This window comes from Cebus imitator, unplaced genomic scaffold (genome assembly GCF_001604975.1).
Source record: "Cebus imitator isolate Cc_AM_T3 unplaced genomic scaffold, Cebus_imitator-1.0 Scaffold285, whole genome shotgun sequence".
Classification (NCBI taxonomy): Eukaryota; Metazoa; Chordata; class Mammalia; order Primates; family Cebidae; genus Cebus; species Cebus imitator.
The window spans coordinates 2,171,977-2,241,343 of NW_016107600.1; the positions used below are offsets into that span (position 1 = coordinate 2,171,977).

The window sequence follows — 69,367 nt, forward strand, 5'->3', positions numbered from 1 at the left end:
CCTGAAACCCCCTTCCCCATCCCTAGCCCCTGGTAACACAGATATATTCTCTATTTCTAAAATTTTGTCATTTGATATATCTTTTCATAAACATATAATTATACACACATGTTTCTCTACCACTTACACTTTTTCAAAGTGCTTTTGCATCCTTATAGCAATTCTGCAAAGTAGCCAGGGAAGGCTTTCCTATTTCAGGTCAGAAAACAGATTTAGAAATATTAAATGACTTAATGAAGGTCACATGTTTAGCAGTAGAACTAGAACTGGGACCCAAGTCTGCTGTTCAGTCCCAGACCTTTTCTACCTACCTGATCTGATTCTTCACAAGGGAAGGCTTGGGTTTTAGAATCCAGAGACCTCAGAAGGAGCAAATTGGAGAAGGTGAGGACATGATGGCCTTTACCACCTGAAGCAAAAAGTGAATGTCTAGGGGCGAACAGCGTTTCAGGCAATTTGCTTCCTTTACCAGGAGAGTCTCTGTCCTCTTACAACCTGGGACACAATAAATGGTGAAATGCACTCACACGGTTGGAGGAAGAGTGTTCTTCCAGTCCTCCTCCCCACAGGGCCTCCTGCTTCTCCTATGTACCTGTCGTCAAAGGAAATGAAGATGAATCCTTCTTCAGCCCCCACACCTCGAGTTGTCAATAAGTTGTGTTCCAGGTTGTAAGTTTGCTTTACTTAGGCCCAAAGGAAATAAAGAATGGATGTCAGAAATTCTTACCCCAATTGTTTTGTCTTACAGGCACCGGGTAGCTTCTAGCCTCAGCATTTTCATTAATGCAGTGTTTTCATTAAAATCTCCATTAACTTGTTTGCAGCAGTGAGATGGAATTATCCCTCCCACAAGGCCTGGGGCAAGATACTTGCAGAGGTGCTCCCTTTTGTTTGGACAGTAGAAACACTGCCTTCCCTGCCATGGTGTTCAGTCAAGTTGGCAGGTGGGCCAACTTCAAAGTGCAGAAGGGGCTGCGAGCCAGCCGTGTAGCTCACCCCTGTAATCTCTACACTTTGGGAGGCAGGCGGATCGCTTGAACTCAGGAGCTTGAGACCAGCCTGGGCAACAAGATGCAACCCCGTGTCTGCAAAAATACAGAAAATTAGCTGGGTGTGGTGCCTGTTGCCTGTAAACTCAGCACTTTGGGAGACGGAGGCCAGTAGGTCCCTTGAGCTCAGGAGTTTGAGACTAGCCTGGCCAACATGGCGAAACTCCATCTCTACAAGAAAATACAAAAATTAGCTGGGCAGAGTGGCTCTCGCCTGTAGTCCCAGCTACTTGGAAGGCTGAGGTGGGATGATTGCTTGCATCCAGGAGGCAGAGGTTGCTGTGAGCCAAGATGGTGCCATTGCACTCCAGTCTGGGTGAAAGAGCGAGACCCTGTTTCCAAAAAAAAAAAAAAAAAAAAAAAGGGCAGAAGGTCCAGGGCCTGGCCAACAGGATGTTGCCCTGTAGCACTTTGCTTTGCAGGAAGGGAACAACTGTGGTGTGAGCACCAGGATCCAGGAGGGAAGGAGGTCCGAGCTAGGGACAATGCTTTCTTAACCTTAGGTCCTCATGCGTATATCAGTTCTTCTCCAACAAAGTTTGACTTTGAGAAGAAGCTGGCACATGGCTGAAATGCACTCACGTGGTTGGGGGAAGAGTGTTCTTCCAGTCCTCCTCCCCACAGGGCCTCTTGCTTCTCCTAAGTACCTGTCATCAAAGGAGATGAAGCTGAATCCCCCTTCAGCCCCCACACCTCAGTGAGTTGTCAAGTACTCTCCCTCCCACTTGAATAGGAAGCAGGAGCAGCGGGCCAGGTTGCAGGTTGAGGAAGTCAGAAGTTAACTTGAGCTGAGTTTGCAGCTCTGGAGAGATTGAGGAGCAGACTTTTCTCTTGTCACTTTGGAAGGAGAGGATTGTGAGGCTGCCCCTTTAAATAGCATTCCCGTAGGAGGCAGATCACATCCATCCGTCACCTGCTGCCAAAGCATCATTTTTGGTCTCTATCAAACTCAAAGCTTGTTGGAAAGAATTGTGGGGTTAGGGGAGTGAGGAGGCAGAGCCTCCTAGGGGTAGGGGGCAGTTTAGAAGCTGAAAAGAAAGGGAATGAGAAGGAGCCTGGGAAAGTGGGGGTTGGGGACAAGAGGAAAAGACAGGGAGAGAATAGTTGTCTTTTGAGCCTCTGAATGGAACAAGTATACCCTATTCTTATCTCTTTAAAGATGCAGCAAGGTAGAAATGGGATTGCATTGCAACAAGAGGAATGAGGTTGAGACTAAACACCAGGACTGGTGACTAAAGAAAGTGAAAGAGAGCCACAGAGTGGAAAAGGCTGGTAGACTTGGCTCTGGTTTTATCACTTACTCTCTGTGGGACCGTGTAATTTTCTGGGTTAGTTTAGTTAGTTCTCATTTATTTTTATTTGTACTTTTTTCATCACACTGTGTTGTCTATGAAGCTTTCCCATTTATTAAGTGAAGGGGATTACAGTAGATGAACTCTAATGTATCTTTCATGAATAACTTCTCTCTCTCTCTCTCTCGCTCTCTTTTTTTGTGAATTATCCTTAAAATGAGTCAGGAGCAGGGGGTCTTGGGAGATCAGGATGTGCCACTGTGTTAACAAGAAATGTTGAGAGATCCCTCTGGATGTACGTCTTACCTCTTTCCTACCTATTCTAGTTTAAAGACCTGCCTAAATTTGGAAACTCCTTAGCTCTAATCCTAATTTACTAATTAGAAACTCTTTAGCACAATCCTAATTTGCAATTCTTTCGTAGTTTCCAGCCCATTTCATTTTCAGTTGATAAGGAGGAGATTGCTCCCAAATTTTCAGAAACGGACTGTGTAGGAGTGTGACTAGGGTCGCAGAGGCAGCTATTTCTTGGCTGGGTCTGTTCTTTTACTTATGCTCATTTATCTGTGTGTGTGCAAGAAGGAAAAGGGGGTGTGTGCTAAAGGTAGATGGACAGAGGGTGGGAAGTCCCATTATTCTTTCCACTTCTTTCTCCATCTCTGACTCTGCCATCTCTTGCTGCCTCTGTATTTTCTGGGAGCTGGTTCTGCTGATAATTCTGCTGGATCTAAATGCGGACCTAACTTGGCGATTCTTTCATGTTAGGAGTCTTAGCTGCGACAGTCCATCCTTTTCTTCACCTTTCCATTTCACTGGCTTTCTCCTCCTTTGGGAATGGGGAGCCTCCACTCAGTATTTAGAACAGAGTAAATACCTTCTCCGGATCACTCCTCCTTCCAACCTCCAGAATTTTTTGAAATTAAAATTCACGTTCTGGGATCCTGGATTAGTGGCCTGTTTTGGATTCAGCAGTTAGTGATATATCTCCTCTTTCTGTTGACATAGGAGTTTCCCCAATGCCAAAGCACGTGGTCATTAAGGGGGAGAACAGCACTGAGAAGAGAGGTGGTTCCTGCCAAGAGTCCCAGGTAGGACTCGGTTGGATGGAGGAGGCTTTACCCTTTTACAAAGTGTTGAGTTCAAATTCCAGTTCACTCCTTCCACAAATGTTTATTAACCAGCCATGCTGTTTTGTGCTGGGCCTTTAGCTCCAGATTTCTTTCTCTGAAGACAGAACAGAAGAAATGAGCTGGAAGTGCTTCAGGAGGGGTTTTGACATCAGGAATGCTTTTCCGGCCGTGTAGAGTTATTACATAGCCAAAGAAGATGTGGTGCTGCCTGCTCTGGAGAGCTTTAAACTTGGAAGAAATTCCTACCTGCTAGGCAGGCAGGCAGAGGCACCATGGGGAAGGCCACGGTCTTGAGACAGGTGGGGAAGATCAAGCCGAGGGACCTGAGGCCAAGTGTGGGATACCATCACAGCTCAGAGCACACCCTGAACTTTTCCAAGACAGGAGCACAGGTGGGGTCTGGTCTGACTGGGTTCCGAGTCCAGGTCTAGCAGGGAAAGATGCGTGCTTATCCCCTACACCCCACTCAAACATGGGACACGCAGGCAGCTATGCACACGTGGATACATGGAACCACACGCTCAAACACAGAAACTCAAAACACACGGAGAGAACCCACACAGCCACCCACACCGAAGTCCTGCCCGCCGCCTGCGCTGCGCTCTGTAAACACGCACTCACATCCGCCCGCACAGGGCACACGCAGCCTCTCGTCCCCGGCGCCCGTGTGCGTGCGCTCGCCCTTGGGCGCTTCTGTCTGTGTGTGCCCCCGGCTTCCAATCGTTCCTTTGGGAGGGGGAGGAGTGGCTGCGAGGAGTGAGAGACTGGCGGGCAAGCTGAGGAGAAGGGAGGGAGAGCAGAGGGAGGGGGGAACCCTGCCGGGGGAGGAGGAGAGAGGCGAGGAGGCGGCTCTGGCAGCGCGCGGCGGCGGCGGTAGCGGCAGCGGCAGCAGCAGCGGCGGCGCGGAGAGCTCGGACTGGGAGCCCGAAGCTCGGCTGGGCAGCGGGAGAGGAGGAGCCGCAGGAACTGCAGCTCTGCCAGCTTGGGCCGAGCCCAGAGACACCGGCCTGGCTGGTCCACGCCAGCCGCAGGTGGGAAGGGCCTGGGATGGGGGGTGAGGGTCTCGGCTGGGGCTGAAGCTGAGCCGAGGTGCTGTCTCCTCCCTATGTTCCGTAGACCGTGGCTGAGCATGGAGCTGTCCCCCCGCAGTCCTCCGGAGATGCTGGAGGAGTCGGATTGCCCGTCACCCCTGGAGCTGAAGTCGGGCCCCAGCAAGAAGATGTGGATTAAGCTTCGGTCTCTGTAAGTCCCCGGCCCCGGGAATGGGGGGAAGGGACCTTAGGGAGCCTGAGCGGGAGGAGGAGGGAGGATAACGAGCTGGGCTGTGGGCTGGTTCTCTCCAGCACACATGTTGGCAGGTGCGAGGAAACACGGCCCTGACACGCGTGGCCAGGCCACATGTGCAAGGCATGTGCGGAGCAAGCCGGACGGTTGGAGCGGGCTTAGGAGTTGTAAAGGTAACGATGTGCCTGTGCCTGTGGACCCCTGGCTGACACACGCAGCGCGTAGAGGGGGCACAGTAGATGCAGTGTGTCAGGGCTGCAGGAGGGCAGCAGAAGTGCCAGGCTGACTCACACGTATCCCTGTGCAGAGTTGTGCAGATGTGGGCCACATGACATGCGTGTGCATGAGTGACCGCGGGTCGCAGAGGTATGTAGCGTGATTGCACACAGCTTTAGATCTGCATGGGAATACTTGTGCCAACCTGTGGGTCATATGTATCTCAATTGGGATTGGTAGTTTCTGCCTCCTGCACAGGGAGTGGGGGTGGGGGACACCCTATGCCTGAGCTGCTAATCTCTTGGGGCCTGGAAACTCACTCTATATATTAATGATGAGGGTACCCACCTGGAATCTGGAGCGGGGGTTGGAGCCCCCATCTGGAAGCTGAAGGAGGTGACGATGGTGAAGAAAGATTAATTGACAAAGGCAAGGTAACTGGCTTAATCAAAGCCTTTTTGTTTATATAGGGTCTTCCAGGATCTCCAAGCACATTTGGGCATCTTTTCCTATTGTTTCAGTACCACGGCACTGTGGAGGTATAAATGGGGGAAGGACGAACTCAGGTATCTCATACTCCAGTCCCAGGGGAGGAAAGGAACTTTCCTCCTGCTCCTTAGAAAAAAAGAGGATTGGGTCAAAGACAAGCCAGGCACCATGTTTGTGTCCCAGTCAGCTGCTGCCATCGGGAAATCTCCACAGTCTGTTGATTCTTAATCGGGGAACAAGAGAAGATGTCCCTCTCTCTGAGATGAATCCATGGCCCCAGGAACGAGGAAATGGATAGGAGACTATGGATGTTTAGAGAGGAAACACAGTAAACACAGCCCAAACCCATTTCCTCCATAGTGAGCACTGAAGCTTTCTATTTCTGGGTCTGGTAGAGGGAGTGATGAGGGTAGGGGATGGATAGATGCTTATGTTATATTGTTCTTTAAATACTTTACTGTGGTGGTAAGATGACACCTTTCTATGGCAGGTGGGTCTGATTTATACACGAGCTACTTGGAGAGGCCTTAGGGAGAACTGAGGCGTAGTGGGCAACAAGGCTTGGAATCCAGATGTGCTTCTCAGTCCCCCTCCTTGGCTGCCTCTGGCCAATCCAATTTGCTGGGCTCTATGAAGCGCAGCCTTGGAATGAGTTCTGGGATGAAGAAATGGAAAACCGGATTGAATTGATTTTTGTTGGGAGGAGCACTGTGTGATTCTTTTTTTGGGAGGAGCACTGTGTGATTTTGATAGAATACGATGCTCTGTTAATGATAAATGAGCTGGGGAAAGGGGCAGATAAGGAAATAATTGAATAAGGGCCCCAGGTCCATAAATGGGAGAATTCAACACGTCTCAGGATGGCTCTCCTACAACTAGTGGCTCATGATACTTACCTTGCCTCTGTTCCAGGTAACAGGGCCCCACAAAAGAGTGGATATTACTAGCTTCACTATCTCCCATGCATTTCTAACCAAAAGGCTTTCCCAAAAATGAATTGCTTTTTCTTCCTTTAGTGTGAGAAGCGCTCAATGGTGAGAGAAGAGGAGTCCCAGAAGGAGGCATGAAACCTGGGAAGAGAAGGGAATAGAGGCAGCTGTCCCTCTAGAGTGCCTTAGCTGAGATGTCCTTACATGAGATTAGGGTGGATGAGGAATCCTATTCTTATTGATTAGATCATTCTGGTCTTCACTCACTTCAGCAGTCTGGTCCTTAAGAATGCTAGCTTTGTACAATAAATTAGCAAGGAAAAAATAAAGCTAGATACATGTAATGTAACTTGCCCAAAAAAGTATAATCTCCTGATTATTAATGGGCAGGAATAGATTCCCAGTTACACGTCCTCAAAGCAGAGAAAGACGTTGATATCAAGGTAGATCCCAACTTGATCGATGTTGGCTTACTGGATTTTGCCTTTTTGAATATTGTGGAGGCTCTGACAATTAGGTAAAGGGCTTTGCTGGGTAAGAGGTGGTAGTTTCCCAACTCTCTCAATGGGGTGGTTTCTGAAGAGGTGAGAAAGGAGATGTTCCCCCTTTTAAGTGGAAATAAAGGTTCCTCCCACCTTTGGCCAAGGTAGGGAAGGGTTGCTAAGTCTGGAAATAGGAAATAGATATGATTATCTTAGGATTGGGTACTGCATGGAAATGGAAACATGGAATATATACGTGTATGTATTTACCTAACTATCTATCTAGATCCTTCTACTCAACACATGCTATTTCCCCCCCTCTACCTTTTTAATTTCTGATTAGGACATCCAGACTTTCTTCTGGGAGACTAGGCCTGGTGTTTCTGACTCTGGATAAAAAGCCCACAGTAATATAATCATGCAGGGCAATTTTTTTGTTGGGAAGAGCATCCAGGAATTCTGTTTCCCACACTAAGACATTGTCAAAAATAAATTCAGAATCTAATCTGGATCATATGAGCTGAAGAGAGTCTCTTAACTCTGTGATTTTACCTCTATCTTCAGGACAATTTCCCTAATTAAGCAGACTCATAAACCAAGGCATGAGAAAGGGTGAAAGAGGCATCTGGAGGTGATGAGTTGGCCAGGATGACTTTAAGCATCTCTGACCCTCAGAGGAAGTATTTGACTTGTTTGTCTACCCTTCTCTGAGATCAGAGGGCTTTAGGGAATGGGAGGAAGACTAGAAGAGGTAGAAATAATTTTCTATGTCTTTTGTGAATCAAGAAAAATGATAAGCATTGATTTGCTATCCTCAGCTCATTTATTCATCCAACAGCTATTTCTTGAGTACCTTCTATGGGCCAGGTGGCATGCCGGATGCTGAGGATACAGTCAGTGGTGGACGAAACAGACATAGTCCCTGTTCCTACAGAGCTTGTAATCTGTTTCAACTCCATCAAGTGGTGTGGAGAGTGGGGGAGGCTCCCTATTCCTTGTTTTGCTATACCCACCCAAGTGACGAAATTCTACCACTCTGGGTTTCTGCCTCATTTTTTCTTTAGGAGGCTTATATACATAGGAAAAGCATAAATATGCGTTCTCTTTTTCTCAGGATGGTATGAGTGTCGCTCTCTTTTCTCTGCTCCAGTTTCTCTTGGAATTTTACATTTTACAGATAGAACTTCCGCCTTCCTTTGTGACAGTATAGATATAGTTCCTTTCTCTTCTTTTCCCACATGGTACATACTCAGGACCCTGAAAGTCTAGGCTTAATGTTCTATGCTGTGGTTCAAGGTCATTGTAGATGAGCTGGAGCAGGAAACCCATTTGGGATTATTTTTGCTTATCTTAGTTTCGTCAGAGTCTAGTGTGATACCTTGAACATAACAGGCACTCAATAAATGCTGTTAAATGAAGGAATGAACAAATGAAATAGTGAATGTATGTACATATGTCATGAGGTCCAGTTCTGTCTCTAATTCTGTGGTGCGTGTATCCCTTCATGTTTGTTGAGTGGTGGGGGGAGGAGTAGGAAATGGAGATGGAGGAAAGGGAGATGATGATGATGATGTGGTTGTTTTGAGAGGGTGATGCTTAAAAGGTATGGGGTTTGGGGACCTCAAGATGGAGCCCGGAACTGAAGGAGTTACAGAGAAGATCCAGAAACTGGCATTTGGATTGTGTGAATGAGATATGTTAGGATGAAATTGTGAATGCCTGCCTGACACGTATACATATGTGTTTGGGTAAAGGTTGGTATGTGTGCTGGGGACAGAGCTCCATGAAGATGTGTCTGTTTTTGTAAGTGGCATGTGTGATAATAAATGTGTTGTGAACGTGTGCACTTACCTGAATACCTGAAATTGTCCTAGTTATGAGATGATGTATGTGTGCATGTAGATAATGGGATAATATCTATTTGTGAGCTTGTGTATGTATTTGTGACACTCAGATTTTTTGACATTCCTGGTAAGTTCCAGTGGATGGGAGGAAGAAGCTGAGGGACTGGGTGCCTCATTGATTTAACCCTGCCTTTTGCCCTCTTTTTGTATATGCCCCATGTAGTGATCTTCTGTGGCTCTTACCAGTTTTGAAAATCATGCTGCCATTCTCCTTTTCCTGCCTATGGATGTGGAGCGGCTGTGAATATTGCAGCATAAACTATGGTTCCCTGGACCTCTGGAGAAAAAGGAGTGTCATTTTCTCAGACCTTGGTGGGGATAATTTTTTGGTGCTGTCCTCACTGGATTAGTCCTTCTTCCTCTTCTAGCCATGGCAAAGGGAATCTCTCCTCCCTGGGTTTCATACCCCACTTTTCCAACAAATGTCTCCTGTCTCTATTTCTTCCATCAGCTTTGTCTTGAATGAGGACTGTGTGGTATCTCTGAGAAGGTAGAGGGTAGAAAATTCCTGCATTAAGTTGAAGGTAAGGTATAGAGATAGGGGATCAACGTCAGCCCCAAGGAAGAACTTCACAAACCTCTGGTCAGGATATGTGGCTGGAGGGAGGGAAGCAGGGAGGCAGGGTGGTTGTAGTGGGAGAGCATGGGGAATATTGGGAGACTTGAGTTGGAGTTTATGTTTCTGCTCAAACAATTACAGCTGTGTAATGTTTAAGTCACATAGACTCTCTGAGTTCTTTTTTTTTTTTTTCTTTGGAGATGGAGTCTTGCTTTGCCACCCAGGCTGGAGTGAAGTGGCTCGATCTCAGCTCACTGCAACTTCTGCCTCCCAGGTTCAAGCAATTCTCCTCCCTCAGCCTCCCGAGTAGCTGGGATTACAGGCGTGCCACCATGCTCGGCTTTTTGTATTTTTAGTAGAGATGGGGTTTCACCATGTTGGCCAGGCTGGTCTCGAACCTCTCACCTTGCGATCTGCCCACCTCAGCCTTGCAAAGTGCCGGGATTACTGGTGTAAACCACTGCACTGGCCTGAGTCTCAGTTCTTCATTTGATGTTATCATGTAAAAGTAAAGCCTGAAGGTCTTTCAGCATGGGAGAGCTTGCTTTGTGAAGAGGCAGGAAAATGGGAATGAATGAGCAACTATTGGCTGGGATGAGGGAGACAAAGATTCAAGATGTAGGAATATTACCTAACAGGTTTGAGCCATGATTGGAAGAGTCTCGGTGATGATTATCTGGAAGGAGTGAAGGCATGTGTCTGAGCTTAGAGACCAGGAGGATAGGTGGGCTGGAGGAGGGCTATATTATGAAGGATGTGGGCCACTGAGGTCAAAAGAAAGGAGAGGAACTTACTCCTTACTGTCTTTTCCCAATGGTCAAACTGGAAATGGATGGAACAGTTGCAGTTCTGAGACAAGGTGAGTGTAGGGGGCCCAGGGACTGCCATAGGTGGGTTCTATGAACATTGGAGAATTCCCTTCTGACATTTATTTCAAGCCCCTAGGCCTGAGGGTAACATCAGGTATACCACATTGTATTTTAGAAAATCACTGAAGTCTCTTAGAATCCAAACATCATTGTGCTTGTCCAGGAGCCTCAGGAGGTGGTTAGAAAAAAGGCAGAGAGGAGATTTCACATTTGAGGTTTCATTTGCCACTTTTGCCCAGAGGCAGGTGAAGGAGGTTGGGGATGAATGGGTCTAGAAGGCCAGGCGAGATACTCAGTAGGAAAAAAGCCTGGACATCTATAACTGCACCCTGCCAGGCAGTTCCTGAAATCAAAGGAATGGTGGCCTCCCCATCTCCCAGACACCCCAATCCCCGACCTCTTAAAAAAACAATCCTTTTGTCACCTTCAGATTGAGATGGAAGAGCAGAAAACCTTGAAAACAGGTCTTCCCTCTCTTTTGAGTCTTTAAAGGAATCCTTGGGGATTTGTCTCCAACTCCTCTGCTCTCTCTCATTTTCTCTTCTTTGATTCTTCCTCCATTTTCTCCTTTGCCCCCTCTTTTTCTGGGTTTGCTTTTGCTGTAAGGCTCCCTTTCGCTCTTCTCAGTTGTCCTGTTTCCTCTCTCTGTCCCCATTCCCTTTGACCCTTTCCCTCTTGCCGTCAGTACTTCTGCCTCACCTTGGCCAGGAGTCAGAAAATCCCTGTGGCTCCCCCTCCTGACCGACGGGTTGCTGTGGTGATGGTGCAGGATAAGCTTGCTATGGGTGCCCTGTGGGGCCTTAGGAGTCCAGCTTCAACCCCTGTCTTCTGTATGATGTATCTTTTGCCTTCTCAGTGACCTCATCCTACCAGCCACTCTGGGGAGGAAACCGAGTAATTGCCTTTGAATCTCTGGGGACTGATTTTTCTCAGGTACGGAAGTTGAATAGCTATTTTCCAACTCTCTTCAGGATAGTGGCAGAGAAAGAGGGACAAAACCAGGGCAGGAGGTGGGGTGGAGGTGAGACAACTGGGGAGACTGGAAGTTGTCAGATAATGAGATTGTCTCCTAAGAGAGCAAGACTACATGGTCTAAGAGAACTGGGGATCATTCCTCTCTTCCTTTGGGAAGGGGCATAGATGGGAATTGAGCAGGGAAAGAAAGGGTTTCTGAGAAAGGAAAAGGATGTTATCCATGCAATGCAGGGACGTCCTAGTACCCGTGCTGTTGCCCCTCTGCCCCAGTCCTGCAACTGCTCCTACCCTCCAGCTGGAGCTGCGTCTATGGAGCTTATTCCTCAGAAGAAAACACCAGATTCCACTTCAGCACTGAGACCTGGCAAAGGTGCACTGAGGAAGCTGTGTTGGGGTTTTGGTAGACAGGAAGGCTTGGTGGGAAAAAGCCCAGGGTGTTTTTGGGGTGCGGCCTGGGGGCATAGGGCATGGAGAAGAGCTAGAAGGTGCTTCAGGTGGTGCTGTTGGATAGAGCCAGACTTCCAGGTCAGTTGATTCCACAGCTGCAGTGAGAAGTCAGATTGGCAAATAATTTTGGTGGCTGCAGTGGGGTGATTAGGCGGCCAGCTGGTGTTGGCATCATTTAGGTTGGGAAGGGAGCTTGGCTAGCTGGGGATTGAGGGCTAGGGCTGGGGGCTGGCTGTGGGGAGAGGCTTAGTGTTTCTCTGGCAGGCAGGACCTGGGGACTGGGGAAGTTTTTCCTTTTATTCCTATTCCTTGGCTTCCCTGCTCCCCTGTCTATCAGCTCTTGCATATCTGCTTGGCACCATGTCCCTAGTTCTCTCCTCTGTGCCCACCTTGTTTGGAAACTTCTTGGGGCCTGGACTGATTGAACACACATGCCAACAGTGTTGCCAAGCTCCCTAAACCATGAGCATGTCTCTACCAAGCAATTGCTTTAGAAATTCCAATCTGGAAGATACATAATAAGTGAAATTGCACGAGACACCTCGAAGACTTCTTGGTCCCTCCTGTTCTCTCCCCTTCTGCTCTTTTTTGAAATGCCAAGAAAATTAGCTGTTTTTTTTTGTTGCAGTGAAATAAATTGAAGATAGATATGCAGGAGAACTTCCTGGAAAGTTCATGGAACTTTTCTCTGATAAAGAGAAAAGCTACCCTTCTTTTTTAAGCACTGGGTTAGAGGTGATTTGGGGAAGCAGTGAGCGGGTCAGAAAGGATGAACTCTGGAACTGGGAAGTTGAGGCCCAAGCATCCTACTTCCCTAGTGCCTCCAGCCCAGGCCTTGAATCTGAGAACCATAAAGGCCACAGAGGAAGAAACGGATGCCCAGAGATAGTTGGTAAATTAGGGGCAGTGCTGGGACCAGACCCAAATCCTGCTGATCCATAATCTCATGCTGCCCTCATCACACCTGCAGTCAGACTCTTGCCAAGCTTTTAATTTGCGTTCCCATCCCAGACCACCTTCAACATCTGTTAGGCCCCCTGGAAGCAGGGCATCTGCTGGAAACAGATGTTGGGATGTGGTTTGGAGGGCTGGTGGGGTGGTCCTTGCCGAGGTGGTTAATGAGCAGAATCAAATGGTGCAGGGAGGGAGAAGAGGGGTGGACACATGAACCGGAGAAAGCGTTCTTCTGGACTGGGTACTGGGAGCCTCCTCTTCAGTTTGCCTTTCTCTGACCTTCTCGCTCACCCCTCCCAATTCCTCCCTCTCAAGCACTGAAGTCTGACGGAGAGGTGACTCATTTGTGTTCTCAGCTGGGAGCTAGGACACCTGCGTTCTTATTAGTCTGAGCTAAGGCTCAAGCTGCTTAGATTATTCCCTTCCTCATGTGATCTGAGTTGTGCTGGGCTGTTGCTAGGATCACCTGTTAGGAACGGCTTCTGGTCAGAAGGCAGGGGGGAGTTGTCTTCAGACACAGGCACAAGAGGAGTCTGAAAGTAGACTCCCCCACTTCTTCAGTGTGTTCCCAGACTCTCTAATATAGCACCTTTCAAATCTCCTTTCATTTCCTCCCTGCCCCCTTAATATCTCCTACCCCTCTTCCTCATCTCCCTCCACTCTCCTGGTTTCCGTCCTTCCCCCAATATCTTCCAGTCTTCCCCAGGCTCGGCCCCATTCCCTTCCCTCATCCCACCCCCACCCATAGCTCTTCTGTCCAGTGCTGAGGGCTCTCTCACCACTGCTGCCATGTCAACAGTGCTTCCCAGGATGGCACCCTAGCTTTGCCACCAGGGGGGCTATTTTTATCTGTAGAGCCACCCCCGCCACAATGCCCAACCAGCTGCCAGAACTGGGGCTGTCTGTATAGCAATGGAAGCCAGGGGAGTGGGGGGTTGGGGGTGGGAATGCTCGGGTGAGGTGGAGAGCTGGTTGTTCTTGATTTCTGGAGCTTCATGCTCTGCATACTCTGCAGCCTCTGCCTCCACTGCCTCCCCGGAGCCTCTGGAATAAGAAGCCAGAGAGAAGTCCTAAGCGTCTACAGTGGTGGTGTCAGGGAGACTAGAGCTTTCTCGCCAATATCCAGGTGCCATTTGAGGCCTGGATGGAAAGTCAGGGGTCCTGGCTGCAAGAGTGGGCATATGGGATTTTGTTTATAAATGACTCTATGAATATTTGCTAAACTAACGATTTGGACTAAATAATTGTCATTTGCATTCATGTATCACTTTAGAGTTCCCAAGGTGTTCTCATACCATACCATATCTGATTAGGTCCTCTTGAAAATTCTGTGAAGCATGTATTATTTACCCATTTTACACATCAGGAAACTGAAGCTCAGAGCGACTTTCCCAGGGTCACACACAGTAATTAAAATCTAGGCAAAAGTTTCCCGATTTCTTTTAAAATTTAGTTTTTTCTTTTCAACTGAGCTAGCCAGACAAGTCTCCTGATTTTAAACTCACACCCTCTATTGGAATTAGATGATTTCCTTGGTTCTTTCAATTTCTGAGATATTGGAGCCTTGACGTCAGCCAGTGAATCCCTTCCCAAACGCCCACCCCTTTACCTCCACTGACGCCTGCCCCTCTTCTCTTACCAGAGGCAATCCCCCATCCTTTGTTTCCTATCTCAAGTCTTTTTTTTTTTTTTTGAGATGGAGTTTCACTCTTGTTGCCCAGGCTGGAGTGCAATGGCGCGATCTCGGCTCACCGCAACCTCCACCTCCTGGGTTCAGGCAATTCTCCTGCCTCAGCCTCCTGAGTAGCTGGGATTACAGGCAAGCGCCACCATGCCCAGCTAATTTTTTTTGTATTTTTAGTAGAGACGGGGTTTCACTATGTTGACCAGGATGGTCTCGATCTCTTGACCTCGTGATCCACCTGCCTCGGCCTCCCAAAGTGCTGGGATTACAGGCGTGAGCCACCGCGCCTGGCCCTCTCAACTCTTATTCTTCAGTGCAGGCTGGGCAGGCATTAGAGTTGGGTTCCTTTCTATTTTTAAACATTTAAGGGCTAAAGGAAAATCCATACTGGACCCTTTGTTAAGGTCATCACATTTATGTCCTGCCTGCCAGCCAGGTGACAGTCTCCTTAGAGGTAGAGTGTGGGGTGTGTGTGTATGTGTGGGTAAGTGTATATGTGTGAAATTTTTCCCCAGGAAGGGATGATGATTGACCATTATCCCTCCTTATTAGGAACAGTAAGTAATGATAACAGGCTAGGGCAAATGATGCAGCATACCTATGTGGGCTGGAGTGGTGAGCAGTCATTCGTGCAACTGGCTTTGGTTCTAATGGGTAAGAGAGCAGAGGAAAGGACAACAGATCCTCTTAGAGGCTTTTCTAGTCCAAGACACCTTTTCTTTTCTTTGACTGAATCTTGCTCTGTCACCCAGCTGGAGGGCAGTGGCACCATCTTGGCGCACTGCAACCTCCACTGTCTGGAGGTTCAAGGGATTCCTCTGCTTCAGCCTCACAAGTAGCTGGGACTACAGGTGTGCAACACCATGCCCAGCTAATTTTTTGTATTTTAGTAGAGATAAGTTTTCACCATGCTGGCCAGGAAGGTCTTGATCTTCTGACCTTGTGATCTGCCTGCCTCGGCCTCTTAAAGTGCTGGGATTACAAGTGTTAGCCACCGTGCCTTGCCAGAAACCTTTACTTTTCATTAGGAGAGTTGAGGTTAGCACTTACTTGGGTAGAGTGGCAGGGTCTGGAGTGAGGGTACAAGATGAGGCAGGGAAGCTGGGCTGGGTTGGAGGTTGTTAGTGTTCCAGGCTGTGTGCTGCCACCTGCCCTCACTCCCAGCCCCTTCCTGCCACGCAAGCATGTCCACAGAACATGCGAAATGACTTGTCCTAATCTCCTGGGTGGCATCCAGGGTCTCTGACACTGGGTCTAGCGTGGTGGCTAACACTTGTAATCCCAGCACTTTAAGAGGCCGAGTAGCTGGGACTACAGGCGGGCACCACCACACCCAGCTAATTTTTTGTACTTTAGTAGAGTTGGGGTTTCCCTGTCTGAGAAGAAAACACCAGGTTCAGATTCCACTTCAGCACTCAGATCTGACAAAGGTGCACTGAGGGAGCTGTGTTGGGGTTTTGGTAGAGAGGAAGGCTTGGTGGGAAAAGGGTCAGGGTGTTTTTGGGGTGTGGCCTAGGGGTATAGGGCATGGAGAAGAGCTAGAAAGGGGCTGCTTCAGGTGGTGCTGTTGGATGGAGCCAGACTTCCAGGTCAGTTGATTCCACAGCTGCAGTGAGAAGTCGTGATTGGCAAATAATTATGGTGGCTGCAGTGGGGTGATTAGGCGGCCAGCTGGTGTGGTCATTGTGGGGAGGGTGGTGGTGGGACACAGAGAAAGAGATGGATACAGAGAGAGTGACTTTCTTTTCTTCCAAGATCTGCAGCAGCCCTGCTTCCTGGCTACCAGGTGTTCACTAGAGAACAGCCTTAAGATATTTGACTTCCACTTCGCTTGTTGAAATTGAAGCCCACTTCCACTTGTCCCAGTACTCAGTGGAGCTGAGAAACAGCAGGCTCCCAAACTTCATTTGTTTCTAATTCTTCAAGGCTTTGGCATAATGACAAGGTATTTTAATTTCTTCCTGCTTTTGACGGGTAGGGGTAAAGGGAAACCTTCCTGTCATAAAATCCTAGCTCTTGGCCTGTGTTTTCTCTTTTCCCTTTCTACTGACGTACTCAACCCCATTAGTTCCTTTTCCTCTTTACCACATCACCCCCAGCCACAGACCTAGATCTAAGAGATTGCAGATCCCCGAACTCTTTTTCCCAGTGCGTTGGGCTTCACCCGCCGGCTCTCCTTCTTAGCCCCGCCCAACTCCTCAGCTGACCAATCACGGCCCCAGTGTACTGTATTGGTGATGTCATCTCACAGCCAATCAGGAGGCGTGCTGGGACTGTGTGCGCACATCCACTTCGAGCTGCAGAGGCTGGGTTCTTCCCTCCCCAACCTTGGCAAAAGCAAAGTCTGAAGGCGAGAGAGGGGTTCCTGGTCCTCGGACCCCTTCTGGGCGCCTCTTTTGGCCCTTCTTGGGCTATCGCATCGCTTCTCCTTACCTCTGAGCTGGATTGACCTCTCTCTGGTTAATTCATGTTTATTCCCCAATTTCCATTTTATAAATGAGAAAACTGGGGCTGGTGGTGTTAATTTGCCCAACCCCTTGGTTTCTGTGAGCGGGTTCTCTTGACTTTCATTCGCTGCTTGGGGGCGGAGGGCCCTTCCCTCCTTGTTGAGCCGGTCTCTGGGTAAGGATCCCCTGACACCTAGCTTCTGGAAGCCCTCCCCACTGTTTCTCCTCCTCTGTGGGAAGTTCATTCCCAGGTTTTGCTTCCATTCTGTTAGGTGGGTTAACGCTCATTTTGAAGAATCGCCCCAGAAAAAGACCCTGAGAGGGAACTGAATCTGCTGAGCTCCTTTTGGGGGGTCTTGAAGGGCCCCTTCCCCTTCCTCTACAGACATCCTCTCCGTGACAGATTCAGGATGGTTCCCTGTCCCTGCACTCTTAAGCCTTTTGCTAACCCCCTTTTTCCCAAAGAGGAGCCCCACCTCCTCAGAGCAAGGGGCTGGCCTGTGCTATTTCTGGCCTTTCTGGGATTCTTCTGAGAACAGATTCTTGTTTTCCGTCTGATTCAGATGTGAAACTTTTCCCGCAGCCTCCTCTCTCACCCAGTTCCGGTAGGCTGGACCTCTGCCTCCCCACTCTCTTCTTCAGGCAGCCAGGCCCCTCCCCAAAGTTCTCCCTGGTCAGTTGTTCAGTTCTACTGGGACCTGGAGGAGGAAGGCAGGGGCCAAAGAGGAAGCTGTCCCCCTTAGGGGCCTTGGGGCCCGCGGGGTCAGCATTTCGATACTCTGAAGCAGGAAACTTTGATTCCCATGGCAAACCTTGTTCCTGTTCAGAGGAGCCACCTCCAGGGCCCCATCCTCAGGTAGGTGCCAGGGTTGAGGAGAGGAAGAGGGAGGAGGAAAAGGACAGGTTGCTCATAGATCCATCAGTTGTAGTTTGGTTAAGTGGAGAGATCAAGACCTGACAGCCCCTCATGTTGTGTGTGTGTGTGTGTGTGTGTGTGTGTGTGTGCACGCGCACACCAACTTCACCTTTTACTCTGTCCATCTTGCCCTTCACCTTATTCTCCTCCCGTTTCCATCTTCCTCACCCTTTTTAAAATCGCTTCTTCTCGACTATGGCAGATGACTTATCGGTGTTTCTTCCTTTTCTCTCCTTCCTGACTCCCAACACCTTTAAGACCTCACATCCCTTTGAAATTTCATCTTGTCTTAAGAACACAAACTGGAAATAGACTTTTTCTCCTGACTCCCAGCCCCTCTCTTATTCTAAAGTCCTTCAGAGTTAGGAGCTCCCCAGACCCACTCAAAGTCCCCACTTCACTGTTCTTCTGCAGGAAGTCCTTCTCTGGCTTCCCTGTCCTAAGCCCCCTACTTATGATGATATTTTTGGGAATGTGGATGCTGGAAGCAGAGGCAGAGGACTTTAGAAATCTCCAGAACACCAGCCATGGCGATCCAAAGAGATGAACTGTAGGAGCTGGAGAATCTGAGCTCTTCTGAGGTGTTGGGGTTATCACTGCCAGAGTCTATTCCTGCCAATGGCTGCCTAGAGCTGGAACTCCTGGAAGACTGTGACCTTCCAGGAGTCGGGATCTGAGGCTTTTCCCATCATGCAGAGGCTGAAGGTAACTCACAAAGAAGTGGTGGTAGTGGTGAAACAGGCAGGGATGGAGGTCAAAGGAAAGTTGGGGGAAGCTGCCAGTTTTCCTTGGGGCGGGATGAGGACTGGACAAGGTTGAGTGTGCCCTTCTACAGGGAAAGGTACCGTTACTGTGCCAGATTCCGTGTGGCTGAAACAGAGGGCTTGGATTAAAATTGATGTTGGCAGGAGAGAAGGACTTCCTGCAGAAGAACAGTGAGGTGAGGACTTTGAGTGGTCTGGGGAGATCCTAACTTTAGAATAAGAGAGGGTCCTGCCAGGCCAGAAAGTGCGGATGGTGTGGGGGGTTATTTGACTTCAGGATGGTACAGTCCAGCACCTGGATCCTTTCAGCCACTTGAGTCCAGGTCCTCTTCTTAGACTTCTCATTTGTCAAATTTATTCTTTAATTTTTTTTCCTCCCTCCCCGCCTCCTTCTGGTGTCTGGATCATGTTTGGTTCAGATTTCAACAGAAGTTTGACAAGAGCTCCTGGACAAGCTCTGCAAGTGAGGGAAGGAGAAACTCGGAGGGAAGCATGTGCTGGAAGTCAGCCTACAACCTTACTCTTCTCAGACTCACCATTAGTTTCAGAAATCCCGGCTCAGAAATCTCCATTGTGAGCTCTGGGAGACAGCCTCACACCTGATTAATTTTCCCCTTTCCCTTCTATTTATTTAATGAACTTTTGCTGAGCACATTCTGTGTGCTCTGAGGATGCAGGCCAAGGTAAACAAGTCACTGTCAGCGTCATCAAGACACTCACAGTCCCCTGTGGGCCAACCAACAGAATTAATTAAGGTTGGATGGGCTGAGACTGCAGAAGCTATGGTGAAATGGGTTCCAGCCTCTCTCCAATCTAATTGCATGATTAGGCTTGTTCTGCCTTAACAGCTTCATTGTTTGGGGACATGGTTAGGTTCCATTAGCTTGAGTTGTAGGCCTCGACAACCTGACTGAGATGGATGAGTTGTGTGACCTTAGATAAGTCCCTTAACCTCCCTCATAAGGTGCTTGTGAAGATCAAATGGAGTTTGTAATTGTAAAGGAAAGATCATGGCTATTCTTTCTCCCATTTCCTCCGTTGGGGACTTGCTAATTACCAGCCTCTATCCAAACCACCTCAGTCTTCTCCATCTGGACTTGGGAGATAGAAGGTACTTGGATTTGGAGGGAGTGTGATGTGAGCTGGGTAGGACCACCATGATGTTGGTCAGTCGATTCCTATTCAAATTACATTTATGGAGACCTTTTGTATGTGCCAGGACTTTTAATGTATTATATCACTTAATCCTTTTATTAATCACCCTGTCAAATGTTTGTTATCATCCTTACCATTTTATAGATGAACAAGTTGAGGCTCTAAGATAAACATTCTCAAAGTTTAATATATATTAGAACAATCTGGGGTGTTTTTTAAAAATGCAGATTGGGCTAGGAACTGTGGCTCACACCTGTAATCCTAACACTTTGGGAGGCCTCAAGCTGAGGATTGCTTAAACCCAGGAGCTTGAAGTTGCAGTGAGCTATGATCACGCCACTTCTTGTCCAGGAGCTCTTGTCTAGCTTCTGTTGAAATCTGTTGAACCAAACATGATCCAGACACCAGAATGAGGTGGGGAGGGACCAAAAGGAAGATTAAAGAATGAATTTGACAAATGAGAAGTCTCAGAAGAGAACCTGTACTCAAGTGGCTGAAAGGATCTGTGCTGAACTGTACCTTCCTGAAGTCAAATAACCACTCCCCACACCTATACTTTCTGGCCTGGCAGGACCTTCTCTTATTTTAAAGTCCTTTAGAGTTAGAATCTCCCCAGATCCACTCAAAATCCTTACCTCAGTGTTTTTCTGCAGGAAGTCCAGAACTATGATCTGGGTAACCTTGACTTGACAGCAAGACCTTGTCTCTTGAAAAAAAGCAGGCTGGGTACAGTGGCTCATGCCTTTAATCCTAGCACTTTGGGAGGATGAGGTGGGAGGATCAATTGAGGCCAGAAGTTTGAGAACAACCTGGGCAACAGCAGGATCCCATCTCTACCCCACTCCCCCCCCAAAAAAAAAAAAATTAGCGGGGCATGGTAGTACCTGCCTGTAGTCCTAGCTACTCAGGAGGCTGAGGCAGGAGGATTGATTAAGCCTGGGAGGTGGAGGCTGCAGTGAGCTGTGATTGTGCCACTGCACTCCAGCCTGGGCGTCAAAGTGAGATCCTACCTCAAAGTTTTTAAAAAAACAAACAGATCCCTGGGCTGTACCCCCAGAAATGCTAATTCAGCAGCTGTGGAGTGAGACCTAGAATCTATATTTTTTACATGTATCCAAGGTGATTTTAAAGACCACCAGTACTTTAATAAGTACTGATTAAGAGTTAGTGACTTGCTCAAAGGCTCACAGCAGGAAGTAACAGCTTTGAATCCAGGATTCATGCCTCCCAGACTCGTGCTGCTGCTGGATACATCTCACCAAAGCTGCCTCCTGGGCCTTGGTTTCTGCATTGTAAATGGGAATGGCAATTCCTTCTCCACCTCCCTCCCTCATAGGCCCATTGTGAGGATAAAATGAGATAATGTAGGAGAAAGTGCTTTTAAAAATGTAGAGCTGGCAGCATTGTTAGCGATTATGCAAATACATGCAAATGAGTGGCCATGGGCGTGGCTGTTCACTTTGGGAGCTTGTGCTGGGATGTGGGTTTCAAAAGGTGGGTCGAGAAAGAAGAACTTTGGTGATAGGCATTGACCCCTGGGGAAAGTTTCTTTAAAAAGGATAAGGCTCGGGTGGGAATCTGGGGGGAGAGAGAGAACTACAGGCAGTAGAAGAGGCCTGCCTTCTTTTTTGGGTTTTATGTCCCCAGATTTGAGGACCTCTGGCTGTGGGGACTGATCGGCAGAGGGAAGCCCCTGCTTGTGCCTGGGCATCAAAGGCAAAGCATACCTCTTTGTTCTGTGATCTCTGGGTGGGGTACTCTGGGAGATACTGGCTCATAGCCCCTTTCTAGCTCATTTAGCTGGGAAAGCCTTTTATGATGTCTCGCCTCTATTCCTCCTCCCTAATGAAGCTGGAGCTGGGGCTGAGCTTTACTAAAATCATCCTCTTTCTTGTTAAACAACCTGCTGTTTCCACATGGAGACAGTGCAGCAGGAAGGCTGAAAGTGAGATGTGAGGATAGCCCACCAAGGAGGTCGCAGTGCCATCCTCCAACATCTTTGCCACTTTCCCTTCTGCCCTGTTTGCTCTCAGACGTGTCGTCCAGGACTGCTAGGCCCTGAGGTGAGAACTGGCCTGTGATGCTTCCTGGGGCTGGCTATTTTGGGCACCCCTATTCCAAAGCTGCCGAGATCCTGGGATTCTAGAGCTACTTCTGTTCAGGAACGCCATTGTTCTCCCTCCCCCAGCATCCCTGGGAATTGATGCTAATTTCAGCCTCTGGTCCCTGACTCATTCTCTTCTCCTCCCTGACTCATAGGGTGACCTTGGGTTTTTGAAGCCCCTCTCAGTGGGGAATTATGGTGGCCACTATTTCAGCCCCGGGCTGGTTTTAGATGGGTGGGGCAGGGTGAGAGAAAGGAGTGAGAAAAAGGAATGTTTAACTGCTTTCATTAAAATCACCATCTGAAGAGCTTTGTTTGTTTTGTGACTGCCTGGGCTGGACTCATCAGACTTCTAAGAAAATCTCCCAGTTAATCATCAAACCCCAGCATTCATAAGTTTAAACCACGAGGGGATTGTCCCTTCAGGCAAAGCATCCAGTGAGTGAGATTCCTGGCCCCACCCCAGCACTGTTATTCTGGAGGAAGCTTCATCAGGACAGAGGCATGGGGTGGAGACAGTAACTGTCAGAAGTTCTCTCTGGTGTAAGATGGAAAGGCAGGGGTTAACCTGGCTTTGTCCTGGTTGATGGATTCTGGAATCATAATCCATTAGCTTTGCCTGCATGGAGAGAGGCCAGGCAAAAGCATTCAGATTTGTCTTTGTTCTGTGCTTTTGCCATCCCTGCCAGGCACAGAGGGGCTGTGGACATGTAACCTCCACCCCCACACCATGACCAAGAGACAATGAAATATTCTTGGGGGCTATCTTGATTGCTATTGATCCCAAAGCCCTCTTCCATGGGGAGAAATAAGCAGTTTCAACTCTTGGTTATTCAGGCTATAAAACAGATCATCCTAAAAACATCGCTCCAGGGGCTTGTACCTGCCCAATTCTGCGGGGCCCTGGCAGTTTAAACAAGACAAAGCACTGATTAAAGAGGGACTACTGAGAGGTCAGATGGTGGGGGGGATGGTGGAGTCAGGAAAGCTTGGCATTAAACTTTGGGTATAGATAAACTTAATACAGGCAGTGGCAATAGCTTGAGATTAAAAAAGAAACATTAGCTGCCATTATGATTAATGTTCAAATTCTTAACAATTTATGAAAGATTGAGGATGTTTCTGTAAAATGTACCTTATTACGGGGTATCCTCTTCTCATGATAAGGTAGCTGTGCCTAAGTGGCCTCTCTCTGTCTGCTCCCTGCAGGCTGCGCTACATGGTGAAGCAGTTGGAAAATGGGGAGGTAAACATCGAGGAGCTGAAGAAAAACCTGGAGTACACCGCTTCTCTGCTGGAGGCTGTCTACATAGATGAGACACGGTGAGAGAGAACGACAGAATGAGAGGGGGCAGGTGTGGCATGGACAGAGACCGGAAGAGAGAGGGTGGACCAGATATAAAGAGCTCTAGGTAGTGGCCGGGCACAGTGGCTCACGCCTGTAATCCTAGCACTTTGGAGGCCAAGATGGGTAGATTCTTTGAGCCCAGGAATTTGAGACCACCCTGTCTCTACAAAAAATGTAAAAAATTTAGCCAGGCATGGTAGCAGCTCCTATAGTTCTAGCTACTCGGGAGGCTGAGGTGGAAGGATGGCTTGAGCCCAGGAGGCAAAGGTTTGCCGTGAATTGAAATCACACTGCTGCGCTCCAGCTCCAGCCTGGGTGACAGAACAAGACTCTGTCTGAAAACAAAAACAAAAACAGAGCTCCAGGTATCCAGGCAGAAACAGTGGTAGAGATAAAGAGGCAGAGGCAGACATAGAGGTACAGAGATAGTGACAAACACAGATATCAAGAAGGACAGATGACTGCTTCAGAGTTGGAAGGGACCTTAAGGCTCATCTGCTCCAGTGTGGAATGCCTCTAGACATGTGCTGCCCAAAATGGGAGCCACCATTCTGGGTGGCTATTGAGCACTTGAAATGTGGCAAGTATTAATTGAAATGTGTATGCAAAATACATGATGAATTTCAAAGATTTAGAAAAAAGAATGTAAGATATCTCATTAACATATTTTATAAAGCTGGGCATGGCAGCTCATGCCTGTAATCCTAGCACTTTGGGAGGCTGAGTCAGGCTGACTGCTTGAGCCCAGGAGTTCGAGGCCAGCCTGGGCAATATGATGAAACTCTGTCTCTACAAAAAATTAAAAAATTAGCTGGGTAAGGTGGTGTACACCTGTAGTCCCAGCTACTTTGGAGGCTGAGGGGGAGGATCACCTGAACCTGGGGAGGTTGAGGTTGCGGTGAACTGTAATCACACCACTGCACTCCAGCCTGGGCCTGTCTAAAAATACACACACACACACACACACACACACACACACACACACACACACACACACAAATGGTTTCATGTTGAAATGATATTTTGGAGGTATTAGGTAAAATAAAATTTATCATTGGGCACAGTGGCTCACGCCTATAATCCCAGCATTTTGGGAGGCTGAGGCAGGTGGACCACCTGAGGTCAGGAGTTCAAGACCAGCCTGACCAACATGGTGAAACCCCGTCTCTACTAAAAATACAAAAAGTAGCCAGGCGTGATGGTGGGCTCCTGTAATCCAGCTACTTCGAGGCTGAGGTAGGAGAATCGCTGGAACCCAGGAGGTGAAGGTTACAGTGAGCCGAAGTGGCACCACTGCATTCCAGCCTGGGCAACAGAGTGAGACTCCGCCTCAAAGCATATATAAATAAATAAATAAAGTAAAATTTATCATTGAAACAAATTTCACCTGTTTTTCTTTACCTTTTTAATGTGGCCTACTAGACAATTTAAAATTTCATATATGTGACTTGCAGTTTATTTCTATTGGACGATGCTGCTCTATAGCATCCCTGAAAGACGCATTCCGTTTCCTGCTTGAACACTTCCAAAGTTGGGATGCTCACTACCTCACATAGAGACCTGTTTCATTACTGGAGATGTTAGATAGAGAAATACAAAGATAGAGAAAAAGAAAGGAAAGAGGAGGGTTGAAGACAGAGAGCGAGCTGGCATGAGAGTTACTAAATGTGGGGTGTGGCTGGGTACAGGGTCTCTAGGCTGTGGAAACCTGCTGTCTTTCCTCTGTGACTCCCCTTCTGGGGTCTCAGGCAAATCCTGGACACGGAGGATGAGCTGCAGGAGCTGCGGTCAGATGCTGTGCCTTCGGAGGTGCGGGACTGGCTGGCCTCCACCTTCACCCAGCAGGCCCGGGCCAAAGGCCGCCGAGCAGAGGAGAAGCCCAAGTTCCGAAGCATTGTGCATGCCGTGCAGGCGGGGATCTTCGTGGAACGGTGAGGCTCGCCCATACTCGGCCTCCTTCTGCCTCTGGCTGTGGCCCTCTTTCCTGGCCACCTCAGTCTTCCATGACCACCAGCCATATGATCCCATGGCTCATCCCCGTATCCCCAGCTGGCCAGACCTTTACTCCCAGACCTTCATATGTGGGCTTCTTTCCATTGTTCTCTCTTAGGATGTTCCGGAGAACATACACCTCTGTGGGTCCCACTTATTCTACTGCTGTCCTCAACTGTCTCAAGGTGACTCTGGGTTTTCGGGAAAGAGGAGAAGGTTGGTGGATGGAATAGCCATTGGGACTTCTAGACCCTGTTTATGGCATGATTTTTGCCTTCCCACTCACCCCCCTTTTTTTTAAATTTGAGATGGAATCTATCTCTTGTCTTCCAGGCTGGAGTGCAGTGGCACAATCTCAGCTCACTGCAACCTCCACCTCCTGGGTTCAAGTGATTCTTCTGCCTCAACCTCCCAAGTAGCTGGGATTACAGGCACCCGCCACCATGCCCAGCTAATTTTTGTATTTTTAGTAGAGATGAGGTTTTACCATGTTGGCCAGGCTGGTCTCGAACTCTTGACCTCAAGTGATTCACCTATCTTGGCCTCCCAAAGTGCTGGGATTACAGGTGTGAGCCACTGCACCCAGCCTGCCTTCCCTTTTAACTGTTGTTCCCACGTTCATCAAAACAGCTTTTGCCCACTCTAGGAGCAAATTCCTACCTTCCTGTTTCTCCCATGCTGAGAGATATATGGGAAGAAAGAGGTACATTTCATCATCTCTTTTCTTTCCTATTTACCAAGACTTTGTACTCATGGGAAGTCCTTTTTGAAGTCTAACTTCAACCCCTGCTGCTGCTGCAAAGCAACATAGTCTATTGTTTCTCCACAGAACCTGGATCTCTGGTGCTTTGATGTCTTTTCCTTGAACCGGGCAGCAGATGACCATGCCCTGAGGACCATTGTTTTTGAGTTGCTGACTCGGCATAACCTCATCAGTCGCTTCAAGGTTGGGCAGCATCCTACCTCTACCTCCAGGCGGGATTCTCCATTCCTTTCATGCCTGTTCTAAAAGCCTCCTAACAAACAGATTTCACAGAATCCTCAGTCTCAACATCAGGGAAGTCTCCCCACACTCACGCCCAGTCTAGCCTATTTTTTTTTTTTTTTTGAGATGGAATCTCGCTCTGTTGCCCAGCCTGGATGGAGTGCAATGGCACACTCTCAGCTCACCGTAGCCTCCGCCTCCCGGGTTTAAGTAATTCTCCTGCCTCAGCCTCCCAAGTAGCTGGAATACAGGTGCGCGCCACCATGCCTGGCTAATTTTTTTTTTTTTTTTTTGTATTTTTAAGTAGAGACGTGATTTCCCCATGTTGGTCAGGCTGGTCTCGAACCCTTGACCTCATGATCCGCCAGTCTCAGCCTCCCAAAGTGCTGGAATTACAGGCGTGAGCCACCGCACCCAGCTCCGGTTTAGCCTTTCTTTTACTTGCTGCACTCTTAGTTCCAGACTTCATTAATTGCTTTCTAGGGGGAGAGTCTAGGTTTGCATCCATCTAGCCTGGGATTCTGCCCTCTCCCTCTTTGCTTTTTTCCCCCAATTTGCCCTATCTAGGCTGACTTGCAGTGTGGACACTGGAGGCCTGGAGTTCAGATGCTGTCAGCCAGTGCCCTTTGGGACTAGAATCCATGTGTTTCCTGGATAAAATTGGCCAGTCCCTCCCCTGTCCCCTAGTTCTGGTCTCTGTGCAAGGAATTATTTGGAGAAGGTCAGCTCGTGACAGGGCTGGGGTGGGGTTGTATGACAGCAGGAGGGTGTGTGAACCTCATTTGCTCTTCAGCTTGTCTGAATGGGAAGAATTATATGAGATTCAAGTCCTTCCTAGATCCTACACCAGGAGGCAGCATCTTTTGGGAGGGAAAAAGTGCCAGGAAAAAAACCACTTTCACATGGAAAAACCACATTTGGGAGTAGAGGGTGAGGGAGGTTGAAGAGTCATGATGGGGATATTGGGTCAGCACTCTGGGGAGCAGTAGATATTAAAGGTGGAGGGAAACGTGGGTGCTCTGAAGGGCCATAGAGAGGGGCAGTTAAAGGAGTACAGGTGGAGGTCCGCTCCCAGGCCGGCTTCTGGAGGTCCTTCCATCCATCCTCTGCCTTCACTTCACTAAAACAAATTATCTGTGCATGTGAGCCTTTCCTCCATCCTTGACTCCTCCTTTTAAAGCAACTCCGTAGGGGGTTTTCCAAACTTGCCTGCAATGGTCAGTTGAAATTTTCTTCAGTGCTTCTAGAAGCCTGTTCTGCAGTTTTACTTTCTTCTTTCCAATCCTGCCCTCTCCAGGACAGAGAGTAGCAGGGCTCTCTTTTCCCTAAGACTTTTCCCAGCTCATGTTTCTCCAAACTGACTCTAGACTTCAGTCACTAGCTTCTCCTAAACTCTGCCTCCTTACCTGGAAGGACTGGGTTTGGGGGACCCCAACAGTAGCTGTGTTGGGTTGGGTTTGGCCTAGGCCCAGTGTGCTTTGCTCCAAGGCAGTTAGAGGAAGGAGGGGTGCTTATTGTTTTAGTTCTCTCTGACGGTGGAGCCAGGAGGAGCTGCCCTTCTCAAACTCCACCTTCTCTTCCTGGGTACCTAGCCCCTCCCCTACTCCTCCCTTTTTCTTCCTTTTCCTCCAGGGACGCTATGGCAACGCAAAAGCAAGGGCAGTTGTCATGGAAACAGTCCTTTAAAATTTCCTGAATTTGGGGCACAGCCCTCCAGGGGTGCGGGTGGGGAATGTTAGGGTCTGACTGACTGGTGGTGCTCCTTCTGTGTCTCTGTTACCGTATTGCTCATCTCTACAGAAGCCTTCCGAGTCCTGACCCTTGGTCCCCTCCTAGCCTCAAGAGATCCAGGGACAGATCACCAGCCCTGTCCTTTGGGAGCCTTGAGCCTTTTGAAGTGGGCAGACATATCGTAAGGGCATACACAGAGACAGGGACAGAATTCAGAGTAGCTGGACAGAGCTCTGGCTCTGGGTGCTTTTGTGTGTGTATTGTGGGACTGAGGGTGTGGACACTGCTGCATGTGGAGGGTAGGGGTCAGGGAGGGCTTCTCAAAGGAGAGGGTGATCCACATCTGGCTAGGAGAGTCCTCTCTAGGTCATCTTATTCTTTCCCGTGCTTCCCACCCCTTCTTCATGGTTTTGGATTTGGGGATGGAGTGGGGTGGTTGGAAGGTAGAAGGGAAGCTTTTTTTCCTTTTCTTGGAAATCTCCAGGGAAATAATAATAATTATAGCTATTCTTTAGAGAGCATTTACTAAAGGCCTTATACTTATCTCATTAAATTCCAGGTGGGTGGTATTATCTTCATTCTGCAATTAAGTATCTGAGGCACAGAGAGGCACGTGGCTTGCCCAAGGTTGCATAGCCAGCAGGTGGTAGAGGCAGAATATGAGCCCAGGCTCACGTGACTAGGTCCTGTGACCTCTCCCTATGCTACGCTGCCTTCTAAAGAAAGATGGGGTTGTTGATCTTGATCCATAGTCACCATGATTCCTGTGGATCCGTCATACATCTCCATTCCCCCCACCCCCCTGCAGATTCCCACTGTGTTTTTGATGAGTTTCCTGGATGCCTTGGAGACAGGCTATGGGAAGTACAAGAATCCTTACCACAATCAGATCCATGCAGCTGATGTTGCCCAGACAGTCCATTGCTTCCTGCTCCGCACGGGGATGGTGGTAGGTGCCCTGGAGATCATTCTTCTGTGATTCAGGGCCTATGGCTACAAAACTGGGAAGTCTAGACTGTAGTCCCATTTCTGCTTCTTCTCTTTGGTTCTTTTTGGGCACTCCAAAGCCTTTACAGAGTCAAATTAGATGAATTCACTCTAGAGAATTTGCAGGTAGACTAAAACTTCTTGGACAGTGCTAGGGACGTGTGCTGGGATGCAGTGGGAATGCTGCAGGTTCGAATGGAGGAAGGTCCTTGGCCATTCCAGGAGCTGAGAAACCTGGCTGCATTAATGAGAGCTGGCCTTGAGGCATGGGAGGGATGGGGTGAGTGGTCTAGCCTGTGTGTGGAGGTTCTTGGGCAGTGGCCAGCAGGGGTCAGTCTGTCCCGTTCCTCCTGTAGCACTGCCTGTCGGAGATTGAGGTCCTGGCCATCATCTTTGCTGCAGCCATCCATGATTATGAGCACACGGGCACTACCAACAGCTTCCACATCCAGACCAAGTGAGGCGTGGGGATGTGGCAGGGGCAGGAGGGGCCAAGCGGAGGTGGGGGAGGTTGCCAGAGCCCCTCGTTACATGGGGTGGGCATGATGACCTTTGGCTTCGTAGGTCAGAATGTGCCATCCTGTACAATGATCGTTCAGTGCTGGAGAATCACCACATCAGCTCTGTTTTCCGACTGATGCAGGATGACGAGATGAACATTTTCATCAACCTCACCAAGGATGAGTTTGTGTGAGCATAAGCCAGTACTTGGCATCCCTAAGACTCCCTTACCACAAACCCTGTTTTCCACTCCCTGGACCTCCTGTCCCACAGCGCTGAGGGGGCTGATCACTTCTTTTTCTGTCCACTCAGAGAGCTCCGCGCCCTGGTCATTGAGATGGTGTTGGCCACGGACATGTCCTGCCATTTCCAGCAAGTGAAGACCATGAAGACGGCCTTGCAGCAGCTGGAGAGGTGGTGTCTGGTGGGGTGTGGCTGGGGCCAGGCCAGAGGGAGGGGTGTGTGAACTGGAAGGTGTACACACGGGTAGTTGGTGTGCCAGGTCTTTTCCTGGATGCAGAGACTCCACTGGCTGCAGGTATCTGACTGCATCTCTGTGTGTGTGCGTGTGCGTGTGCGTCCTTACGTTTATGTACAGTCTAGGCAGCTGATCCACTGGAGAGTGCTTTGAGCTGGGAATCTGAGATGGGGGGTCCTCACCGCAGCTTCAGGACAGGCTTACTCTTGAATGTTGGAAAATTCATTCAACCCTTTTGGACCCCAGTTGTATTACCTCTGAAATGGTGAAAATGATGTGCCTCCCCCTATGACAGCTTGCCCCTGGTTCCCAATCTCATAGGGCTATAGGGAGAGTCATGTGAGGTTAAAAAAATATACTGAACAAATGCATAATTACATCTAATGCTGCTTAAAAGTGTGTGGCAGCATATAAATGTGTGTGTGTGTGCTGAAGGTGTGTGTTAATCTCTGTGTATGGTGTTTATGTGTGGGAGAGTATGCAGTGTCACAGCAGGTCATTGTTGAGGATATAATAATAATTACTATTATTCTAAATAATATCTAGTGAGCACTTATTATGTGCTAGACACGCTCCTGAATACTTATTTGTTGTTTGTCACTTAAGTCTCAGAACTACTCAATATGTGGTAGAGTTGTTATTTCCATTTTAGAGTTGAAGAAAATGAAATATGGAAATTTTAAGTAACTTGCTCAATGTCACACAGCTAACGTGTAGCGTGTATATAGATCTGAACCCAGGCCTTTTGATTCTAAGAGCCTGGGCTCTTGGCTACTAATCTGTGCTGCTACCTAAACATATATAAGTGTGTGTCTGTGTGTCAGTGTGGTGTGTGTGTGTGTCTGTAGCTTTGGAGGGTGTTTGAAATTACTTGAGGCTGGGCATGGTGGCTCATGCCTGTAATCCCAGCACTTTGGGAGGCTGAGGCAGGTGGATCACTTGAGGTCAGGTTTTGAGACCAGCCTGGCCAACATGGCAAAGCCCTGTCTCTACCAAAAAAATACAGAAATCAGCTGGGTGTGGTGGATGGGCACCTGTATTCCCAGCTACTTGGGAGGCTGAGGTGGGAGAATCACTTGAACCCAGGTGATGGAGGTTGCAGTGAGCTGAGATTGTGTCACTGCGCTCCAGCCTGGGCAACAGAGTGAGACTCTTGTCTCAAAAAAAAAAAAAAAAGAAGTTATATGAAATGGTGTGCCTGGGAAGTTAGGGAGTGGTCCGGGTTTCTTTTTCCTAAAAGATCAGTCTCCCTTCCCTTGCCACCTGCCCCAACCAGGATTGACAAGCCCAAGGCCCTGTCTCTGCTGCTCCATGCTGCCGACATCAGCCACCCAACCAAGCAGTGGTTGGTCCACAGCCGCTGGACCAAGGCCCTCATGGAGGAATTCTTCCGCCAGGTAGCATGGCATCTTTGCCTCCCCCCTGCCATGGGGGTGTTCTCTCCCCTTTTGCCCCCCAAGTTCCCCACTCCTATTCCATATCCTTCTTTCACTACCTGTAGCCACTGACCTGATCCCAAATCCCTGGGGTAAAATCCTGTTATCCTAAAAGCCTAACAATAGTTGCATTTCATTTGCATGTACTTCATTTGCATATTGCTCATTTCCAGGTCAAAGGTGCAGACAGTTCGCACAACATCCCCCTGCCCCCCACCTGTACCCCAGATCTGGTGGGTCTGAGGTATCCTCTCCAGCTTTCCTACCCTGTTGTCTCCTCTAGGGCGACAAGGAGGCAGAGTTGGGCCTGCCCTTTTCTCCGCTCTGTGACCGCACTTCCACCCTGGTGGCACAGTCTCAGATAGGTGAGTGTCCTCTCCTGCAGGGAGGGAGGACTGGGAAGGGGAAAAGATGCTGCCTGGGCCAGGACTGGTCCAAGTCCTCAACCCCCCACACTGTTCTTCCTGTAGAGGAAAACCTGCTGTGCTAGAGCGTGGGGTCCTGGGTGGGAAGCCGGGGGCTGCAATGGCAGGGAGGAGCTCTCTGGGGCACGAAGACATCATCCCAAAGCCTGCCCCGCATTGGGAAGTTTCCAGCCCCAGGTTACCTCTCCACCCTCTTTAATAAGCAGCCAGGGGTCCAGGCCATGCCAGCCGGATCCTCTGCCTAGCCTTCCAGGTAATAGTAAGGCATCTCTACGGCATCGCTCCTCCACTGCAGGGTTCATTGACTTCATTGTGGAGCCCACGTTCTCTGTGCTGACTGATGTGGCAGAGAAGAGTGTTCAGCCCCTGTCGGATGAGGACTCCAAGTCTAAAAACCAGCCCAGGTGAGGGTGGCTGGCGTAGCCAGATATCCTGGTTTGGGAAGGCAAAGGTAGGGAGGGATTTGGACTCGCAGAGAAGACGGACTCACAGCTATGGTGGGGTGGTGGGGAGGCAGGCTGCTTCAAGCTTGGGAGTCCCTCTGTAGTCAGGGGCAGGAGGATGGGAGCAGAAGGGTGTGCCTGCACCCGTGGTCCCCTTCACCATGTTTTTGTTTCTTCCATTAGCTCTGTCTTTACTGCCTTCTGGATAATCTTGTTTTAATTTTTCTTCTACCAGGAGGGAAGATGTGGAGAGGGAGGAGTGAAATTAGCGGGAGAGGTACAGGGACTTTGGGGAGTATCTAGTAGAGGGAAAAGAGGAAGACAAAGTTCCCCGATCTTCTGCTGGTCTTCCATGTCCTCCAATCCCAGGGCTAAGGTGACTCTGGAGTGGGCTAGGTCTTACCTCTTGGGACTGTTGGGGGGGTTCTGCTTCTAGCTTTCAGTGGCGCCAGCCCTCTCTCGATGTGGAAGTGGGAGACCCCAACCCTGATGTGGTCAGTTTTCGTTCCACCTGGCTCAAGCGCCTTCAGGAGAACAAGCAGAAATGGAAGGAACGGGCAGCGAGTGGTGGGTACCATGGCAGAGGGGGGGCGGTGAGAACTTGTGTGGATGGCTCTTGGGGTACTAGGAAATCGGTTTTTCTTAAGCCTCTGGGGAAACCCTTCACTGGACTCGTTGAGTTGGGAATGGAGCTGATCAGACCATTTAGATCACAGGAAAGACTGGCTGAATGGCCTGGACTGTTCTAAGAATGGGGGTGGAGCGATGACAGAGAGACAGCCAGACATTCCACAACCCCAGGGTCCCTGTGCACACTGTGATCCCTGTAAATGGTATCCCTGTAGATTTGGCTAATTTGGTGGCCCTGGCTGGGAAATCTCTTCCTTTATGGGGGGGCGGGGGTGGTAGGGTGGTGTTGAAGGTTCTGAGTTTTAGCAAGGCTAGAGAGGCTCTTCCTAAGTGGAGATGGGTTGAATGCAGTTCAGCTTGAAGGCAGGGTGATGGAGGTGAATCCCTTACTTGTCTCCACATACTCCTTGGGTTCTGGGGAAGAATACTTCTTGGGCTAAGCTCAGCTTCCTTTATGCTCCTCTGCAGGCATCACCAACCAGATGTCCATTGATGAGCTGTCCCCCTGTGAAGAAGAGACCCCACCCTCCCCTGCCGAAGATGAACACAACCAGAATGGGAATCTGGATTAGCCCTGGGGCTGGCCCAGGTGAGCCTGTGGTGGTGGAGGGATATAGCTAGGTGTCTACCCTGGTATCTTGATGGGTCATCTCTGGGCTCCAATGGATGTGAGATTCTCCCTCCCTCTTTTGAGCAGTAAAATGGAGGGAGTAAAGATACAGAATGGAGCCAAAGTATGGGTGGAGCAGGGAAATCCTCCCACCTCTTCTGTCCCCTGGTCCCTGCAGGAAGGAAGGAGGGAGTTCCTCAGAACAGCAGCAGAACAGGGAGGGCCGTGCCAGGCGACAGCTAACCTGCCCTGCCCCTTACGGAGGGTCAGGGAAAAGGAGCCCAGCCACGGCTCAGTGAGGACGGCTGCACGTGACTTCGCCCCTACCCGCCCCCTTGGCTAGGCACCCTTCTGAAGGGGAGCTTTTGCACAACTCTACTCGGGTCTGAGTGGGGATCAGGACTTGGAGAAGGAAGGTCAGGCTGGAGGCAAAGGCAAAGCTCAGGACACTGAAGCTTCTCCCTCTTTTCCCAGGTCTTCACTGAGTCCAAAGTGTTTGATGTCATCAGCACCATCCATCAGGACTGGCTCCCCCATCTGCTCCAAGGGAGCGTGGCCGTGGAAGAAACAACCCACCCGAAGGCCAAACGCCAGAGATTTGGGGTTGGGGAAAGGGCCCCTCCCCACCTGACACCCACTGGGGCACACTTTCATGTCCCGGCAGCAAGACTGGGGAACTTCAGGCTCCCAATGGTCACTGTGCCCATCCCTCAGCCTCTGGACTCTCTTCATCGCCAAGTGGCTGCCTCGGAGCGGGGAGCTTCCTGGAGGCTTCCCAGGGCCTTGGGGGAGGGTCAGAGATGCCAGCCCCCTGCGCCCTCCCCCATCCTTTTTGCCTCCAAGTTTCTAAGCAATACATTTTGGGGGTTCCCTCAGCCCCCCACCCCAGATCTTAGCTGGCAGGTCTGGGTTCCCCTTTTCCTCCCCTGGGAAGGGCTGGAATAGAATAGAAAGCTGGGGGTTTTCAGAGCCCTGTGCGTGGGGAGGGGACCAGGTTCCTTCAGGGCATGGTACCTTTCTAGGACCTGGGAATGGGGTGGGTAGGACATCCTCTTCACCCCACAATTGCACTGCTTCAGCCCATCTCCAGCCTGATCCTCCGCAACCTTCCTTCTCTTCCATTCTGGCCCAGTGACTGGGGAAAAAGGAGCCATTGTGACCAGGGGCTGCGGGAGCCCTTTCCTGGGACCTTCCTTGGGACTGGTCTGGGCCCCAGGGCTTGCCACCTGCCCTGGCTGAGTCCTGAGCCCTTTGCCTCCTTCCTCTCCCATAGGGCTGGGAGGCTCCCATCCGACCAATGTCTGTAAAGTGCTTTGAGATCTCCCCAGCAAAGCACCTTCAGGATGTATCTTATCAGCACAGGCAGGAGACACCAGCTGGGTTAGGGTCAAGGGTACCTGGGGAGGGCAAGGTATAATCCAGTAACCTGTGTTGCTAAAAGAGAGGGTCTGTCCTTTCCTTTCCACCTCTCAGAACTGGTCCAGCTGCAGGCCCTAAGAAGCTCCTCCCCCGGGACAAGTGGGGGGTAGTGGGTGAAAGGCAGTTGGAGGAGGGCTCAGGGCTGCTGCCTTCCTGCCCTCTGGAGAGAACCCAGCCAGGCACGGTGCCCATTCCTCTCCTCAGGCGCCTCCTTGCCCCCACCTTGCCCCCACCTTGCCCCAAGAAAGGCCAAAGTCCAGGTGACTGCCCTCCTTCTTTCTTGTAAATACCAACCATGCATTTGTACAGTGGGCCCTGTTCATGCCAAATCCGTATCCATGGTCTCCTAGACCTGCTACCCCAATACTTCCACCCCACCCCACCCTGAGTAGGCCAGAGACGCATGTGACTCACCCCTGCCCTTGGTCTCCCAGACCCCTGCTGTAGCCAGAGAACAATAAAGAAGGGAGACCAGGCCTGACTGTGTGTGTTCACTGGGTGCAAGTGGACCGAGCGTCTTCACGTACATACACTTTTTTCAGCATGATAAAACCTGGGTGAGGTGTTCTCCCTTACACACACATATATATATAGAGTGGTATCTATCTGGGCAAGCTGAGGCCCAGACAGGAGGCCATGCCCGAGGGCTCACAGTAGGTGCGTGGCAGAAGTGGGGCCTGACGCTTCTCAGGCTCTGCTCTTTCCTCTGTATCACATGCTCCAGCAGGGAGGGGGAAAGTCTGGCCTTCCCCCCTGTCCTCTCTCCCACTACCTGGGAAAATCAAAAACAGCAGCAGGAGAGAGGCCTGGCTGTGAGATCTGAGACAGTTTCTTCTCTTAGGTTTGTTCTGTGTCTTATCTGGGCTCCTCAGTGTCTAGGACAAGGGGACCCTTCCAGTCTCCAGCGTGGCTTCTTCATTATGAGCCACTGTGTTGTCTATCCATTGTTGCTAACGGGTTGAAATAAGGGACGGCGGTCCCACAGCTGGAAGAGGGAACACATCCTGAGGCTTGGGAATCCAAAAGGAAGGCAGCGGAGGCTCGGACAGGCGAGGAGGTATCCACACACCACCACACCCTCTTTCCCAGGGGCCAGGTGCCATGGCGCAGTTCCCCCTTTGTCCAGCAGATGGAGCCCACAGCACAGTCACAGCTGGACACGGTACAGGCCTTAGAGCGCCAAGTCTTCCAGCTGCAGGGCAGGCCTGCGAGGTGGTCTGATCATTCCTCAATAGGAAAAGAGAACCTGGGCCTTTTCTTCCTGCGCGGCACCCTGGAAGTTAGTCCTCCCACCTATCTGACCCTCATCTCTCTTCCCACAGCAAGTAAAGTCAGGACTAGGGGAAGAACTCTTCCCTGCTCAAGGCTTCTGCCCGCTCCTCTATTTCTTCCTTCCCAGAGGCAGCTCGGCAGGAGGGTGGGGGCTGCGGCCAGCGCAGGCGGGAGAAAGGATTCTCCGAGTTGGGAAAGAAGGAAAGTGCCAAGGACCTAACACCAAATTTATCACTTTTTAAAAACAAGAGATTTTCCCCAAAAGTGAAGAAATAAGAAACAAATCCGGCGTCCATGCATTCCCAGACTGCAGTCCTCATTCCAGGTACCTCCTCCTCTCTCAGACCTGTATGGAGGAAGGGGGCAGAATGAGAAGGTGAGAGGCCAGAGGGTCATTCTGTCCCTTCCCCTGCTGGCCATCCCATGTGTCAACATCTAACGTCTTAGGAAGCTTGTTCTCATGTCTGAGCAGTCTCTCCTCTGTCCAGTCTGTGCGGGGGGCTGGAGATTGTAAAGTCAAGGCTCAGGAAGTCACCTCATGAATGCATCCTCCAGGCAGGGAGAGCCACCGCCCACCTCACCTGGGCAGGTGTGGATCTCCCTTTGGGTTCCAAATCCCCTTTATCAAAAAATCCATGGCCTACTGCCATCACCCATTCCAGGAGCTAGAAGTCTCACACAAAGTCTAATCTCAATCCTTCTTGCTGCAGCTATCCATTTCTTTTTGTCTGTCAGAGGAGATGCAAGTCCTTTTATCATAAAGGATAACTCTTCAGGGACTGAAGCTGGTTGTTTCCCTTTTCCTAGACTCCAAATACTAGTCCCTTGCCTTTGTCCACATAGCCTCCTCTCCTGCGACCTGGCAGCCCAGCCCTGGGGTCTTACCGAGTTGGCTCACTTGGAATCCAATGGTGGTATATGGGTTGAGGGTTCCTTTGTGCTGGGTTCCTTACTGCCTCTTTCCTGAGTTTTAGGGATGGATTCTGCAGGCTCTGGGGAGAGAAAATAGGTGGTGGGAGGAAGAGGTAGCATTCATAAACGCACTGGGGAGGGAACTGCTTCTCCTCACTGCAGTGAGGGCCCCAAGACCAAGTTGGGTGCAATCAGGCAAGACCAACAGGGTTTTCTTTGACCACAATTACTATGATAGGTTCACTTTTAAAAAATCTTCAATAAAATGGGAAAGAATAAACCCTCTAAAAACAGTTTAAAAAACAAAACTCAATATGTGTCTAAACCCGACATGAACTCATAGGAGACTATTTTTAGTCTTTATTCTGCTTAGTAAGACCATTCACTGGATTGCAGAAATGTTATGTCTTTGATTATAGGGTTCTCTGCCGGGAATACGATGTGATACACAGTTTACATACTGTATCTTCACAACATTGGAAGCGTTCTGAGTTCTGGAATAGTTCTGGGATAAGGGACAGTGGCCATAGCCCAGTGCTACCAGCTTCCACGTCCTGCATGCTCGGCATGTGTCAGGTGCTGTGCTAAGAGCCAGTCTCACTGAATAGCCACACACAACCACTGCAACAGGCATCCTCATTACCATTTTATACCCTGAGGTTAAGGCGTTAAAGCAGCAAGTGGCAGAGCCAGGATTCTAGCCTGTGAGTGCTGTTCCCATGAAGTGGGTTTCCCCTATGTAGCCACGGGGGGGATCTTTCAGGTTCATGGAAGGGTTTGATGTCACTCAGTAAGGGAGGGTGAAGATTTAACTATAAGCAGAATATGCAAATCGATTCATATCCTTGAGACAGTTTTTACCTACCACTAGGCCTCTCCCAGCTCCAACTCTTTTCCCTCCCCCCAGTGGGTAAAGCTTGCCTCCTGCTGGGCTGGGAAACAGGATGCCTGGGGCCCTTCCCAGCCTGAACATACTTTTTGCTGTCCCAGAGGTGCCCAGCCTTGACTCCACTTCTGTGTCTGGGATCCCAGGTGGGCGGGACTCCTGGGTCCCTGTGCTCTCAGTGGCTCCCTCAGGCTCCTCTCCTTGCTCCTGTTGCCCCAGGTGATGTTCAACCATCATTTGGAGCTCTGGGGACACACAGAAAGGGAGGGAATGCCGGACATGACTGCCTGGAATCTGCCTGGAGTCTCCGCTGTGGACCCCCAGATTCAGCAGCCTCACTGAAGGAGCAGCAGGCATTGCTGGGTGTTTGACTTTCCCAACCACTGAGATCTGAGCAAGAAGGGGACACTAGCTGGCAATAAGGAGGGATGAAAGCTAGACCATAAAAAGTACTCTTTTCCGCTAGGCACGGTGGCTCACGCCTGTAATCCCAGCGCTTTGGGAGGCTGAGACAGGCGGATAACTTGAGGTTGGGAGTTCAAGACCAGCCTGACCAACATGGAGAAACCCTGTCTCTATTAAAAATACAAAAAAATTATCCAGGCATGGTGGTGCATGCCTGTAATCCCAGCTACTCGGGAGGCTGAGGCAGGAGAATCACTTGAACCTGGGAGGCAGAGGTTGCGGTAAGCCGAGATCGTACTACTGCACTCCAGCCCCGGCAATAAGAGTGAAACTCTGTTTCAAAAAAAAAAAAGTACTCTTTTTCACAGATGAGGGAGGTGTAGGAGGAGAGCCTTTAGGAACAAGAGATCCTCCTATCTTGCTGGGATACATGGTCTTCCCTGGGGGAAGGTGGAAAGACTCAATTTAGATTCAAGAAAAATTGAGTACCTTATACGTGTTGTGCACTGTGCCGGTGAGTTCACATAGACTATTTCATCTGTTATAATGAGGTAGTATTCAAGGCTCAGTAAGTTAAGCAGTTTTTCCAAGACCACCCAGCTAGTCGGCGGCAAAACTGGGATTCCAGCCTCAGTTCGTCTAGCAACAGCGCTACCATAATCAAGGCAGATTTAACGACCTCCCTTCCAAAGGGCAGTAGGTGTGCTCCCCAGCTTCAGGCGTAGAGGAGAAAAAAGGGATGAGAGGGGTCTTGCGAACCTTTCATTGTGGGTGTGATTCTTGTCATCTTCTTCCGTTGCCGTGGAGACATTGCCACAGTAGACTGTGAAGGACACAGAGCACAGATGGGTGCCAGCCCCCCTTGCCCTCCTCCTTGGCCTTGCTAGGCTTTTGGATTGGAGCTTGGGGTAGGTATGAGCTTCAAAAAGTCGGGGAAGAAAACTCCTGCTTCCCCAACCACCTCGACAATGGTGAGCAAGGAGACTGTGTGAGAGAGAGAGAGACAGAGAGTATGTGTGTGTGTGTGTGTGTGTGTATCTGTGTGTGTGTGGTGCATGTGTATATGTTCACTCATGCACATTGGCGGGTAGGGGCATAGGGAAATGAGAGTCAAAAATATCCTAGAGATGGGCGGCAGGGTTTTAAGGAATAATCCCCTAATGAACGTGGGGGTTCTCTGGCTGGGCTGAGTGGGATGGGCCAGCTCACCTTGAGATGTGGGTTGGGGATCCGGTCTTCATCTATCTCTGAAGAGAACAGAGAAAGGAGAGGGTGATGAGGACAGGAAACCAGGGATTCCCATAGAGCTGACTTCTCAGGGGAGGGGATTCTGCAGCCACGCTCCTCCTGGGCTGTTCCTCACATCCGTCCCCAGGTGTCACATCTTGGCCCTCTTGGCTGCCCCAGGGCTTTTCACCGGAGCTCCTCTCCTGCGCTGCCGCTACCTCCACCCCCTGCATCTAGTCCTGTCCTTGACTCTGTGGTCAACCTGCGCCTGCATCCTTGCCTCAGACCCGGAGATCCACGAAGGCAGGATCTGTGGTCTTTGTGCTTTTTTCTTCCTCTGAAGTATCCATGTCTCTTTTTCTTTCAATCATTCCTCCATCCCAGGGTCAGCCAGAACTGAGCCCTTCCTAGGAGGGAACAGTGGTACAGAACAGTACACTTGTTCTGCGCGGGGTCTGGAAAGTACAGCTGGCGGTGAGCTGGAGACCCCGGCATCCTGAGCTCCAGCCTCGAGTCTTAGCCTGACACCTTCTCTTCCACACCCCTGTCACGCTCCCCTGCCATTCTTGGAGACCTTGTTTTCTCCCCAGACCTTGATGGGGATGCTGGTGACCAGAATCTCAGCTGCTGCCTGAACTGCTTCTAACCTCCCCCTCCCACTCTGGGGGCTGTGAAGAGCTGGTGGAGGCGATCCCTCCCCCTCACAGCTGACACTGCCTCTAGGGGTGGGGGTAGCAGCATCTCAGTTGCTGGAGAAACCTGGACGGCTGTTGCCACAGCAACCAGCACTCAGTTGACCACCCCAATTCCTAGGGGGCTTAGGAGCCAGGTGGTCTCCCCACTTCCTAACACTGCTCCAGCTTTCCAAAAGCAAAGGAAATTCTGCAATCCTGCCACCACTTTCCTGCCCTCAGGACTGAGGACATCCCTGCCTCCTCAGAGCCGTTCCTCTTCCATCTAGTATCCACCTCTCCCATTGGGACCCACTGCTGCAGTGGCCCCCACTCCCTTCAGCAACCTGTCCCTGGCTTACCTGGGGATGACTGGTCACTGGTCAGCACGAGGGTGGCAGGGGTGGGGCGGCGTCTCCGAATCTGAGGGAAGGTGGGAAATAGGGAAGAGGTCAAGTACACATGGAAGCATCAAAGCCCCACCCAAAACCACTCAGTAAGATAAACCAGGCTAGCCTACTTAACACACCTCAAAAAATGCCATGTTGATGCAGCTGGAGGCCATTATCCTAAGCAAACTTATGCAGAAACAGAAAACCAAATACCGCACATCCTCACTTCTAAGTGGGAGCTAAACACTGAGTACACATGGACATAAAGACAGGAACAATAGACACTGAGGAATACACGAGTGGGAGGGAGGAGGGCAAGGGCTGAGAAGCTACCTATTGGGTACTATGCTCACTATCTGGATCAATCGTACCCCAAACCTCAGCACCACACAATAAACCTTTGTAACAAACCTGCACATGTACCACCCCCCGAATCTAAAATAAAAGTTGAAAAAAATGCCATGTTACACTGGACTGACTGTTCCAGGGTGAACATCCCCGGATTCCTCCTCCCCTGGGGAGAGCTAATCCTAAGGACCCAGAAGACCCCCTCCCCTTCCCCCTCCCTGCATGCCCCCATCTACCCTGTTCTGCCTCTCTACTTCCCCCTGGTCCCAGCCCCAGCTCTCCATCTCAGCAGCTATATCTGCTCTGCACATTGATCTCTGGCCTGCTGTCCTTCCGCCCATCCTGGATCAATGGTCAGAAATAACTTAAGAGGGCACAGGGCTTTCTCCCAGTCTTCTAACCCACTCCCCAAGCAGACGTTAACATTTGGTGTGACAGCACCTGCAGAGAGCATCCTTTTCAAGCGCCCCCCAGTCTGGGGGGACAGCACAGAGAAGGATCTGAATGTGCATCTCCTCTGGCCTGTGCCCCTCACTCCCGAATGTCCTCTCTATCCTTGGATACATTGCCTTTCTCATTTGTGAGGAAATGGGGTTGGGGGAATCCTTGTCATGGTAAATATAATATCGATACACGGAGGAGCCCTAGGCAGGACCCTGGTCAGGGCCTAAAGCTTAGCTGAAAAATCTTATCCTAGGCTCCATGTCCCAGCCTAAGAAATTAACATATAAAGCTGACCGACTACCCTGCCTCTGAGCCCCCTTACCCCCACTGTTGTTCTTTTGTCACACTGCCAATAAAGTTGATTGTTGTTGAAGTCAGTCCAAGGACTCCTGGGAGGTGTAGTTTTTCCCCTTTCTCTGGAGGCTTTAGAAGCTTGGAAGTGAGGGGAAGGATGGGGGTTAGAGAATGACCCTCTAGGTTAGCAATGGGGAGGGGAGGGCAGGCTAATGGGGCTGGAAAAAGGGCTAAAATTATCCTGGGCTGAGAGGAGTAGGGTGAGGACACTGAATGATCAAACCCTTATCTTTGCTTGTCCATTATTTAGAATCATCACCACTGGCCGTGGGAGATGAGGGAGGTGAACACTGCCCCCCTCTATCCCCAGAAAAGTGGGGGGCACTGGCTATGGCAAGATGGGCTGTTTAAGCCTGAGGGGGGACTCTAAAGAAAAAACAGGATGCCCAGAATGGGTGTGTGGAGGGGGAGGGCATCATTTTCCCGGGAGAATTCAGTCACATCTGTTTTGGGTGGCATTTCAAGGTCCCGCAGTCCAGTCCTTTGTGTATGTGTGTAAGTGTGTACATGTATGAGCTGCATGAACATGAACTGTGATGCACATGGGCAGGGAACCATCTGTTTCTTGTGCAAGGGGTAGGGGCCATCCTTTGACTAGAAGACTCCTCTACTTCTTTCTATCCCGGAGGGGCCAGGTGTGGTGGTGGTAGAAGACAGGAAGGGACAGGGAGAGGGTGGAGTGGAGATTAGTGGGTTGAAATAACATCAGAGTGGGGAGCCCAAGAAGGAGACTGCAATTATGACAGAGGGCAGCAGGGCTGTGTGGTCTTGGACAGGTCCCTTCTTGCTATCCTTACAGCAGAAAGGAGGAAAGTCAGACTTCCTGAGGCACCTCCCAGGCACCTGAACTAGTAGGAGATCAGTAGACGGTCTCTTTTCTTTATGTTATACCTATCCCAAATCCTAGCTCTCAAGAGCACGTGGTACCTTCGCTTCGGAATTATTTCCAAACCAGTCATGTCAAGGATCTGGAAGCTGTGGGCACCCCTCCACCCCTGCCACTCTGTGCTCTATAACTTACAGCTTCCAACTCCTTTTGCCCTCCCATGTTGGTCTGGGTTAGGAGCACCTGCCAAGCCTGGAGCTTTTTGCCTAACACAGCAGGAGGGGCTGAGGTTAGACTGCAGGAAGAATTTCAGGCCTATGAGACACAGATTCTGAAGATTAGAGAAAGCAGGCCCAAGTCCCTGCTCTCTTTTTCCCTCTGGCTCCCTTGTCCCCTAGATCCCTGAACCAGCTGGCCTACCCCCTCCTCCTCCCCACACACCCACTACACCTGCCTCCTCCAACACCAAGCAGATGCAGGTGCCAGGCCCTGTCTGTGCCAGTGGGAGGCAGTTCTCTTCGGAACCACATCCCCAACCTCCACCGCCCAGACTCTTGAGCCCCTTTCCTGGGTCTGAGGTTATCGACCAATGCCCTGCCTCCAGGCATGGCAGCCTTTCCCCTGACTCCCAGGGAACACGCCCCATGCTGGTGGCTCTGCATCCTCCTCCTGCTCTACAGATTTGTGAGGCTTCACCACAATCTTTCCCGTAGTCACATCTTAGAGCTCTGAGGCAGGGGTTCACCCCAGGCCAGAGACAGGATGGAGACACAGGTACCTAACCCTACCTCCACAATGGGAAGCTAAAGTGATGGGGAGAGTGTGTGTACCCGCTCTTCCCTTCACATCAGACCTTATTCTACCAAACAGCTAGAGTAACAAAAATGACAAAAAAAAACACTCTCTTTACCTTATTCCAAGAGGTCACAAAGTTTTTTTTTTTTTTTTTTGGTGGGGTGGGAGGAGGGGTTGGGGGTGGCCAGCCACAGCCTGGCAACTCGTTGGGAGAAACAGAGAACTGACCTTGTGGGAAATTGATATTCTTTAGGAATGGGATTGTCTAGGCAAATGGACAGAGATTACAAAGAGATGGAGCAATAGGCAAATAAGCAAATATTTGGCGAACGAACAGTAGTAAGGACCACGGGTAGTCGCCAGCTCCACACACACGCTCACTCTCCCGGAGGCATACACTTGCTCACACACTGCCCCCTCTGCCAGGCTGCTCTGAGCTAAAAATAGACCAGGCGAGGAGGCTGGGCCAGGGCCCTGGACTCCCACCCCTTGAGCCAAGGCTGTCACAGTGCTTCTCCCTTGCATATGGTTCATCTTGAACCCCAGCCCCTGGAAAGTCTCCACGTCCGGCTTCCCAGTGCCGCCAGCCCAGTCCCACCCGGCCTCCCCACTCCAAAGGGCAGGAGTTGGGAATAAGGACCATATGCCCAGACTTGAAGAAGGCAGCCTCAGCCTATGACCACCCCTCTCCCCTCTCCCGCCTCCCCGGAGCCCCAGCCCTCTCAGTTGTCCTCAGTTCCTTCCCGTTATCACTTTGGGAGCCCAGCAAGGTGGCCCCCAGTTAGGAGGGGACAGGGAGAGCTGTTTCTCCTCTTCCAACTCCCACCCTTCCAGGCCCCCCCTCCATTACCGACCCCTCCCCAGACCCCTCCCGCACTGCTGCTGTTCCCTTCAGTGCCACCACCAAGCTCAGAAACTCTGGTGGGGTTGACTGGGTGAGCGATGCAGGGTTGTTTAAGGAGGGAGGGGTCGTGTCCTCAAGCAGGCCCCCTCCCCCAGGGCTGGGGAGGAAGATAGCGACTCTCGCGGGGCCAGGCATGGAGAGGAGGCGCTCTTCCTTCGCTCAGTCTCATAGAAGCACAGATCCGAGATGTGGCTCCGACGGTGGGGGAGGGGACAGAAGACCCCCCCTCCCCAAAATGAGCGTTCGTCCTCAAAAGGGCACGCTGCTAAGGGAGGACCAGGCAGGATCCCGGGTTCCACCAGTCCCGGGGTCCCTCGTCCTTGGCTGGGCGCGTCCCCTGCCGCCCCGCCCTGCTCCGCACCTGCTCCGCCGCCTCGGGGTCAAGGTGCGGCTCCAGCAGCGGGACCGTGAACTGGATCTTTCGGGGGCTGCTGTCTTGCTCCATGGCTGGGGCGGCGGCCGCTGGGCGCGCGCTGCGACGGGAGGGAAGGCGGCGGGACTCGGGGCTGGGGCGGGCGCGCTGCCTCTCCGCTCCGCTCCGGCCCCGGCCCCAGCCCGGCGCGCTCGGCTCCCGGCTCCCGGCTCCCGGCACAGCGCTCCCAGCTCGCGGCTCCCGGGACTTTGCAGCCGCCGATTGGCTCCGCAGCCGCCCCTCCCGGACCCTCCCCCTCCCCCAGCCCGGAGCCTTAACCCCGTCGTGGCTGCGCCGGCGGCTGCGGGGGTCACCGCCCCGCGGGCCGGCGAGTCCGGGCGTGGCCCAGGAGCCGTCGTAGCGGACAGCTCAGGCAGAGACCTCAGCGTCCTCGGAGTTTTGGAAAGGGAGTGGGGATGGGGAGCGGCCAGGAAGAACTTCTCCTGGCCGGGGCGGGTTGTAGGGGCTGGGAAAGTAGAGGGGCGTTGCAGGAGAGGAGGCTGCAAACGCGAGGGGAAGACTGCGTTTATGATTTTGAAGGGGGTGGTATTATAGAGAAAAGAGGGAAAGGGGATTTAGGCATGCAGCAGGAGGGATTAAGGTTAGACTTCGAGAGGGACTTTCCCTTGAAAGGAAAACACTAGGCGGAGGTAAAAACTTGGAGGGAAATACAAGGTCTGCACACCCGTCCTGTGTTCCCTCTGTGCCAGGGAGAGGAACCGGAAGACCTCGGATGGTCTCCGGAGGGCGCGTTTCTCCTGAAGTGCATGTGGGGGTGGGAGGAGGGCTTGGGGAGACAGGACCATCTGGGACTCGGCAAAAGGAATAATGAGGCTGGGGAGCCAATCGTGCTTGTGAAATCGAGTTCCTTTTCTGCTTGCTAAATTAGGGGATGTAAGGTAGGTGAAAGGCTGCGAGGGGAACGTGCCTGGGGGTGGGGAGAGGAACTCCTTTGGTGGGGGGGCTTGTTTACAGATGGGGTTGGTTTCCAATTTCACTATTGGCAGGATACTGAAAAGGAGCTGCTGTAACTGAAGGGATGGAGGTTAGACTACGGGAAGAACTTACTAGTTTGGTGGAAGACTGAGATGCCAGTCAATATGAGCCAGTGAGGGAGATAGGATATTCACAGGAGCTGGTGTGCATGGTGCAAAGGGCTGGGGATCACTAGACAGGGGAAGGGGAGGTGCTGGGCACCTGGGGAGGGTAGGGCTGGATGCATCTTCGCTGGGGAGAGGGTGGAGAGAACTGGGGACGGGGAGGCCAGCACAGGGAGTGCTGGAAGAGGTTTAAGAGGTCTGCCTCTTAAAGCAAGCAACCGGCAAGTTCCATACAGATTTACGCCTGGTTCTGGGAGAAGCCTATGATCATCCTCTCCTCTAAGGGGTCAGCCTCAACCCTCAGTTGCCTCCTCTCCTGGGCAGCCCTTCCCGGACCTTGATTTCACAAGGCCCCTTCCCCTCTAACCTCCCAAAATAACTTGTCCTGCCCTCCCCCCAGCCATATCTTTTTACATATGTCAGGCTCAGTTTTCTCAGGGTAAGGCTGGGGTTATGGGGACCCAGTGGGCCAGCTGGATCTCTGTCTGCATGTTAACTGGCCCCTGTTTTGCTGTCGCTTGGACTCCAGGATGGACTCTCCACACCCAGCCTGTACCTGCAGGGCCCCTTTGCTCTCTGGGTAGCAGGGCCAGATGGAAAACAGCTGGTTGGGCTTCCCTGTCTCCCTTTATTCCCAACCTTTGCACAGATCCCCTCACGAGAAGTGACAGTGGAGAAAGAGATCTTGAAGGCCCCGAAGCAGAGAGGATAAGGGTTGGGGCTAGGGAGATACCTGGCCCATTAGGGCCCAGCTGCTTGCTCTAGCTTCCTCCCTGTTCACTCCACCTCCCAACCACACATACACAGATCAGGATCCAAAATATCCTCTGAACAGGTGACTTGTCTATTCCCCATCCCATTCTACCAGGACTGTGGGATGTGAAGCCAGGATTCTCGCATCCCTGTGTCTGGGGATTCAGGCTTCCCGCATGAGCCTTAATCTCATTTGTAAAACAGAGGATCCGACCTCCTAGGGTTGAGTATCATATAGGTAGAGTCCCTGGTGCATAGAAGGTCTCAGTTCATTGTAGCTGCTGGTTTTATTGTTATCTCCTAGCAGGATGGCAGAGTTGGGGGGGTGGTCAGTCGGAGTGGTCACCTCTCCACCCCCAGCCCAGTCATCCAGCTTGCCTGGGCCTCTTTCGTATTCCCTGATCTCCCTCAAACTTTGGTCTGGTCATGGAAATTCCTCCCCAAGTCTCTCACCCACCCTGTGTTGTCTTCTCAAGTCCCAGATTCTCAGAGTCCTTTGTCCTGAAAGCCATAGGTAAGGAGAGAGACCCAGAGAGCTGGAGCTCTGGAGAGATGGCTGATGAGGGGCTGCGTGGGAAGAGGGGTCCTGCAGCAGCCGGTGCTGGGGTGGAGGCAGAGGAGGAGAGAGGAGGGAGAGGGAAGAGCAACAGCTCCCAGTACTGGCTTTGGGAGGAGGAGACTGGGGAAAGTGGGCGAAGCGTTTCTGGGTAGCAGGGAGGTAGAGTGTGGCTGGGTGCAGCCTTTGGTGCTGGGTAAGCTGGAATGGGTCTGTCTGTGAAGGTGTGTGTTTATTGTCATTTTGACTTATTTATGTCCATAGCTATGTGAGTGCCTGTTGGGCCGATGGGTGTACAAAGGTGTGGGTTGCTCACACACAGGCCCCGGGCGCTGCAGAGGGCTTGATGCCCGCTCTTGGAACCTTTCCTAGAGCGAGTAAGAGTCAGAGCCTGCCTCACCCCAACTCCTTCCCTCAGCTTGCATGTTTCTATGTTAGGCGCGTGTGTTCACAGCCCTGCTGCAGTCACAGCCGGGGCTGGAGAAGCAGCAGCTGTATGTGGTGAACTGCTGGCTCCATGAAATATTTAAAGTTACAGGGATGTGACTGGGTCATGCAGTCACTTAATGACACTCACCCTCCCCTATTCTCGGCACTGGACTGTCAGTTAATGGGGCTGCTCTTTGTCGCCCTCAGCACTTTCTGCTTTTATCTGTGCACCCTTCTCACCCCCACGAACCTCCTCATGCATTAATCCACTAATCCTCACAGCCACCCAGGAGGGAGGGCAGGTATTAGGGTGTTTATTTTACTTCTCGAGGGGAGGGTAGTGTAGCGAGGTGTTGCTAAGATGGGCACCTGGGACAGGGTATGAAAGGTTGGGGTTCAGTTTCTCCATCTGCTGCCAACTCTCTGGGTGACTTGGGGTTGCTTGCCCTACCCCCAACTGGATTCAGTTTCCTTCTCTTCAAAATGAAGGGGACCAGGTGACTGCAGATTTCTTCTGTTCTGTTATTCTGTTGTTCTGACTTGAGGGTGCTCCTGTCACACAGCCGGGAAGTCTCAGAAACCAGGTGAGAACCCAGGAGGCCCAGGACCTTCCCTGTATCTTTGCCTTTCTCCCTGCCTGGCCAGTGTGGTGGAGGCACACTCCTGCTTGTTGAAAACGTGAGGCACACACACATTTTATCTACACAGTTCAGTGGAGGTGAGGCCAGAGATGGCTTTTATCCACCCAAAGGAGCAGCGACCCCATCCAAGTGGTCCCCCAGGAAGCCATATGCTCATGCCGATGTGCTGCAGTTTCTCAAATGTTTCTGGAAACTCTTGGAGTCATCTCAGAGCTTGAGGCATATGCTCTGACAATCCTCATGCAGGGTGAATCCTCGTCTTTTAGGGTGGCTTTGCTCCTTTGGAAATGACTGAGAGCCTTTAGGGGCCAACCCTTGTGAAGACGGGGTGGGGGGAGGCCAGGTGGGGGTAAGCCTTGATCTAGAAGAGAGATGTGGGTCCCCTGCAGTGAGACTGTGTGTCCTGTGGAGGTTTGAGCCCACCTAGAAGGCTTCCCTGCAAGAAGTTTCCAGAGCTTCTTGTGAGCCCCAGAAGCAGCATTGGAGTAGATATGTGGCCTCCTAGGGGACGACTTGGAAGCCCAGCCTCCTCTGACTGTCCTGGTTTGCCTGTGAAAAAGCCCAGAGTTGCAATTCTGCTAGGCTTGAGTCCACACCCCCCTGCAGCTGGCAGTCTTGGGAATGGGGCCAGAGCTGGTGATTCAAACAGAGGGGATGCTCATTTTCAAAGTGCTTTGCCTCTCCATGAACCCCCAAATCCACTTGTAGGGTGAAAGAGACTTCAAGAACAGCCACTTGAACCCTTCAGGCTAGAGAGGAGAAATCAAGGCAATAGGGAAGAACAGCTTTTCCAAGGACCAGAAGCCAGGCCAGCACTTTCCCCAGTAAACCAGATTTGGTGGCTACGGCAGGGTAATGGCTGAACCTGAAGCAAGGTCATGGACTAGATGACCTCTTGAGATGCATTTGAACACTATGATTATCAACAATCCAGAAGGCCCAATACCTAGCTAGCCTCTAGCTAGCCCCTTCTATCCCCAACCTGCTAAAAGGTTAAAGTTATTCTTTTGGCTGAGCGCGGTGGTTTACGCCTGTAATCCCAGCACTTTGGGAGTCTGAGCTGGCTGGATCATGAGGTCAGGAGTTCGAGACCAGCCTGGTCAACATGGTGAAACCCTGTCTCTACTAAAAATAGAAAAAATCAGTCAGGCATGGTGGTGGGCGCCTGTAATCCCAGCTACTTGGGAGGCTGAGGTAGGAGAATTGCTTGAACCTGGGAGGCGAAAGCCGCAGTGAGCCCAGATCACACTATTGCACTCCAGCCTGGGAGACAGTGCGAGATTCCATCTCAAAAAAAAAAATATTCTTTTAACAAATATTTATTAGCTATTCCTATGTGTCACATATTATGCGAAGTGCTGGGGACACAGCAGAGCATAAAAGAGACACAGTCTGTCCATTGACACACGGCTTATGGCCTAACAGGAGCCAGGGCAGTGGTGGGTGAGTCATGATCAGCCAAGAGTTACGAAATCGGAAGCACAATGTGCTGCAGGATAAGGGGCATCAGAAAGGAGGTCAGCGTGACCTCCGACTGCAAAGACCCTCTTCTGCCCCTCCACACTAGCTCCTGTCAGCCCGGTGGTTAACCTCCGGAGAAGTCTTCCTAAGATCAAATCCTAGCTCTGCCACCTAGCAGCTTTGTGACTTTGGGCAAGGTGCTTAACCTTTCTGAGCTTCAATGTCCTCACCCTTAAAACTGGATTAATAAAGGTATCCCTATTATAATAATATATAATGAGGGGTAGGATGAGATACTGTCCGTAATGTGCTGAGCACCTCTTAAACACTTGCAACTGTTTTCTCCTTTGATTCTTGAAAAAAAAAAAAAAGGGACAAAGAAAGGGGATTTCAGTGCTTTCAGAAATTGGGGGGAAGTTGTCTACAGAAGCACAGCCCCTGCCTCTTTTCAGCCAGGTCCTGCTTCTCCACAGCCTTGTTGGATCAGCTAATCTTGATGTCCAGCTGTGTCCTCATCAGCATGGACAATCACCCTGTTCTGCTAATTAACACCCGCCCTGTTAATGATTAAATCTAATGACTGACTTGAGGGTGGGAGGATGGAAAATTCCCCAGCCACAGGACGGGATGAGGGTAGGGGCCCCTAGGGCTCTGGACCTGTTCCTCTAGGTGACCGGGGAGCAGATGCCTGCTTTCCTCTTGGGGGTGCTCAGCAGGGGAATGTGTATGGGGGGGTCATTTGAAAGTTACAGCCCAGTCCTCCTTCCCTGGTCCTCCCAGGCTTGGCAAAGGGCACTGGGCCCTAGCCCCAGCCCCAGCCCCAGCCCCAGCCCCAGCCTTGCATTCCTCTTGCCAAGGATTAGCCGTTGCCTGTTGCTGTGCTGGAGCATGGGGTCAGAAGTGTGTCAGCTCCTTAGGACTGCTGTGACACTCTGTGCCTCTTTCGGCTTCTAGCAACTCCAGGTGTTCCCTGGTGTATGGCAGCATGACTCTGATTTCCTGATTTCTGCCTCTATCTTCACATGGTCTTCTTCCCTTATATTCTTTCTTTTTTTTTTTTTTTTTTGAGACAGGGTCTTGCTCTGTGACCCAGGCTGGAAGGCAGTGATGTGATCTTGGCTCGCTGCAATCTCTGCCTCCCGGGTTCACACGATCCTTCCCCGTCAGCCTCCCGAGTAGCTGAGACCACAGACGTTCGCCACCACGCCTGGCTACATTTTGTGTTTTTAGTAGAGGTGGGGTTTCACCATGTTGGTCAGGCTTTTCTTGAACTCCTGACCCCAGATGTCCACCCACCTCGGCCTCCCAGAGTGCTGGGATGACAGGCGTGAGCCACCTCGCCTGGCCTGGGCCACCTCGCCTGGCCCTTCCTCCCTCTAGTGTGTCTGCGTCCTCTCCTCTTCTAACAAGGACACGAGTCATTGGATTTAGGGCCCACCCCAAATCCAGCATTATTTCCTCTTGAAATTGTAATTAATTACATTAGCAAAGACCTTATTTCTGTATTCTAAAGTTTTGGGTGGACATGAACTTTTGGGAGACACTATGCCACCCACTACAGATGGTGACAGTGCCTGATGGGGCAGGGAGATGGTGTGTGCTCTAAGATTAGGATGATGGGGGGTCTTGCCAGAACAAGCATAGGAGGCCAGTGGCCCCCTGTCTCTCTCCCCTCCCCAAGAAGAGACGGATGTGTTCAGAACCCCTGGTTGGGGCTGGGCTGGTCTCAGGGAGCCTTAAAGAGGAGGCTACTGGTGGTGAAGAGGGAGAAGAGATGGGAGCAGGGGTGTTCTAGGCTGCAGAAAAGAAGGCGGAGAGGAGGACTTGGAAGGAACAACCTTGGGTCCCTGTAATTCAGTCCCAGTGGAAGGGGAGCCTGTAACCTGTGTGAGGAACCACCACAGCTTGTCATATGATGAGAAAACGAAGTGGGTTTTGTTTACACAGTCCAAGACGCATTCTGGTTTCATGATGCTTGTTGTTCTAGCCTTCCTTTATACTTCATTGGGGGGTGGACCTGGGTAAAGTTTTCTTTGCTTTCGGGTGAAAACCCAGGAACGCCTCTGAACCTTGCTGCTCACTCTCAGGTGAGGGGTAGTTTCTATTCAGAAATTAGAACGACCAGGCAAATATACGAATCAAAACCTGAGGCCATTTAGTGTCCCTTCTCCAGGCTGCTGGGCCTGCTTTAGTTGGAAGCTTGCATGGGAAAGCAGGGAGCGGCTGGCTCTGCTCTGCTTCTCCCTCACGTTCTCTCTCCTGCTCTGCCCAAGCCTGGCTCTTCCCCGGCTCTCACTAGATGCTGTTTCCGAGTGAGGTGTGCTGGTGAGTGGTGGGGTGGTGCAGAGCCGACTGGCAGGGGTAGATCAGTTTTGAGATCAGTCCGTGCTCAGCCTCCTCCATCAGCGGGTGCCATCCTCAGACTCTGTGTTCTCTGGTGAATATTCTCTCACAGGGGTTTTCCAGGGTCCTCGGGGTCACCTCACCTGTGTCCCAGGAGTTGAACTCCTTCCTCAGCTGCTGGGGTCCTTTTGTTCTTTGAGATAGCCCTATTGCCAAGGATCCAGGAGGGACCCAGGGGAAGGCACTGGTCTCCGTCTCCAGGGGTCCGTAGCTGGTTCTTTCCTGGTTAGGCAAACCCTGTGGCATAGGCTGTCTCAGCAGCAGCTCTGCCGGAATGCCCACATGCCCTCAGTCCCCTCTCTCCTTCTAAACGTCTGAGCAGCACTCAGACTCCAGAACACCCTGTTCCCAGTGCTGGGGGGCCACATTCTCAGCTCTTGGGGTAACCCCTGCGGGCATCTCACTGGGTTTGCTGTAAGGGCGTAGGCGCCTCTCTCCTTCCTTGGGAGGGAGGGGATGGAGCTGACAGCACAGTTTTCTCCATACATTTCCTCCTCACAGACTCCTCCCTCCTCTCTATACTAGGACCCTCTTTTATATCCTCGATCTGGCTGAGGGGGTCAGAAATTAGTTTTAAAATTTTTCATATGATGATTTGGTGCTTCTGTTTGAAATTTCCTTCGTTATATCTTGGTGCCTGGAAATTATACTTTTCTATCCTTTTACAAAAGAAATTAGGTTTAAGACTGTGTCAGGAGGGAAGGGTGTCGGGCTCTAAGTCTATCCCAGCAGCTTTGCTGCTTTGAGGGAAAGCCAGGCACAAACCAAACGGCCCGGCGGCGGAATGGCCACCAGAGGGCAGCAGATCCTGCTTCAAACCCTGCGTCCCTCCTTGGACTCATGGGTACTAGATTATTTCATTCAATCTCCAGAGGCCAGGTGCCCCCAGGTGCTGGGGGTTCAGCTCTCATGGCATCTCGGTCAGTTCCCTGGCATTAGCCCCGCTTCCTGGCTTCCTGCAGTGTAACTACCATTCTTCCTTTTTGAAGTATCAAAAATGAATCAGTCTGTGTCTGATGCTAACAGCCCGTGTGCTAAGCACCGTGTTGCGATGGGTGCAGAGATCAAAGCCATACTCTCTGCCCTGGAGAAGCCCAGCTGGCGAGGGAGACTTGTGAACAGACACTAGGAGCTGCAAAATAGTAACTGGTGTTGTAGAGGCAGAAATAAGGACTGTGGGAGCATTGAGGAAGGGGCAGCCTGAAGGAACAAGAGAAGGCTTTGCAGAAGAGGGAAAATTGGAGTTAGGCTTTTTTTTTTTTTTTTTTTTTTTTTTTTAAGGTTGAGTAGGACTTCAGGGAAGAAGAATGTGAGAATAAGGAGGAAACAGATTGACAAATTTCTGGTGGACAAGGGTGGTGAAATTAGCAAGGGAGGTGGAGACAGGGTAGCAAAGAGTGGAGGCAAGGGCTGTGTTTGGAGACTGAGGGGAGACTGGGGTCTTGGGGGAACTTTGGGGAGAGCCCTTAGCAGAAGAAGAGCTTCCTTTTCCTCTCCCAGTTTCCAGGAAGAGGGTCTGAGACTCTGTGGCTGCAAGTATTTTATTGAACTGAGAAGTTATTGGAGGAAATGGAGGAGGATGGGAGCCCTGAACTCTTCAGAGAAGAAACACTTAAAGGATCTGATGTTGTTTAGCTGGGAGAAAAGAAGATTCAATGTTGTCTAGCTGGGCAGGTGAGCTTGGCATAAGAGAGTGAGTGAGAGCATGGGCTTTGAATGGAGTCAGTCCAGCCTTGGAACAAATCCTTACTCTTCCAATACTCCAGTGACCCTGGGCTCATTGCTTTGCTTCTCTGATCTCATTTCTTTATCTAAGAAATAGGAATAATAATAATTTCTACATCCTAGAGATGTTTCAAGTATTGAATGGGATAATATACACAAAACTCTTAGCACAGTTCTTGGTTAATTCTCATTAAGTGGTATTATTTATTATGAGGATTGCCCTTAAATGTTTTAAAGGTTGTCATGTGGAAGTAAGAACCGACTTACCTGTGCTGCTCCACCAGGCTGAACAAGTTAGAGGGAGATGGATTCGACTGGCGGGGAGGCAGAGCGCCCATGTGGGCCCCTAGAGCCTGGAGGGAGCTGCCTTATGGAGAAGGAGATCTCTGCTGATGAAGGCATCCAAGTAGAAGCTGTCGGGGGGCTCTTTCCAAATCAATGCTGTGGGATCCTGGGTTGTTCTGATATTTTGCACCAGTCTGTGAGTGAAAGATTCTGTGATTCCACTTAAAGGAAAAGGGCCTCTGGGACAGGAGGGAAGGAGCTGGCAGTAGAGAGAATCAGTGCTTTGCTAGTCTAGGGCCAGATGATCTGAGGCGTCTGCTGCTCTGTCTCCTTGGGTGAGGGAGGACTTGCGATGGGCTCTGTGGGGGCTGTCCTGGCCCTCTTTCTGTCTCCCTTCGATGGAACTCCATATTCAGTGTAGGAAGTTTGGGAGTGAGGGGGGACATTCTTTTTTAAAATAAGATCCTTCCCCACCCCCAATAAGAGAAAGTCCCCATTTTGGAGTCCCCCTACCTGAACATGTATTGAGAAGCCCTTTCTGTGATGTAACTTCAGGCTTCCTCACTCCAGGCTTCCTCTGGTGCTGGGTTAGGTTCTGTGGGCAGGTGACCTTGTCCTCACCTCTGCAGGAATTCTGTGGTGGAGGGAGGGGAGCACTGGGTTTTTGAGAGGAAGGCTTCTCAGCCCCTCCCAGCATCCTTCTCTTCTAACCACTCTGGGAAAGGGAGACCCTCGTCTGCTGCCCCTTCCCTGTGCCCATTTCCATTAGACGGGAGGGCTTTGCTTCCTTCCTCACACGAGGGTGGGTGTCAGAGTGAACCCTTCTGGCCTCTCTCTGTTCCTTACTGACTTGCTGTTTTCTAGAAAAAAAAAAAGCAGCAATTTTACTGATCACTCATTCATTTGTTTATTCAATCCATTCATGAATTCAATTCAGAGTCATTCATTGAACTTGCTTTGCCCAGTAATTACTGTTCAAAGTACTGGAGAGAAAAGGGTGAATAGTAATGAGTGATATGTTCCCAGGTTTCATGGGGCTTACATTTTTGTGAGGTAAAAAGTATATAAACAAGTAAATAAATGTATAAATAAGAAAATTTCAGAGCCGAGGAAATGCACTGAGGGGAATAAACAAGGCGAGGTGATAGAAGTAACTGGGCGAGGGTGGGCGGGGGTGGCTAGGGAAGCTCTCTGCTAAGGTGACATTTGAACCAAGACCTGAAGGGTGAAAGGGAGCCAGCTACGCAGACAGCAAGAGGAAGAGGATTCTAAGCAGAGTGATCAAGGATGAAAATGGGAAAGATGCTGGTGTGTCCGAGGACTGTGAAAGACACCAGCACGGTCACACTGCATTGGGCAGGAGAATGGAATAAGATGAGCTTGGGGGGATATTTGGAAGCCAGACTACACAGGACCTTGCCGACCCTGGTAAAAAGTTTGGATTTTATTTGAAGTGTGATGGGAACCACCTGATAATTTTAAGGAGCAGACATGATCTGATACATACTTTGAAAGAGCACTTGTCTAGTTCCTGATGGAGCCTGGATTGTAAGGGGTTTCAGTGGAGGCAGCCAGGTTACTCAGAAAGCCGAGGTTTGGGTGATAAACAGTGGAAGTGGAAATAGGATAGTGGCAGAGAAATGGGGAGGGAGGGGCAGAGTCAGGATACATTTTAGAGATAGAATCTATAGCCTTGTTGCTGAATTGATTGTGGGGATTGAGGGAACGGCAGAAATCAAGATGGACATTTAGGTTTTTGGTTTGAGTAATTGAGTATCTGGTGTTGATATTTAATGAGATGGAAAGATGAGGCTAGAGGTGTCTGAAGGCACTGGTTCGGGGTGGTAACAGGATTGCAATGCCACGGCTTAAACAGAACGGAAGTTAGACAGAGATAATATGGTGGCCGCGCAATATTCTGGACCTTCTGTCTCATTACCCTTTCTTTTCAATATGTAGCTTCCGTTTAGTGGCATAAGAGGGCTGCTGCAGCTCCCATGCGTTTATCTCGTTCCAGCCAGCAGGAAGGACTCGGAAAGGAGAAAGGGAGGACCCACTCTTGCTGTCAAGGGCACCGCCGTAATTTGCCCTTATCATATTTGTTCATATCCTCCTGGCCAAAACATAGTCACATGGCCACAGCTGTCTGTAAGGAAGCTTGGGAAACGTAGTTATTAGTTACATGGAAAAAACGGCAGGGTCAGCGAATCAGAGGTCTGGATCAGGTGGAAGAATTGCTCCAACTGGACTTCTACCGAAATGCAGATGGAAGGGCAGGAAGTTGTGGGCAGAGGTGGGACTGTTGAATTTAGGATTTTGGAAGTGTCTGGAGTGAGGCGTAGGCCGAGGTACAAGGTAAGGACTGAAAAGCCAGAGTGTCGGGAGGTCATCGGCATGAACGTTGACTGTCCTCAAGAATAAGGACAGGAGCTACTGGGAAGAAAAGACCAGGTGCTGAGGTTAGGGGCTCTCTCTAAGGAAGGGGGCAACATATGTTCTGAGTGTCAAAGGAGGGGAGATTTTGGAGTAGGAAGGAGGAGGAATGGTTTAGAAGCAGCAATGGAGAACAAGGAGGAATCTCCTTCTTCCCGCCTTCTGGTTCTGATGCAATTGGTGGCTAAAGGAGAAAGAGTTCCCATGTGAACGTGTAACAGAGATTGTGAGATTCTCAGAAAATCTGAAATTCTTTTTTTTTTTTTTTTTTAAAGGGACAGGTTCTTATTCTTACCCAGGCTGGAGTGCAAGTGGCATGATTGTAGCTCACTGCAGCCTTGAATTCCTGGGCTCAAGTGATCCTCCTGCCTCAGCCTCTGAAGCAGCTGGGGCTACAGGCATGTGCCACCATGCCCAGCTGATTGTTTTTATTTTAGGGTCTTGCTATGTTGCCCAGTCTGGTCTTGAAAACTAGGCCTCAAGTGGTTCTCCCACCTGGGCCTCCCAAAGTGCCAGGATTACAGGCATGAGCCACACACCTGGCTTAAAAATGTTATTTTAGATTAGGCAATATCAGTTGAAAGATGGGAGAAGAAAGAAAAAAAAGGAAGATTAAGCAATAGAGAGAATATTCAAAACAACACATTGGGAATATCAAGGAATTTACTGATCACAAATCAGGAGTTCTAGAGGGCATAGTAAAAGGGCTTGGCAGAGAGAGACTGGGCAGAGAGAATTGGGCTGGATTTGGGGCTGACAGAGCAAAACAGGGTTGGAGTTCTGGGTAACAAATGCATCTGGAAGCTTTGGCTTGGCCCTGGCGGTGACTGCGGTCAACAGAGAGACAGGACACGAGGGTCTTGGTTGTCGCCCTTTCTCCAAGAGGAATCGGGACAAGGAATAGACCTCAGTGCCATGGTTTCAAGGCCTTTGGTGACTGATTCCTGTGGCTTAAGGGGGATGTGAGTGGTGGCTTATCCCACGGGAGCAGGAGATGTGTGGGAGCAGAATAACTAATGGCCCCACAAAGACGTCCACATCTGAAATCACAGAACCTGTGAGTGTGTTAGGTTACATTGGCAATAGAGAATTGAGTTTGCAGATTGAACTGAAGTTGCTAATCAGCTGTTTTTCTTTTCTTTTCTTTTCTTTTTTTTTGAGAGGGAATCGCACTCTGTCAAAAGTGCAATGGCATGGTCTTGGCTCACCGCAACCTCTGATTCCTGGGTTCAAGTGCTTCTCTCACCTGTCTCCTAAGTAGCTGGCACTACAGGTGCCTGCCACCACACCTGGCTAATTTTTGTATTTTTAGTAGAGATGGGGTTTCACTATGTTGGCCAGGCTGGTATCGAACTCCTGACCTCACGATCTGTCTACCTCAGCCTCCCAAAATGTTGGGATTACAGGTGTGGGCCACTGCGCTCAGCTTCAGCTGGTCTTACAATAGGGAAATTACCCTAGATTATCTGGGTGGGTGCAGTGTAATAATCTCAAGCATCCTTAAATGTGGACAAAGGACTCCAAAGAGAGAAGCAGATTGATGGCAGGGTGAGAAGACTTGGCTGGATGGGGCTGGCTTTGAAAATGGAGGAATGGGGCCGTGGGCCAAAGACTGCGGACAGCCTCTAGAAGCCGGTAAGGGCAAGGAAATGAATTCTCCCCTAGAGCCTCCTGAAAGGAACGCAGCCCTGCTGACACGCCTTGGTTTGAGCCCAGGGAGACCCATCTGGAACTCCTGAACTACAGAATTGTAAGATAATAAATGTGGGTTGTTTTAAGCTGGTAAATTTGTGGTAATTTGTAATTAGAAAATAATACGAGGCGAAAGGCTGTCTTCTGGGTGACTGCTCCTTCCCGCAGGGTGAGATGCTATGACAGCTGGTGAGACAGAACATTTATTACACCACGTTTCACCAGGGGGTCGAGTTAATGCACCAACAGGCATGTTCCTCAGCAGCTTTGCCTCTTTCTCTCCTGCCCTCTCTCATGAGCATACACACTTGGACAGGGCTTCCCCTCCCTACCTCTGCCCTGGGGGATGCCTGCTGTTTCTCTCTCTGTTGAGCAGCTCAGGCAGCAGGACAGAGAGAAGGCCCCTTTTGGGCTTGTGTCTCGACCAGCATTCCCCAGCTCAGCCTTGCCAGAGAGGTCAGAGTGCTGTGGGTTCTCTGGCACTTGTCTGGCCATTAATAAAACTGAAGCTTTGGTTTCCTTTTTGCTCCCTGTTCTCTGGACACCTCCATTGGCCAGACTCAGACAGGCAGAGGGATGGCATGCTGGTGGCCCTCCCTGGAGCTGTGATGGTGAAGTCAGGATACATTATAGAGACAGAATCTATAGCCTTGTTGGTGAATTGATTGTGGGGACTGAAGGAAAGGCAGAAATCAAGACTGACTCTTAGGTTTTTGGTTTGAGTAATTGAGTTTCTGGTGGTGATATTTAACGAGATGGAAGATGAGGTAGAGAGGTATAGGAAGGCTCTGGTTCAGGGGTAGTAACAAGATTGCAATGCCATGGTACTTAAACAGAATGGAAGTTAGGCAGAGGTAATATGGTGGCCTTGGGGGACCCAGATTCGGTTAACAGCAAAGGCGCCAAAGGTAACTCTGACCTGCAGCTGCATGGGCGCAGCTGACGCTGGAATGAGATTTTCCTAATTCCACTTGGGTACAGAGCATAAGGCTATGAAGCTTTGGCTTCAGATGAGGTGTGCTAATGTTTCGTAGGTGGTGCTAGGGTGGCTGTCCCAGTTCTTGATTGTCTACTTTGGTTTTGTTGTTCACTCTTTTCTTAGTTTTCATTTAACATTTTTCTCCTGTTCTTTTTTCTCACCCACAGACGCAGGTCCCAGCATCTGCTTTGTTTTGAACTGCATTTAAGGTGGCAGAAGGACATGGGAGGGGTTTTGTTTATGGTCTGATCACAGGCTCCTAAGATTATTTCCTACCACATAGTCTGAGAGTGGCGTGGGGTTGTACATTTATCCAGCCAGGGTTTCAGATTTCAGAGGCCCACTGTGGGATTAACCACAGAGATGTGGTTGACTTCATGCAGATAAAAATGACAAGATCCTGTATGTGGAGGAAATGTGGTTGTGGGTGAAAGTGAAGAAAAACTCAATGGAATTACCATAGACTTGAAGAGTACGGGAGAAATGAACAAGTCCTGTGCCAGGAACACTCTTTAGAAATCCTATTTTCCTAAAGAATCAAGGAAACATGGCGTTCATATAAGATACAAGTCTTGATCTTATAGTGAGAAAAGTCAGAGAGAAAGGGAAAAGAAAAAAGAAGGTAGTTCTGCTGATTGAGTTGGGAGAAAAGATGAGATTTTCTCGGGAGAAAGTTTGAGTTCATGGAACCCATGCTGGAGATACGTTAAAAGAGAAGGGAATGTTTCTATCCCTAAGTCGTTTCAAGGATGGAACTAGAAAAGAGCAGAATATTTATTTATTTCTAGATCAGGGAGGGTGAGTGGGGCCTGGAGAGATTTAACAACGATGCAAAACAGTTTGAGGCCACTAGAGGGAGCATGGATCCAGTCACTTGCACAGAGTGAGCAAAGAGGCTGAGGTTTAGTGGTGAAACGTTACTGGGCAAATTTCCAAGAACGCACTTTTTTTTTTTTTTTTTTTAATGGGGGCTTGGGGGCTGTTATCACCCATACCCCGAGGAAGCATGCCACAGAATTACTGAGAAGATGAAATGCACTCTAAAGGGAATTCATGGGTGAAATAAATAGATCTAGTCACATCTGAGAGTCTATGTTTTTCAAGTTTTTAATTTTCTAACTGACAAATCATAGTTGTGTACATTTATGGGGTACAATGTGATGTTTCAAAATATGTATGCATTGTGGTATGATTGAATCAAGCTTAAATTTCTAAATATACTGAGATGATAGAAATATCTTAAGCCCCCACTTTGAGAGAAAGCGCAGTATTCATGTCCCCACCCTCTGATGGCAAACTTAATGCCAGAATTAGTCACTCCCACTTGTGAAGTCAAGGCTTCCTCTCTTCTTGCAGATACCACTTAGTTTCTGCCACAGCATGATCCTGGCATTAGCCATGGGATTTCTGTACAGCTCGAGTGCCCCATGTGTCTTTTGAGCCATGAGGAGGAGACTGTCATTGAGACGCCTTGCCTTCACCTCTTCCATTGCAACTGAACCTTCCCTGGCTAAGCAAGACAAACTCCTGCCCCCTGTGCTGCCATGAGCTGCTCACCGCTAATGACATGAAGGAGGAGCACAGATGCAATGAGGCGCACAGCAGCAGAGGAAGAATGGCTGGAGAACCTCCATGGAGCCAGGCACACCTGGGGCCCTGCGGCTGAGCACTGGCCCTCCATGACATCTTTCTCCTGCACCTTGAACCGGTGTAAAAGGTTTTTTCTTCCACCTTCTACCCCTCCAAAAAAAAAAAAAACAAAACCTTAAAAACCCCACAAACAACCGTGTGCTAGGGCCTGGGCACATAATTGCTCTGGGGCCTGACAATGTGCTTGTGTTTGATTGGTGTGGAGCTGGTGCATGGTATTTCATGTATCCTAGTTACTCTAACTTTGAAAAGGAGGGAACCGCCGGGTGTGGTGGCTCACACCTGTAATCTCAGCACTTTGGGAGGCCGAGGCGGGTGGATCACGAGGTCAAGAGATCAAGACCATCCTGGCCAACATAGTGAAACCCCGTCTCTACTAAAATATAAAAATTAGCTGGAAGTGGTGGCGTGCGTCTGTAGTCCCAGCTACTTTGGAGGCTGAGGCAGGAGAATTGATTGAACCCAGGAAGTGGAAGTTGCAGTGAGCCGAGATCACACCACTGCACTCCAGCCTGGTGCCTGGGGACAGAGCGAGACTCTGTGCCCCCCCCCCCAAAAAAGGAAAAGAGGGACCCATGAGCTCCTTGGGGTTGGATTAAGTCAACTTCATAGATGCTGGAGGAACTACTTACATTTCAGGGGGAAAAAGACCAGAATGCAGCCGGTCCCCTGCCTCCAGGCATAGCAGCCTTTTCCCTGATTCTTAGGGAACCCGCTCCATGCTGGTGGCTCTGGGTCCTCCTCATTATCTACAGATTTGTGAGGCTTCACCACGATCCCTTCTGTAGTCACAGCTTAGAGCTCTGAGGCAGGGGCTCACCCTAGGCCAAAGAGAAGATGGAGACGCAGGTACCTAACCTTATCTCTATACTGGGAAGCTAAAGTGATAGGGAGAGTGTGTGTACCCCCTCTTTCCCTTCCAGATCTTATTCTACCAAACAGCTGGAGCAACAAAAAGGACAAGAACTACTCCCAGGCCAGGCACAGTGGCTCACACCTGTAATCCCGGTATTTTGGGAGGTCAAGGCAGGCAGATCAATCATGAGGTCAAGAGATCAAGACCATTCTGGCCGATGTGATAAAATCCTGTCTTTACTAAAAATACAAAAGTTAGCGCGGTGTGGTGGTACCAGCCTGTAATTCCAGCTACTCAGGAGGCTGAGGGAGGAGAATCGCTTGAACCCGGGAGGCGGAGGTTGTAGTGAGCTGAGATTGCACCACTGCACTCCAGCCTGGGTGACAGAGTGAGACTCTGTCTAAAACAAAACAAAGCAAAAAACAAAACAACAAAACAAAACAAAAAAAAGGAAAGAAAACAAACCACTCTCTCCACCCCATCCCAAGAGGTCACAAAGTTTTTCAGGTTTGAAGGCCCAGCCAGCACCTGGCAGCTGGGTAGGGGAGACAAAGCAAGAGTTTTTGGGAATGGATTTTCTATTTATTTATTTAGAGACATAGTCTCACTCTGTCACCATGGGCTGGAGTGCAGTGGTGCAATCATAACTCACTGCAGCATTGAACTCCTGGGCTCAAGCGACCCTTTTATGTCAGCCTCCCAAGCAGCTGGGACTACATGTGTGCACCACCACACCCAGCAAACTGTATATATATGTTTTTTTTTAATAGATGTGGGGGTCTTGCTGTGTTGCTCAGGCTACTCTCAAACTCCTGGCCTCAAGTGATCCTGCCATTTTGGCCTCCTAAAGTGTTGGGATTGTAGGTGAGAGCCATCATGCCTGGCTGGGAAATGAATTTTCTTTCAGAATGGAGATACCTAGACAAATGAACATACCTAGATGCCTTTTGAATGAGACTCTGGCCTAAGGATGAGAAGAATAAAACATTGGGAAAGGAGGAATTTTGGACTTTCCTTTTCTCGCATTGAAAGAATTTCAATTGAAAAATTGAAAGTATTTCAATTCCGTTCTTTGTTCCTTTCGAAATGAGGATCGCTTGAGCCCATGAAGCAGAGGTTGTAGTGAGCTGAGGTTGTGCCAATGCATTTCAGCCTGGGTGAGAGAATGAGGCCCTGCCAAAAAGAAAAAAAAAAAATAGAGGAGGGTTTATGTTCAAACTTAGGACTTCCCCCCACCCTCCCGCTAATGTTGAAATATTTGATCTTTCGTGCTGCTATGTAGCACTTATTTTGTAACCCTCAAGTGAGCTGTACTGAGCAGACTGGAGAGAGGAAATAGAGTCTAGGGAACAGTGCAGTCTTGGAGTTAGTTTGTGTCCTATTTGAACTCAATTCAGGGGCTTGGGTACCAACAGTAAACTTGCCACCCCATCAATTTCAGGAGGAAAGAACTGTGGCGAGAAGCTGTGCTTGTTTTTTTTTTTTCATCTGAAAATGGAGATAACAAATTTTTTAAGTATTTTGCAAGGGCCGAATGGGTAAATATGTATAAAGCATTTGGCACCAGGGCCTGCCATATAGTGGGAGTTACTGTATATTAAATCAGTGGGCATATGGTAAGGCCGCTTTTTTTTTTTTTTTTGAGACAGAATCTGCACTTCAGGCTGGAATACAGTGGCAGGATCTCGGCTCACTGCAACCTCCGCCTCCCGGGTTCAAGGAATTCTCTGCCTCAGCCTCCCAAGTAGCTGGGATTACAGGCACCCGCCACCACACCCGGCTAATTTTTGTATTTTTAGTAGAGTCGGGGTTTCACCATGTTGGCCAGGCTGGTCTTGAACTCCTGACCTCATGATCCACCTGCCTCAGCCTCCCAAAGTGCTGGGATTACAGGCGTGAGCCACCATGCCCGATTTGTAAGGCCACTTTTTAAGGCACAAATGGCCAAATATCTGCAGGGTGAAAGACCACTCTGATGCGCTGCTGGTCTTCTCTCCCCCACCCCTCAAATCACAGCTGCGGCTGGTCACAGATCTCAGGCTCACCTGTTAAGCCCAAAGGCTTCAGAAGAGAGAAGGCTGCTCTGTGCTGGGGACATTTCTTCCTATCTCCTCCCAACAAGAAGAGCAAGTTGGAGGGAATACTTCCCAGCCTACCTGTCCATTCCTTCCTTCCTCCTCCCTGGGGGGAGAGTACAGACCTTATGGATGGGAGCCTGATAGTGGCTTCTCCAGCCCTGGGTGTCTTGCTGTGTTGCTCAGGCTAGTCTCAAACTTCTGGTCTCAAGCGTTCTGTTCATTAGTGAGTCAGTTGGGGTTGGGACTGTGGGAGAGGGCGTTTAGCCTGAGGTCTCCTATCCAGTTTTCACAGCGAGCCCTGCACTGTGGGCTGTGGCACAGCTGTCCAGCCATTAGTAAGATGGATGCTTGATCCACACTGGGTAACAACTCTCATGTCCTCTTCTGTATTAGCCTGAACTGGAGGATCAGAAGGATGAATCTGGAGCTATTTTTTTTTTTTGAGAGAGAGTGTCGCTCTGTCACCCAGGCTGGAGTGCAGTGGCATGATCTCGGCTCGCTGCAACCTCCGCCTGCTGAGTTCAAGTGATTTTCCTGCCTCAGCTTCCTGAGTAGCTGGCATTACAGGCACACGCCACCACACTCTGCTTATTATTATTATTATTATTATTATTATTATTATTTGTATTTTTACTAGAGACAGGGCTTCCCATGTTGGTCAGGCTGGTCTTGAACTACTGACCTTGTGATCCACCCACCTCAGCCTCCCAAAGTGGTGGGATTACAGGAGTGAACCACCATTCCGGGCCAAATCTGGGGCTTCTTAATCTGCAAGACACTTCCATGTTTCTAATATCATCCACTCAGAGAACTCCTCTCCAATTTTTTCCTGAACTCCACAGGCTCCTATCTTCCCTCCTCTGTCATTTCGGAAAGACTTTTTGCCTTATCTTAAGCTATATCTTGAGAAAGACCATAATAGAACTTTCAATCTAGCTTGAGAAATGATTTTGGTGGAGTTGTATGTTCTTCTAGTGGGGGGAAAGTGGATAAACTAGGGAAAGTGGGCATGTGGCAACTTTCTATACTAGGAAAAAGTAAAGGGAGGAAGTAGATTACTTTATCTGTCTCCAGGTCTGAACATATTTCCAGATTTTCCTGGGCCAGGACAGACCAGCTCTGCACTGCAGCAGGTCAGTTGCTCTGCTGATCTTCTGAGCACATCTTTTTATATGCCTTGGAGGCAGGACACCAGAGATCAGAGATGTTTCCCTTCCTGCCATCCTACCTGCCCTTGAGTGACAGCTTCCCTTCATTTGTAAGACAGAAACTTTCTTTTTCCCATTCTCTTCTTTACCCATTGAATCTAATGTGCCATTACAGTGTGAACTGGCCAGGGGTGGGAGGAGATTGGCACATATTAGGTAGATGGGCCTGGCACATAGTAAGCACGTGGGGGGTGTTTGTCGAGTGGGTGAATGGGAGTCATCCACTCTGTGGCGAAGCATAAGTCTTGGCAGATGGGGGTGTAGAGGAAGAGGGTGGAGAGAAGACGGGAGGGTACAGGATGAGATGCTGGGAGCACAGAGTGCAGTCCAAAAAATGTGCTGAGAAAGGAAGAGGGAGCTTGGAGAACTAGGAGAGGGAAGTGTCCTGGAAAGCTAGCAAGGAGAATTTTCTAGAAGGGGTATTTGTGTCCAGTTCTACAGAAGCAGTCACAGGATTTGCTGATGTTTGTGACTCTTTGGAGAGCAGTTGTGGAGGGTGGGTGGGTGCAGCTGGTAGATTGTAGGGGCATGAGGCAGGCACGGGAACTGAGGGGTATGGGGTAGTGCATTGATGAGTTGGGGGCAGCATGAGGAAGGTCAGGACTTTGTAGGGGATGTTTTGGGATGTGGGGACATGAGCAGGTTTGTAAGCTGAGGAGGATGAGAAGTTTAAACTCAAAGGGATAGGGTAGCTTAGAAAGAAGCCCAGTAGAGTTGGGGGCATCCTGCCGCTCTTCCTGAGCCCAGCAAAGCCACCACAGAGCCAGGCTTGGGACACAATGCTTTAATGCACGAATTTGAGGAGCTGAAAGATGGTGTTGGGATGTGGCCTCTCCCACAACCCAGGCTGGGATTCAGGCACCTCATCATTAGAGTCTCATGACATCATTGACGCTAGGGATTAGGTTTTTCAGATAGTTCATGATTCCTTTTGTTGCTTTGTCCAGATTCTTCCCAATTTTATGGCCCAGTTTGGCGAGTTTTCCCTCTGAGTTGGTTGCCGAGGAGCATTGGGAGGGAAATGTCAAGTTAAGGCCGGTTCCCTTCCACCCTCTCCCCTCCAACCCAGCAGCAGCCTTTCACAGTGCTGGTGATCACTGCTTCATTCGACTCTCACTTACATTTAGTTCTTGTTCCTTCACAGCTTCCTTTCCCTTTCTAACCCCAACTATTTCCACCCAAGTAGCTCCCAGCCCCTTCCTTTTCCTGCTCAATACTTTCCCAGCGGCTTCCCCCTTCCCTGGCTCATACCAGCCCTGGGAGTCACTTCTGTAGTCTCTTCTAATTGGAGCTGAACATTTTCGAAATTGTCCTCCTGGGGTATGGGCTTTTGACTCTTTGCTCTTTTGACAGCTTTCTCTTTGGAAACCAGGTCTTCTTTGGAGATGACAGCCTCCTTAGAAAGGTCCTCACTGGAAATGTGGTCCTTCTTTGGGAAACGTGGTCCTTCTTGGGGTGGGCAGCTGGAACCAGGAAGAGATAAAGGGATTGGGGAGTGGAGTGAGAGCACATGGTGAGAAGCAGCCAGTTATCCTGTGTCATGTCCCTTAACATGTGGAGGCTCTCAGTGTTGAGTCATTGCCTAATTAACACACAAGTAGGACTGAGGTCCTGTTCCAGAATCCAAATCTATGAGCAACTGAAAGGCACATCCCTGATTTTGAATGCCACTGATTAGGAATTCCACTTTTGCCAGCAAATTTACCTTCCCAGTGAAAAGAGATCAACCTCACAAACACAGGTCCCATTGGCTGGTGCATTGGAGGAGTTCAGTAAATACTGGTTCTTTTCATCTGAATTCTGGATATTGCTTGAATCTGCCTTCTCTGGCTTCTCCCAGGTAAATTGAGGGAAGTTAGCCTGAGATTAAACCATGCCTACGGATAATACACAAAGCAGAATCCTGCTATGTTCACGGTTTTTGGGCTGTGGCAGTGGGGAGCCTGGAACCAAGGAGCCACTACAATGTCCTCACCTCCATGAGCTACAACCCTTTGCCTGCTAGCACTTGGGTGTGAGGTACAGTCCCCACTCCCATCTCCAATGACTAGCCAGCAGAAAGGGCTGTTCAAATGGTTCCTGGCCCTCACATCTTGGCCAATTAGTGCAGCAGGAAGGATTAAGGTTCAATGGAGAATTCATCATTTACCGGACAATCTTCTACCACCACTGACTTACTCTAAAGGATGCCAGCATGAGACTTACAGGCATCTGTAGGCTGAGTTTCTGAGTGAATTTCATCTTCTGGCTCTGAAAAAGAAGAGGTTAAAGTGTCCAGAGATCTCAAGACAGTTAACAGTTGAGTTTTCCTGTGTACCCCTCCTGCCCCAGCATGCTCAGTCTTCCTTACCCTGTTCTACATTCGCCTTAGTATTTCAAATACACTTTGTAATTTATTTAATATGTTCCTTGCTGTTACCTTCTCTTAGAATGTAATTTCAATGATGACTGAGTGTCTATTAGTGTATGCAAGTGCCTAGAACTATGTGTCTGTCACAGAGTTAGTGCTCAGTAAGTAGCTATGGAATGAATGTGTGTGTACCTATTGTACAGAGGGAGGAATGGAAGTCCAGAGAAAGGCAGTGACTCTGCCTGGATTATCCAGCATCACCAGCAGCTGGAATCTAATCTGAATCTCCATTGACCCATAGGGCCAATGATTTGGGTCTGTTTTGGACCCTCTGGCTCCAGCCCTGGGATTTCTAGGTTGCAGAATTCCCGGGGTCATATGCCCTGGTCCCTTACCTCCATACCTCGGTCATTCCAGGTGTGAACTTTTGGTTCTGCAGCTTTCTACCTCTCCACACAGCACATTACAAGGGTTAAAGAAGCCCCCTCCTAGTGCTGAGGTCTCTCTAGCTGACAGCTCAGTAACCTTTAGGGGACTGAGGGGTGAGGAAGGAGGCCAGACTCACCATCAAGGACGGCAAGAGAGGTGGAAGCTAGGCTGGCCAGCAGCAGGACTGTGAAGAACTTCACGTTGGAGCTGTAGCAGGATCAGTTTTTTCCTGGGGGAGGCTGCTTAGAGTTGCTGAAGAGGCAGCCTGGCCAGGCTTTATTTATTTTGGGGTAAGGATGGACTCTGGAGAAACTGGTTCAGGACTGGACCTGGGAACATACTAGGTTTCCCCTCCTGAGTTTCCCGTTCTCAATACGTTTGTTTTTGGAAACTGGAGTTTTTGGAAAATGAGTTAACTGGAAAGCGAGGTCCCCAGCCTTCCCCCTCACCTGGACCATGCTGAGGGTGTGCCGGCTCCAGATTTCATCCCCAGAGGTCTTTGGAATAAGGACCTGGGTGTGAGTTTCCCTCTTTCATGATACTCATTACCATGTAATTTTACTTTCATTTGTATGACCATTTTTTTTTTTTTTTTTTTTTTTTTTTTTTTTTTTTTTTTTTTTTTTTTTTTTTTTTTTTTTTTTTTTTTTTTTTTTTTTGAGACAGAGTTTCATATTGTGGCCCAGGCTGGAATGCAATAGCATGATCTCAGCTCACCTCACCTCAACCTCCGCTTCCCTGGTTCAAGCGATTCTTCTGCCCCAGCCTCCGGAGTAGCTGGGATTACAGGCATATGCCACCAAGCTTGGCTAATTTTGTACTTTTAGTAGAGACGGGGTTTCTCCATGTTGGCCAGGCTGGTCTCAAACTCCCAACCTCAGGTGGTCCACCTGCCTCAGCCTCCCAAAGTGCTGAGATTACAGGTGTGAGCCACTGTGCCCGTCCATGTGATCATTTAATTAATATCTATCTCCTCCAGAAGAATAAGACTTCCATAATGGCTGGGATTATATGTTTTGCTTGCCATTGTTTTCCCAGCACCTAGCAGGCATGTGGCACATAGCAGAGTCCAAGGAAATGTTAGTGGAGTGACTGAATCAAGGAAGGGCCAGGCTGTCCTGTAGGGCAGTGGTTCCCAACCTTTTTCACACCAGGGACCAGTTTCACGGAAGACAGCTTTTCCACGGCCAGGGGGAGGATGGGGATAGTTTCAGGATGAAACTATTCCACCTTGAATCATCAGGCACTAGTTAGGTTAGCGTGCAACCTAGATCCCTTGCCTGTGCAGTTCACAATAGGGTTTGCATTCCTCTGAGAATCTAATGCTGCTGCTGATCCGACAAGGGGCAGATCAAGGTGGTAATGCTCACTTGGCTGTTGCTCACCTCCTGCTGTGTGGCCCGGTTCCTAAAAGGCCACAGACCAGTACCAGTTTGGGACCTGGAGTTTGGGAACACCTGCTCTGGGGTGCAGATAAAATTCCCCATCTGTTCAGGAATGAAGGAGTGAGGCAGTTGTAGAAATTCTGACTATATTCCAGGTAGTGTCCTGAGTTTGTTCCCATGGGATATCTCACTTAATTCATGATGGTTTGGCAGGTGTGTGTTATTTACCAAGGAAAAAAACCCTGATGTTCATAGAGGTGAGGTTACTTGCACAAGGCCACATATATGGGTGGGTTTGAACCCAGGTCAGTCTGACTCCACATCTGGGGTCTAGCGGCTCTAAAAGCGGACAAGATGGAGTACTGGGATGCCCACAAAGGCATCTGGAGAGCAGATGAGGTTTGTGCGTAGGGCCTGGGTCTTGGTCGTGGCCCGGGAACCGATCTAGCTGATCGTGTGCCCTTCTCCAGCT

General features: G+C 49.9%; 2 protein-coding genes across 8 annotated transcripts; one reads left to right on the top strand and one right to left on the bottom strand.

Moving 5' to 3' along the window:
• The first annotated feature begins 4,089 nt into the window (after window positions 1-4,089).
• On the top strand, window positions 4,090-35,110 carry PDE1B (phosphodiesterase 1B). Of its 7 annotated transcripts, XM_017501891.2 has the most exons (16): window positions 4,090-4,502; window positions 4,588-4,713; window positions 22,859-22,972; window positions 24,746-24,928; window positions 25,108-25,174; window positions 25,819-25,935; window positions 28,514-28,654; window positions 29,049-29,149; window positions 29,257-29,382; window positions 29,506-29,607; window positions 30,948-31,068; window positions 31,391-31,472; window positions 31,828-31,936; window positions 32,412-32,542; window positions 33,074-33,194; window positions 33,690-35,110. In XM_017501891.2, the coding sequence occupies exons 2-15, from the start codon at window positions 4,601-4,603 to the stop codon at window positions 33,175-33,177; spliced, it is 1,611 nt and encodes a 536-aa protein (XP_017357380.1). In that variant the 5' UTR covers window positions 4,090-4,502; window positions 4,588-4,600; the 3' UTR covers window positions 33,178-33,194; window positions 33,690-35,110. The 7 variants fall into 7 exon arrangements, with proteins under 7 accessions (XP_017357380.1, XP_037584933.1, XP_037584930.1 ...); XM_037729005.1 differs by lacking the exons at window positions 4,090-4,502; window positions 4,588-4,713 and adding an exon at window positions 4,810-4,928; XM_037729002.1 differs by lacking the exons at window positions 4,090-4,502; window positions 4,588-4,713 and adding an exon at window positions 5,018-5,121.
• Window positions 35,111-35,118: 8 nt separating this feature from the next.
• PPP1R1A (protein phosphatase 1 regulatory inhibitor subunit 1A) lies at window positions 35,119-44,699 on the bottom strand. Its single transcript, XM_017501895.2, has 7 exons — window positions 44,432-44,699; window positions 40,370-40,430; window positions 39,319-39,356; window positions 38,869-38,932; window positions 37,794-37,949; window positions 36,792-36,898; window positions 35,119-36,252 (listed from the first exon to the last, which is right to left on the bottom strand). Exons 1-6 carry the CDS (start codon window positions 44,513-44,515, stop codon window positions 36,801-36,803), a joined length of 501 nt encoding a protein of 166 aa, XP_017357384.1. The 5' UTR covers window positions 44,516-44,699; the 3' UTR covers window positions 35,119-36,252; window positions 36,792-36,800.
• Window positions 44,700-69,367: the final 24,668 nt, after the last annotated feature.

Excerpts from the sequence above, each read along its gene's own strand:
- PDE1B (XM_017501891.2), top strand. The coding sequence starts at position 4,601 with ATGGAGCTGTCCCCCCGCAGTCCTCCGGAGATGCTGGAGGAGTCGGAT. Across the intron at positions 25,936-28,513 it reads ACCTCATCAGTCGCTTCAAG|ATTCCCACTGTGTTTTTGAT; the intron begins GTTGGGCAGCAT and ends ACCCCCCTGCAG. Across the intron at positions 28,655-29,048 it reads TGCTCCGCACGGGGATGGTG|CACTGCCTGTCGGAGATTGA; the intron begins GTAGGTGCCCTG and ends TTCCTCCTGTAG.
- PPP1R1A (XM_017501895.2), bottom strand. The coding sequence starts at position 44,515 with ATGGAGCAAGACAGCAGCCCCCGAAAGATCCAGTTCACGGTCCCGCTG. Across the intron at positions 38,933-39,318 it reads TCCCCAACCCACATCTCAAG|TCTACTGTGGCAATGTCTCC; the intron begins GTGAGCTGGCCC and ends TGTCCTTCACAG. Across the intron at positions 37,950-38,868 it reads AATCACACCCACAATGAAAG|AGCTCCAAATGATGGTTGAA; the intron begins GTTCGCAAGACC and ends GTGTGTCCCCAG.